Below are 72,089 nucleotides of genomic sequence, written 5' to 3'. Positions count from 1 at the left end.
GTAGCTTACAGCCAGTGAGGAAGAGATCCTTTCTGTCATTGGCAGGATTCTTGAGGAGAAAAATCAGTCCCAAGTCATATGTGTTTTACTTGTCTTGGCGGCAGTATTTTCTCCACTTTCCTTGTGCATGAGCTAAGTCACTCCAATGGTGTCCGACTCTTTGTGACCCCAGGGACTGTAGCCCACTGAGCTCTCTGTCCATGGGGTTCTCCAGGCAAGAACACAGTGTCTGCCACCCATGCCCTTCTCCAGGGGGTCTTCCGGACCCAGGGCTGAGCTCGCATCTCCTGCGTTGGCAGGCAGTGCTTTACCACTAGCGCCACCTGGGGAGCCCGTTCTCCACCTTCTGCCCCTCGTAAATGTGCCGTGTGCCTACATGGGATCACCTAAGTGTGCGTGATAAAGTAAAGCATGATTTTTAGATCAGAATAGGGAGATGGCCAAGGTTTCCCGAACTTCTCTGGAGAGGCTTCGTGCCTTCTTGAAAAGCTGTATGTTACACGGTTATGAAAACAGAGCTTTCTTGAAATTTCACCTGCAGAGTGTGGCAGCAAGGGAAGTGGACAGGAGGATATTCAGAGAAAGAAAATCACACGACTGTTTCCATGGGAACTGACAGAGGTGTGTTTTGAATTCCTCTGGAGAACAGCAATTGTAAGTATACTGTCAGTCCCCCAAGTTTACTTGAAGGTCATTGCTACAAGCCCCCAGCAAACGGCCCATGAGAGCCTGGTTCTCCGCACTGGCCGTGTCAATGGTGATCAATACCCATTGTGAGTGGCCTGACGCGCCAGCTAGATGAGAGCATCACTCGATAAGCTTTCAGAGGGAGACACAATCCAAACCGGAGGGGTGGAATCTCAAACTGATTAATAATTAAATATCCACTGGACTTTGTGTCCAAAGGATTGACAAACATGTAAAAGAATAAGCCCTTCCCTGAATATACTACATTTACAAATGTCAAGATTTTTAATATACTTCCTAGGTTGAGTTTTATTCATTTAAAAATTATTAATTAAAAAAGAACAGAATAAAATTCTACACCATAGTGGTGGAACATCCGTGAATGTTAAACATCTGTGTATCTTATTGAGAGAATTGTATGCACTCATCTGGCATTTTAATTAGGTCTTTTATATGTAGCTATAATAAATTTTTCTCAAAAATTTTTATTTCTTTTATAATTCACTGTGCACACACACACACCTCTATATATCTCGTAATATATATATTATACACACACACACACACACACACACACACACACACACACACACCCCTATATACCTCGGAATACACTGTGATAGGCACTAACCATATTGCCGTGAAAAAACAGAGAGCGTTCCTGCACTCATGGGTAAACTTCAGTCATTGTATTAAATTAGTTGTTTTTCTTACAGCTGTCTCCTTTTTTATTTCAAAGAACTCCACTTGTTTCTTTTCCATCCCAAATACCACCTCTTGTAATTATTCTCTAATTTCCCACAGAAAAGACGATTATTAGCTCTCTAAATACGGTGGGACAGTACACGTTTGGCAGGTAAATAGTTACAATGCAGCAATAAACACGGAGGCACGTATCAGAACATTTATCTGTATTATTTCTATTATGATTCTGTGTCTTCTCTCCCACAAACTTGCAAGGAAAATCAGTGAATCGAATTGCTATCATCTTTACAATGAGAAAGAACTGTCTCATACTCTTTCTCAGAAGGTGGTTGTGAGATTCAACAGGATGCTCTGTGGTGGTGCCTTGGGAGCTACAGTGTGCTCACATGCATCCTTGTGACACACGCAGTTATACTCGCTCACCCTCATTCACACCCAGCATGAGCGGTACCCAGACACCAGCACGGGCTCCTGTGAACGTTGTGGGGCTTCTCCTGTAAACCGATACTCCACACACCGCCCAGGGCAGCTGCGCAAGGTCTTACTTGAGGGTCTATTTCTTGGCTTATATTTGCCTTTCCTCCTCACCTGCATCTATGTTGACTCTGAGCTCCTGCTGCAGTTAAATATGCGGCAGGTTGCAAAACAGAAAGAACAAGGTTTTTGGTATTTGTTCTCCAAAAACGTCCATCAAGAAGAAGGAGGTTAAAAAGCATTATTAAATTCCCTGGTCAAGAGTTTGAAGGAGACGAGGGTTTCACTGAGACTGAATGAACGATGTGATGTTTACTCCCAGACAGCTCGTGGTGGCATTTGAGTGAAAAAAATTTGACTTACAGAAATAAATATTCTTTGTATACCGCTCAGCAACAAACATGGACAAATTGTGGACAAATCTCCAGGGAATTACACTAGGTGAAAAAATCCAGTCACAGAAGTTAACGCTCTGTATGATTCTGTTCACATAGTATCTTGAAACAACTGCATTTTAGGTATGGGAACACATATGTGGTTTCAGAGGTTCCAGAATGGAGAGGGGGGAGGAAAGTCAGAATGGCTACAGAAGGGCGCCCTTGTAGGCGTGATAATGTTCTGGATTTTGCCTTAACTAGCGTCAGTCTAGTGGCACCCCACTCTAGTACTCTTGCCTGGAAAATCCCATGGACGGAGCCGCCTGGAAGGCTGCAGTCCATGGGGTCGCTGAGGGTCAGACTGAGCGACTTCCCTTTCACTTTTCACTTTCATGCATTGGAGAAGGAAATGGCAGCCCACTCCAGTGTTCTTGCCTGGAGAACCCCAGGGACAGGGGAGCCTGGTGGGCTGCCTTCTATGGGGTCGCACAGAGTCGGACACGACTGAAGTGACTTAGCAGCAGCAGCAGCAGCAGCGTCAGTCTTCCGTTGTGATGTTAACCACAGCTTTGCAAGACTTCACCAGTGTGGGGGAGGGGTGGTGTCTCCCCATAGTATTCCTTGTAACCGCATGTGAATCTGCAGTCATCTAGAAATAAAAAGTTTTTAAAGTATTTCTTGCACACTTTGCGTTCATACCCTTGATGTGGCTTTCCACTAACTCGTTATGTAGATGTAATAAAGATAGAAAAGCTAATAATAACAGCTTACTGAGGCAGAAACTGGAGAAGGCAATGGCACCCCACTCCAGTACTCTTGCCTGGAAAATCCCATGGAAGGAGGAGCCTGGTGGGCTGCAGTCCATGGGGTCGAGATTGAGCAACTTCACTTTCACTTTTTACTTTCATGCATTGGAGAAGGAAATGGCAGCCCACTCCAGTGTTTTTGCCTGGAGAATCCCAGGGACGGCGGAGCCTGGTGGGCTGCTGTCTATGGGGTTGCACAGAGTCAGACACGACTGAAACGACTTAGCAGCAGCAGCAGAGGCAGCCAATATCCTCTCATAACTTTTTCTTCTCTATTCCTAATGTAGGCAGTGTTCTAGAATGTTCCCCCAAATTTCCATCCCCATGTGCAGTGTACACATCCTGCCGGCAGTTGCTGGGGTAGGTACCATCCTTAGATGTCATCCCCAAGTTCAAGTTATATTGAAAGGCACAGGAGACTGTAAAACAAGGAGAGGACCTGGGTGGGCCTGACCTTGTGGTAAGAGCCTCTTAGGATAAGTTTTCTCCAGCTGATTGCAGAAGGGGAAGCCAGAGATGCAAAGTGTGGGAGGGACCCATGTGCCAGGCTTGAAGATGGAGGGAGGAGTTGGGTGGTAAGGGGTGTGGGAACCCCTTTTCCCTGACAGTCAGTCAGGGAATGGGGACATTGGTCTTAAAGCCGTAAAGAGTGAATTCTTGCAACAGTTGTGAGGGTTAGGTGAGAGCTGCAGCTGTGGGTGAGACGTGGCCCCGGTGGATTCTTCTCTCAACCTTGCAGTGCACTGCTCAGAGAACCCAGCTGGATGTACGTCCCACTGAATTGTGAGCTCTTCAGCGATGTGGTTGCAAACTGCTTTGTGGGTGAATTGTTGTTCAGTCATGTCTGACTCTTTGCAACTCCATGGCCTCTGGCTCACCAGGCTCCTCTGTCCATGAGATTTCCCAGGCAAGAATACTGGAGTGGGTTGCCATTTCCTCCTTCAGGGGATCTTCCGGATCTGGAGATCTAACCCATGTCTTCTCCATTGCAGGTGCTTTCTTTACTGCTGAGCCACTGGGGAAAGTCTTAGTGGGTAATAATTTGTTACAAAACAAAAGAAAATCAATGCAATCCTACTGCACATGGCAACTGCTGGAAACCACCAGGAGGAAGGCGTGTGATGGTGCCCCGAGATTCTCTGACTGTCGGGGACCCTGATCTCCTTGAACAAAGCTCTGCAGCAGAGCAAAAAGGGTTCTCCGTTTGGGGGATTTGATTCTTCACAGATGTGGTTCACAACCTCACAGCGACAGAGACCAGAGCATGGGAAGCAGAGACTCTTCTGGGTTCAGGAGTATTGCCCTTGAAGGCACTCCGGGGATGCATGCAGGTTTCACTGGAGACCATCTCAGGTCTACAGGATGCCAGCGATGGGTAGAAACACACCTCTAGGGGGCTAGAGGGTTCCAAGGGTTGATGGAAGCCCCCAGCATAGATCTCATCCACCAGGCTCCTTGTTCACTTATGAGTGGACTGAAGAAAAGCGCATTCAGCCAGTCTTACTGCCAGGAAGTAAAGTTAGCACGACCTGAAGGCCAAGAAAGCCCAGGAGATGACTGACTGCACTCACCAACTCTCTGTCAAACGGAACCCGATAAGACGCAGCAGGAGGCTGAGAGGGAAGCCAAGAGTAGGACCAGAGATGCTTCATGGAGATGAAATGAGACAACAAATGGCGGTTGAAGATGTGGCTCTCATTTCCATCAGATTAAGCTTAATTAAAATCTGTAATCATTAAAAGACTGCAGTATTGATGCAAACTTCGTTCAATGGAGCCAATTAGAGAACCAGAAATTAATCTCAGAGTACGGAAGGATTTAGTGCCTTATTAAGGAGACACAGACATGAAAGATCAGATATTAGCTTTTCAAGAAGGGATATAATTGACTATATTTATGAATAAGGTTGGGATTCCCTGGTGATGCACATAGTAAAGAATCGCCTGCCAATGCAGGAGAAGCAAGAGATGGGTTCGATTCCTGGGTTGGGAAAACCCCTTGGAAAAGGAAACAGCAGCCCACTCCAGCATTCTTGCCTGGAAAAGTCCATGGACAGAGGAGCCTGGTGGGCTACAGTCAATGGGACTGCAAAGAGTTGGACAAGACTGAGTACACACCTGACTATGACCAAAGTTTGATTCTCACTCTTACAGAAACACCGTAAAATCAGATCTGCAAAGAAATGCAGGTTAGTCTTCCAGCTTCAACAATTAACAAACATTTTGGCAAGCTTGTTTATCTAGCCCCTCACTTGTGTATTGTGTTTTCTCCAGCAAATCTGTCATGCAATTTTCACCCTTAAATAAGTCTCCAATTTGCATCTCTACCTGATAATGAAGGAGGAAACAGACAGAACAGGCTCCATCTTGAGAGCAGGACTCCTTCCTGGGCTGGACTGTGGACTTTGAGCTATATGCCTCGTATCTATGGAAATGACATACCAACTGGGAAACCGGCACCCACCCCACACACCCCCCACCCCCGCCCCCATGGAAGAGTCCCATACCTAGATCATATCTAGAGTCTCCATAGCCTAAAAGAATACCCTAATTATCTGTGTAACATTTATTATGCTTATTGGGGTATGACCACAGGCCTATTGATAATTGTCCACTGTTAACTACCTAGGCTTAAGGCATATGAATCACGGGTTAACTTTGATTGTATCTTTTTTTTCCTTTGTTCAGACTAGTTTCAGGGAATCTGGGGAGGTGGGTTTGGGCACATACACTTAGGGTATATAAGGTTTTCACAGAAACTGGTCGGGGTCCTGGGCTAAGAGGAGACCCTGCCGTTGGCCCGCGGGTGTAATAAACTGCCCTCCGCTATCTGCATTGTCCTTCTGAGTGAGTTTCAGTAGAATAGGGGAAAGGAGTCCAAAATGGCAATGGTTAAAAGACAGAGAGGGGAAGAGCCTGCAAAAATAGAGCAAAAGAAGGTCCGCGGACCGGAGTGAGGACCTCAGGGAAAACAAACAACACTCCTGGCTGGCCCCGTTTACACAGGGCAGGCCCAGGGAGAGGAGCCAAAGCCAGCTCTCTCTCTCTCTCCCCCCGGCGCGCTGGGGCGCTCTTCTCTTCCTGTCTCAATGTGTCCTCACGCCTCGAAGATGGATTTTCCTGCTATCTTCTAAATAAAATAGAGCTGTAACACCGAGCTTAGCACTGATTTGTCTAAGAGCTATAACACGGTCCTTTCGGGACCTGAGAGCTATAACACGGTCTATCCAAGACCCGAGGGCTGTGACGCGCCGAGGGGGTTTAATGTCTGTCATTCCAAATCTTTGTCGTGACGAGACAAAAACTGAGGATCATACATTCGTGTGACAGCTTGTTTCCAGGAACGCATGGCTCCAACAACAAGAACTTTCAAAGTTGAGCCCTCCACCACCATTTTACCTAACAAAGTAAGATGGACAAATCTATACTGAGATACTGGAGAATCATTAAAAATGCTTTCTAGTAACAGTGCAAAATATTCATGATGTGTGAAATAAAACCATACAATTTACTCTTGTATCTCAGAATCACAATATCATTAAGATACATACATATTTACACACAAAAAAATAGGGATTGGAAGAAATGCAAGTGCTAATAGTGGTTAACAGAAGTGAATAATGGTTAACAGAAGTGAAATTTTTGGTCAAGTATTTTTCTTCTTTCTGCTTTCCTAAATTTCTGGAAATAAACATATACTTATTTTGTTAAAAGATTATTCATAGAAAGGACTTTTCTATAACTTCAGATATTCCATCCACAACAGAACATTGCCATTGGCACAGACAAGGCATTTAAAAATATTTAGCAATTGACATGAATATCCTCACATTTCCCTGAATTTCTGTGTCCTTTAGACATTGCTATTGTGTTAGTTTTGCTTTAGTTTTGTGGGTGCATTTGCTGGCAAGATTCTGCACCTGACATCAGCATGGGAGGGATGTAAGTATTTTCAAGCTACATTAATTTAGTCTTTGCTTAGAGATGTGTCCGCAAGAGCAAGGGGCTCAGTGCCATTTAACAAGTAAATGAAGAGAGGATGGGAGGGGTTCACAGCTGCTCTTGGCTGTTTAGAGGAAAAAAGGGACGGTTGATTGGGGTTTTCCATGGAGCAGGTTCACTGGAAGTAATAATGGAAACAAACTGGCCAGAGGAGGCATCTTCAGGCACCAGGGTGACACTCAGAAGCTTTTCTCCCCTGGAGGAGGTCGACACGCTACTGGACACCATGCTCAGTCCTCCTAACTTACTGTGATCTTGCCACCCACATCAAGGATCCACGCCGGTCACTCTGAGAACTTCGTGTGCATGCTTTGAATCGATTTAGATTTGTAACTGATTTTGTTTAATCTGCAAACATCTATACCTGACTTTGCTTCCAGCTTGCTGATTTTCTCATCACTGCTGAAAATCCATATTTAATTCTGGAAAAGCATCACTTCAGTTTTCCTGATAACATTTGCTCCTATTCAATTTGGTTTATGGGGCAGAACAAATAAAATCTTAACTCCTAATAAAAAAAGTAAGACTCTAAGCCCAGAAAACTTCCAAAACTGCATGACATGCTGGCAGGCAGGACTGAAGATTTTAAATGATCTTATTGTAGCCACGTGTTCCAGGAAACAGACTCACTCAGGAGAACAATGCAGATAGTGGAGGGCAGTTTATTACACCCACAGGCCCACGGCAGAGTCTCCATTTAGCCCAGGACCCCGACCAGTTTTTGTGAAAACCTTATATACCCTAAGTGTAAGTGTCCAAACCCACCTCCCCAAATTCCCTGAAACTAGTCTGAACAAAGGAAAAAGAAAGATTCAATCAAAGTTAACCCGTGATTCATACGCCTTAAGCCTAGGTAGTTAACAGTGGACAATTATCAATAGGCCTGTGGTCATACCCCAATAAACAGAATGTATGATTCTATTTGGTTACACAGATAATTAGGGTATTCTTTTAGGCTACAGACAGCCCTGGGCTCTTCCTTCCAGGAGCCTGGTTTTCCAGTTGGCATGTCGTTTCCATAGATACTGGCCATATAACACAAAGTCCACAGTCCGGCCAAAGATGGAGTCTTGCTTTCGAGATAGAGCTTGTTCTGTTTCCTCCTTCAATCTGGGTTGTCTTTCAAATAGTTTAACATAGCATTTTGTGATATGACTTCCTTTAAAATCTTAATTATATCTTGAGTGGTTTTTCTTCAGATCTCAAAGAAAGCCTTATGAAGAGAGTTTTATCTATAAATTTAGAATGTAGTATCCTAATGAGACTGGATACACAAAGTAACACTCTAGGTAAGGCGAGTTACTTTTGTCCATTTTATCAGCTTTGGGTCATAATTGGAAAATACGAGGAAATGATAAGCTTTTTATTCTATTAAATGTGCTTAGAAATGACTTTGGTTTTATGAATCCTCAAGTGTATGAGGTAGCCTGTAGTCTTGATGTTGCTGTTCGCATCGGAGTGGGTTCTGCAGTGGGTTCTGTGCTTGGAAAGTTAGTCTCTCAGCCCTGTCTGACTCTTTATGACCCCACGGACTGCAGCCCACCAGGCTCCTCTGTCCATAATGCTCCAGGCAAAAACACTGGAGTGGGTTGCGATGCCCCTGTCCAAGGTATCTACCCCACCCAGGGATGAAACCCAGGTCTCCTGCGTTGGTAGGCAGATTCTTCACCACTGAGCCACCAGGGAAGCCCACTCATTAGAAAAGACCCTAATGCTGGGAAGGATTGAAAGCGGGAGGAGAAGGGGACGACAGAGGATGAGATAGTTGGATGGCATCACCAAATCAATGGACATGACTTTGAGTAAGCTCTGAGAGATGGTGAAGGACAGGGAAGACTGGCGTGCTGCAGTCCACGGGGTCACAAAAAGTCAGACACGATGGAGTAATGAAACAGGGAAGCCAGCCCAGGCCCCCAGACACTTACCGTGAACCCGGTTTTTAGTGTCGAGTAACTTAATGGCAAACCACTTCAGTATTCTTGCCTTGAGAACCCCATGAACAGCATGAAAAGGCAAAATGATAGGATACTGAAAGAGGAATGCCCCAGGTCAGTAGGTGCCCAATATGCTACTGGAGATCAGTGGAGAAATAACTCCAGAAAGAATGAAGGGATGAGCCAAAGCAAACACAATACCCAGCTGTGGATGTGACTGGTGATAGAAGCAAGGGCCAATGCTGTAAAGAGCAATATTGCGTAGGAACTGGGAATGTCAGTTCCATGAATCAAGGCAAATTGGAAGTGGTCAAACAAGAGATACCAAGGGTGATCAACGACATTCTAGGAATCAGTGAACTAAAATGGACTGGAATGGGTGAATTTAACTCAGATGACCATTATATCTACTACTGCAGGCTGGAATCCCTCAGAAGAAATGGAGTAGCCACCATGGTCAACAAAGGAATCCGAAATGCAGTACTTGGATGCAATCTCAAAAACGACAGAATGATCTCTGTTCATCTCCAAGGCAAAACATTCAATATCACCATAATCCAAGTCTATGCCCCAACCAGTAACACTGAAGAAGCTGAAGTTGAATGGTTCTATGAAGACCTACAAGACCGTTTAAAACTAACACCCAAAAAAGATGTCCTTTTCATTATAGGGGACTGGAATGCAAAGGTAGGAAGTCAAGAACACCTGGAAAAACAGGCAAATTTGGCCTTGGAATGTGGAATGAAGCGGGCAAAGAATAACAGAATTTTGCCAAGAAAATGCAATGGTCATAGCAAACACCCTCTTCCAACAACACAAGAGAAGACTCTACACATGGACATCACCAGATGGTCAACACTGAAGTCAGATTGATTACATTATTTGCAGCCAAAGATGGAGAAGCTCTATACAGTCAACAAAAACAAGACCAGAAGCTGACTGTGGCTCAGATCATGAACTCCTTATTACCAAATTCAGATTCAAATTGAAGAAAGTAGGGAAAACCGCTAGACCATTCAAGTATGACCTAAATCAAATCCCTTATGATTATACAGTGGAAGTGAGAAATAGATTTAAGGGCCTAGATCTGATAGATAGAGTGCCTGATGAACTATGGAGTGAGGCTTGTGACATTGTACAGGAGACAGGGATCAAGACCATCCCCATGGAAAAGAAATGCAAAAAAGCAAAATGGCTGTCTGCGAAGGCCTTGCAAATAGTTGTGAAAGAAGAGAGGTGAAAAGCAAAGGAGAAAAGGAAAGATATAAGCATCTGAATGCAGAGTTCCAGAGAATAGCAAGAAGAGATAAGAAAGCCTTCCTCAGTGATCAATGCAAAGAAATAGAGGAAAACAACAGAATGGAAAGACTAGAGATGTCTTCAAGAAAATTAGAGATACCAAGGGAACATTTCATGCAAAGATGGGCTCAATAAAGGACAGAAATGGTATGGACCTAACAGAAGCAGAAGATATTAAGAAGAGGTGGCAAGAATACACAGAAGAACTGTACAAAAAAGATCTTCATGACCCAGATAATCATGATGGTGTGATCACTAATCTAGAGCCAGACATCCTGGAATGTGAAGTCAAGTGGGCCTTGGAAAGCATCGCTACGAACAGCGCTAGTGGAGGTGATGGAATTCCAGTTGAGCTGTTTCAAATCCTGAAAGATGATGCTGTGAAAGTGCTGCACTCAGTATGCCAGCAAATTTGGAAAAGTCAGCAGTGGCCACAGGACTGGAAAAGGTCAGTTTTCATTCCAATCCCAAAGAAAGGCAATGCCAAAGAATGCTCAAACTACCACACAATTGCACTCATCTCACATGCTAGTAAAGTAATGCTCAAAATTCTCCAAGCCAGGCTTCAGCAATATGTGAACTGTGAACTTCCAGAGGTTCAAGTTGGTTTTAGAAAAGGCAGAGGAACCAGAGATCAAATTGCCAACATCCACTGGATCATGGAAAAAGCAAGAGAGTTCCAGAAAAACATGTATTTCTGCTTATTGACTATGCCAAAGCCTTTGACTGTGTGGATCAAAATAAACTGTGGGAAATTCTGAAAGAGATGGAAATATCAGACCACCTGACCTGCCTCTTGAGAAATCTGTATGCAGGTTAGGAAGCAGCAGTTAGAACTGGACATGGAACAACATACTGGTTCCAAATAGGAAAAGGAGTATGTCAAAGCTGTATATTGTCACCCTGCTTATTTAACTTCTATTCAGAGTATATTATGAGAAATGCTGGACTGGAAGAAACACAAGCTGGAATCAAGATTGCCAGGAGAAATATCAATAACCTCAGATATGCAGATGACACCACCTTTGTGGCAGAAAGTGAAGAAGAACTCAAAATCCTCTTGATGAAAGTGAAAGTGGAGAGTGAAAAAGTTGGCCTAAAGCTCAACGTTCAGAAAACAAAGATCATAGCATCTGGTCCCATCACTTCATGGGAAATAGATGGGGAAACAGTGGAAACAGTGTCAAACTTTGTTATTTTTGGGCTCCAAAATCACTGCAGATGGTGACTGCAGCCATGAAATTAAAAGACGCTTATTCCTTGGAAGAAAAGTTATGACCAACCTAGATAGTATATTCAAAAGCAAAGACATTACTTTGCCGACTAAGGTCCGTTTAGTCAAGGCTATGGTTTTTCCTTTGGTCATGTATGGATGTTAGAGCTGGACTGTGAAGAAAACTGAGCACTGAAGAATTGATGCTTTTGAGCTGTGGTGTTGGAGAAGTCTCTTGAGAGTCCCTTGGACTGCAAGGAGATCCACCCAGTCCATTCTGAAGGAGATCAGCCCTGGGATTTCTTTGGAAGGAATGATGCTAAAGCTGAAATTCCAGTACTTTGGCCACCTCATGCGAAGAGTTGACTCATTGGAAAAGACTGATGCTCAGAGGTACTGGGGGCAGGAGGCGAAGGGGACGACAGAGGATGAGATGGCTGTATGGCATCATGGACTCGATGGATGTGAGTCTGAGTTGTTGAGGCCTGATAGAGGCCATGACTAAAATAGTCCGGAGCAAGCACCCTGGAAACAGCTGAGACACTGCCCAGGTGGGATCAAAATTGCCCCCACCAGTGATGGGAGGACTCAGCCTGTCAGCATGCTCCCCATAGCCTGGTCTGTGCCAATCGGGATGAGGATAGTAATCTCCTAAGAAAGCCCACGCGCACGAAAATCTAGCCAATTAGTAGATGCAAAGAAACCCTTGTAACAAATCCAACCTTGCCAATTCCCTGTCTTTGTCCTAAACCTATAAATACTGCTGTAATATAGGGCTCGGGGCTCTGGCTCTATTCCACTGTGTTGGATGTGGCCGGAGCCCTAGCTCGAGCTAGCAATAAATTCCCTTTTTTTGGGTTTGCATTGCCGTGGATGTCTTGTTCTCTCAGTTCTGGGGATTTGGACCTTGGGCATAGCATTTGGGGGCTCCTCTGGGATCCCCTGACTGAGAAGAACAACACCTTCCAGGCATAAGAGAAGCCTCACTAGGAGAAAGTATGTCTGGATGCTGGCATCAGGTCAGGGGGGCGAAAGAGTCGCCTGGCCAGCATAAGTCTGAGGCCCAGCATTTGAGCTGGAAGGCAGCTGGTTCTGTGAGCCGTTCTGTAAAGGAACGGGGAAAACGTTTCTCCTGATCCTGAGTCTGGTGGGCAGTGGACACCCTTCGGTATGGTAACTTTGTGGAACAGGACAACAATAACCTGGGATAAACCTAGTTCAGTGTTTTTGGCCGATATTTGTTCGTCTACTGTCTGTTGCTTGTCTCTGTGTGCCGGTGCCATGCTTGCTTTTTGTGTGTTTATTGTGAGTGTTGCCATCATGGGTCAGAGTTATTCTACACTGCTATCTGTAATGACTGACCATTTTTCCGATTTTAAGTCCAAGGCTCAGAATCTATCAATGCTAGTAAAGAAGAGCAAGCTAAGAACCCTATGCTCATCCGAGTGGCTGACACTTCAGTTCAGCTGGCCGCCGGAGGGAACTTTCGGCCTGCCGGTCATCCGGGCTGTTAAAAAAAAAAGTAATGGCTCCTGACCCTCGGGGCCATCTGGACCAAGCTCCTTACATCCTGTTCTGGGAAAATTTAGTAAAAGACCCTCCAGTTTGGCTGAAACCCTTTATTCACAACCCCCCCAGTGCTTCTGTTCCACAGGTCCTGGTCGTGGAGGCATCTAAGGAAGAAGACTGGGAGGCATGGGAGAGCCAGAAGAAACCGATACTCCAGGAGTCTTCTCTATACCCTAGTCTGATTGATTTATACACTGAAATCTCACCTCCCCCGTATATCCTGCCACCCTTGCTCCCACAGGTACCTCAGGTGTCGTCCGGAGAACAAAGGGGGAACTCAGAACCCTCGGCTCCGCAGCAGGAGGGGGGGCCAGCCCAGGGAACTCGCAGAAGGACCCAAGGGGGTGGAGACTCGTCCGACTACGGGAGCCAAGAGGCACCTTCGTCCACCATTCAGGCGCTTCCTGTCCGTGTTGGGCCGGCAAATCCTGATGGGGAATGGACCTACCAATAATGGCCCTTCTCTACGAGCAACTTATATAACTGGAAAGCTCAGAACCCCTCTTTTTCTGAAAAACCCCAAGGCCTCATTGATCTTTTAGATTCTATCCTGTTTACTCATAACCCTACTTGGGATGATTGGCAGCAGCTGTTGCAGGTGCTTTTTACTACGGAGGAGCGGAAACGAATTTTGTTGGAGGCACAGAAACATGTCTTAGAAGTGGATGGAAGGCCCACAATGCAGCCCCACCTGGTCGAAAAAGGGTTCCCCTTATTGCGACCGAACTGGCATTTTGGACGCGCTGAAGGTAGGGAGCGTCTCCGAGTGTACCACCGGACTCTGATGGCTGGCCTCCGGGCAGCCGCCAGGAGACCAACTAATTCGGCTAAAGTAAATCAAGTAAGGCAGGAGCCGAATGAGAGCCCAGCAGCCTTTTTAGAGAGGTTAATGGAGGCTTTCAGGCAGTATACGCCCATGGACCCTCAGGCTGACGAGTCACGCGCAGCAGTTTTGCTAGCCTTTGTTAATCAGGCAGCTCCAGATATCAAGAGGAGGGTGCAGAAGACAGAGAGGCTGGGGGAACAGACAATACAGGATCTGGTAAAGGCAGCTGAAAAGGTGTTCAATAACAGAGAGACCCCTGAGGAAAGGGAGGAACGAATTAGACGGGAGGAAAGGGAATATGAAGAAAAGATCAGATGGGAAGAAAGGGAATATAGAGCTGAGGAGAACCGGAGGAATCAAAAAGAACTGGCTCAAATCCTTTTTGCAGGGATGAGAATGGGGCCCGATTCCCAGAGAACTAGAGACACCCGGTCAGGAGGAGGGGAGAAACCAGCTAGACAGGCCCTAAAGAGAGACCAGTGCACCTACTGCAAAGAGCAGGGACATTGGAAAAATGAGTGCCCAAAAACAGACCTGAAGAGAAAGACTACCAGAAAGGAAGAGTCTCCATCGGGGACCCACGTCTTATATGCAGGAGAAGATAGCGACTAGGGGGTCAGGGCCCGGCACTGCTCCCCGAGTCCTGGGTAACTATTAATGTGGAGGGGAAACTGGTCGGCTTCATGGTGGATACGGAAGCCCAGTACTCAGTTCTCAATCAAAAATTTGGGCCAATGTCCAAAAAGACTCGCTTGGCCCAGGGAGCCACCAGGACAAAGAGATATTACTGGACTACTAAACGAAAAGTGGACTTGGGAGCCCAACGGGTGTCCCACTCATTTCTGGTGATCCCGGAATGTCCGGCCCCTTTATTAGGAAGAGACCTATTGGCCAAAGTCAATGCGCAAATTCACTTTGACTCTGGGGGGATATCAGTCACAGACGGGCTTGGACAACCAATTCATGTTCTATCCCTGGCACTGAGAGATGAATACAGACTACATTCACCAAAGCCCCCTGCAGTGGTGGATCCTGCTATGCAGCAGTGGATTCAGAAATACCCTCTGGCCTGGGCAGAGACAGCGGGAGGAGGACTGGCTAAACAAAGGCCTCCCATTGTTGCTGAATTAAAAGCAAATGCTACTCCTGCGAGGGTGAAACAGTATCCATGAGCCAGGAGGCCCGGCAAGGAATCATGCCACACATCCAGCGCCTCCTAAAGGCAGGAATTCTCAAAAAGTGCCGGTCCCCATGGAATACTCCCCTGTTGCCTGTGAAAAAGCCTGGGGGAACAGACTTTAGACCAGTCCAAGATCTTCGTGAAGTCACAAACGGGTGAGTGACATTCATCCCACTGTCCCTAACCCATACACCCTCCTGAGCAGCTTGCCACCTATGTTTGGTATACAATCTTGGACTTGAAAGATGCCTTTTTCAGTTTGCCTCTGGTTCCCCAGAGTCAGGAGATCTTCGCATTCGAATGGACTGACGAGGACAGCCTAACTGGGGGCAGCTGACCTGGACTCGCCTCCCACAGGGATTCAAAAACTCGCCGACATTGTTCAGTGAGGCTCTGGGCGAAGATCTCTGTGAGTACCGAACCAGCCACCCCGATGTTGTTCTGTTACAGTATGTAGATGACCTCATGCTGGCCGCTACGACTAAGGAGGTATGCCTGAAGGCCACAGGCGATCTCCTCCAGACTTTGGGGACATTGGGGTACCGGGCAAGTGTGAAGAAGGCCCAAATTGCTAGACAGGAAGTCATTTATTTGGGATATAAAATAAAACAGGGGCAGAGATGGTTGACTCAGGCCATGAAAGAGACTACTCTATGGATCCCCGAGCCAACGACTCCCCAGCAGGTGAGGGAGTTTTTAGGGACGGTTGGGTACTGCAGGCTATGGATTATGGAGTTTGCTGAAAAGGCCCGACCTCTATATGAAGGAAGCAGAGAAAACAGAGACTGGACTTGGACTGAGCCAATGAGGCGGGCATTTCAGGAACGTTGACAGGCGTTACTAGAAGCCCCAGCCCTTGCTCTTCCGGACCCGGCTAAGCCGTTTCAACTGTTTGTGGATGAAAAGCAGGGAGTAGGAAAGGGAGTCCTGACGCAGCAATGGGGACCTTGGAGGCGGCCTGTGGCTTATCTCTCTAAACGACTGGACCCAGTGGGTGCGGGATGGCCGCCCTGTCTCTGTATCATTGCGGCCGCTGCTCTCCTTGTCCACGATGCTGACAAGCTGACTTATGGACAGAGCCTCCTGGAGTACACTCCTCATGCCATAGAGGGGATCCTCAAACAGCCACCGGGTAAGTGGATTTCTAACGTTCGCTTAACCCACTACCAGGCCCTGCTGCTGGATGCTCCCCAAATATCCTTTCAGACACCTTGTTTTCTGAACCCTGCCACTCTGCTGCCCATCCCAGAGGAGGACGGGCCCCTCCATGACTGTGTTGAAGTGTTAGCTGAGGTAACCGCCATACAAAAAGACCTCAGCGACTTGCCATTAAAAAACAGTGAGCTGGTATGGTTCATGGATGGGAGCAGTTATATGAAGGATGGACAGAGAAAAGCGGGGACAGCCATAGAAGACGACACTGGGAGGGTCATCTGGGCTGAGGCCTTGCCCCCTGGAACATCGCCCAAAAAGCAGAACTGATAGCTGTGATACAAGCACTAGAGAGGGCAAAAGGAAGAAGAGTCACGATTTATACTGACAGCCGGTATGCATTCGGCACTGCGCACGTTCAAGGCCCTATATATAAAGAACGGGGGCTTCCGACGGCAGAGGGGAAAGAGATTAAAAACGTGCCTGAGATTCACAGACTCCTGACAGCGGTCCACTTGCCCCAGGCGGTATCCATAGTACATGTCCCAGGACACCAGAAAGGAGAGGCTGCCCGGGCCCAAAGGAACCGTGCTGCCGATGCAGCAGCCCGTGAGGCAGCTGCTGGAGACCACGAAGCCCATATACTGACTGTGGGATTGCCACCGCCGGGGATGGGAACACTTCCCCCAAGCCCCATATACTCCCCCTCTGATTTACGCTGGGTGCAAGATAATACCACCCGTCCTGTTGGCAAAAACGGATGGTATCGGGACCAAGATGACAACCTGTTGCTCCCTGCCGACCTGGGCAAACATCTCTGTACCCATTTACATCAAACCACCCATTTGGGAGAGAAAAAGACTTTGACACTCCTACGAACGGCGCAGCTGCGGTTTCCCCAACAAAAGAAAACCATCCAGGATGTAGTCCGCACCTGCAAGGCCTGTCAGATGATGAGACTGGGAAAAGGACAGCACACGGGTGTAAGATATCGGGGGAAAGGCCAGGACATCACTGGGAGATAGACTTCACCGAGGTAAGACCAGGCAAGTATGGGTATTGTTACCTGCTAGTTTTGGTTGATACGTTTTCCGGGTGGGTAGAAGCTTACCCCACTAAAAAGGAGACAGTGGCAGTGGTGGCTAAGAAACTCCTAAAAGAGATTATACCTAGGTTTGGGCTGCTGGTATCTATTGGCTCTGACAATGGACCTGCATTTGTGAGTAAAATTGTGCAGGGACTGGCCTCAGCCCTGGGGACCAAATGGAAGTTACATTGCGAGTACAGTCCCCAGAGCTCAGGACAGGTAAAAAAATAAATCAGACCCTAAAAGAAACTTTAACAAAACTGGCAATTGAGACTGGCGGGGACTGGGTGACCCTCCTTCCCTTCGCGCTTTTTCGGGCACGCAATACCCCCTATAAACTAGGTCTGACCCCCTTTGAAATTGTATATGGAAGTCCACCCCCAACTTGTCCAGTGTTTGAAGGAAAGAGTAAACCACCTCTTTCGTTATGTGCCTTCCAACAGGAGATGCTAGCTTTGAGTAAGCTGCATAAACATATCTGGTCACTGATACGAAAAATTTATGAGAGCCAGAATAAAGAGACGATCCCATCCCATGATATAAGACCGGGGGATTGGGTTTGGGTTAAGAGACATCAGTCAAAGACCTTGGAACCAAGATGGAAGGGCCCTTATGTTGTTCTCCTTACCACCCCTACTGCCCTCAAGGTGGACGGAATTGGACCCTGGATACACTGCAGCCACGCACGGCGGGCCACCCCTGAAGAACAAGAGAGGGCCCAAAGAAAATGGAAGCCGATACTGCATCCCTCCAATCCCTTGAAATTAAAACTCGCCTGGCAGCAGATCTCGGACAGATCAACCTGACTCTTCTGATAATAGCCACCTTCCTGGACCCTGGGACCGTCAGCGCTAACCCTCATCAACCAATGAACCTGACTTGGATGATTCTGAGCGCAACTATGGAAGAAGTAATTAACTCCACCTCGGCCATTCATCCCCAAAACACCTGGTGGCCGGACTTGGAGTTCGACCTCTGTCTTTTGGCCACGGGATCATGGGACGTCGGCGAGTGGGAGGTAAAGATGCCTGGCAAGCCTGAATGTGGGGCTGGCATTAATAGGTGTAATACTCGACCCCCCACTAACTCAGGGCCTGGGTGCAGCCACTTCATCCAACGGGCAAGCTTGCGGAAAACACCCTTCTATGTGTGCCCCGGAGGAAGACGGGACCGGGCGACCGTCAATAACTGCGGGGGTGCTAATGAGTTTTATTGTGCCAATTGGAGATGCGAGTCAACAGGGACAGTCCATTGGGAGCCCCCTATTCGTGGGGACTTGATTACCTTGGGTCGCGTTCCAGGGCCCGCTGGGCTAACTGGGGGACATAGAAGGAGGTCCCTCATAACTGGGCCTTGTATGAATTTTCTTTGCAACCCAGTAAGGCTCAAATTCTCAACTGAAGGGAAGAGGTTCCCCAGTTGAGAAGCTGGACAATCCTGGGGCCTTCGGTTATATCAGTCAGGATATAACAGTGGGTTGCTGTTCACCGTCAGGTTAAAAGTAGGACCCATACAGATCGGTCCAACTCGGGGCATACGGCCCAATTCAGTCCTAGGGCCACGAGAGCCTACCCACGCTCCCATTCGGCCTGCACACACCCCCGCCCAAGCACCCACCCAAACGCCTTCCAGGCCCTACATTACTAATACAAGCAACTGCCCTCCAGTTAGCCGTACAGGACCTAGCATTAAAGATGAGCAGGACCCATTATTTAATATGATAATCACCTCCTATCGGGTTCTAAATTCCACACGCCCGGATCTGACTAGCAGTTGCTGGTTATGTTATGACATCAAACCCCCTTATTATGAAGGTATAGCTGTCCCAGGAAGTTACAGTCCAACCCCAAATCACGCAGCTTGCCGATGGCAGCAGAAAAGAAACGCCAGATTAACCCTCCAACAAGTAACCGGGCGGGGCCTTTGCACAAGAAATGTCCCCCAAACCTATCAACACCTCTGCAAGTCTATAAATTCTACAGTGACAAACAGGTACCTGGTGCCTCCCCAGGACAATTGGTGGGCCTGCTCCACAGGCTTAGCCCCTTGTGTTCATGGGTGGGTGTTAAATAATTCCAAAGATTTCTGTGTATTGGTACTATTAGTCCCCCGACTGTTCTATCACTCCAATAATAAAATCCTCCCGAAACTAGAGGCTTCACACCGGTCTAAGAGAGAGCCAGTGTCAGCCTTAACCCTCACAGTCCTACTGGGGTTAGGGGCAGCCGGGGCAGGAACTGGGATATCCTCTTTAATAATGCAAAATCAACACTATTCTAGCCTAAGAGCAGCCATTGATCTTAATATCGAAAGATTAAAAAGCTCAAGCAGCCACCTTGAAAAGTCCCTTACTTCACTATCAGAAGTGGTTTTGCAGAACAGGAGGGGCCTAGATTTGATCTTCCTGCAACAAGGCGGATTATGTGTGGCCCTAGGAAAAAAATGTTGCCTCTATGCAGACCACACTGGGGTGGTAAGAGAGTCTATGGCAAAAGTGAAAAACTATTAACACTGCACAAGAGGGAGTGAGAAGCCCAACAGGGATGGTTCGAGTCCTGGTTCCATCAATCTCCTTGGCTAACACCACTAATTTCTACCTTGCTCGGACCGCTCATTATACTCCTACTCATTCTTACCTTCGGCCCATGTATTTTAAACAGATTAATAACCTTTGTAAGAGAATGTGTCAGTACAGTTCAGGTAATGGTATTAAGACAACAATACCAGGCAGTGAATGGAGAGGAGGATTCCTCTCCATGATCAAAGGACAAGGGGGGAATGTTGAGGTCTGATAGAGGCCATGACTAAAATAGGCCGGAGCAAGCATCCCGAAACAGCTGAGACACTGCCCAGGCAGGATCAAAATTACCCCCACCAGTGACGGGAGGACTCAGCCTGTCAGCATGCTCCCCATAGCCTGGTCCGTGCCAATCGGGACGAGGATAGAAATCTCCTAAGAAAGCCCATGCGCGTGAATAGCTAGCCAATTAGTAGATGCAAAGCAACCCTTGTAACCAATCCAACCTTGCCAATTCCCTGTCTTTGTCCTAAACCTATAAATACTACTGTAATCCAGGGCTCGAGGCTCTGGCTCTATTGCACTGTGTTGGATGTGGCCGGGGCCCTGGCTCGAGCTAGCAATAAATTCTCTTCTTGCGTTTGCATTGCCATGGATGTCTTGTTCTCTCAGTTCTGGGGATTTGGACCTTGGGCATAACAGAGTGAACTCCGGGAGTTGGTGATGGACAGGGAGGCCTGGCGTGCTGCGATTCACGGGGTTGCAAAGAGTCAGACATGACTGTGCAACTGAACTGAACTGAACTGAACTTCCTCCTCTGCCTGCCTCTATCCTGTCTCTAACTCTGGAAATTATGCTCTTAGCCGGAGTCAAAGTCAGAGGCAAAATAGAAACTGGAGGCTGACTTGGCACATGGTCCCCTTGGAACTAAAGTGCAAACAACTCTGGTTGATGTGGGTGTGAGGGTGTTGGGTAGGATGGACTTGAAGGACGGGAAGATGAGACATCTGGGTTTCAAGTACACGTTCATTTGAAAGTGATGACGCTAGTATTTTCTGTTTACCTCTGATAACTAAACACTGTTGTGAGCACAGTTTCAGCCTGCCCTCTGGTTCCAAAGTATCAACATGGCAGAGTTTTGCTACATTTTGAAAGAGGAACCGAACATTTCTAAAGCATTAGACATTATAATTTTTTTTTCTTCTCATCTGAAGTTTAAATTCCTTCCTAAATGAAGAACGTTTTGAGATGATTAGCACCCAAATGGGTGAGAAACTTGACAGGGGAAAGACTAATACCAGGAGGAAAATTATATTCAAGCTCATTACTCTCGGAGCATCCCGCAAATCACCACTCATCTCCCCAAGCTACAGATCCGAGGACGCGGGGCGATGAAAACGTGTCCTCGAACCGATTCAAGGAGCCCTAACGCGGTTCTCCCATTTTCCACAACAGCACTGCTTCTCTGAGGAGCAAGCAAACCAGCTTGGCGCCACTGCGTTGATTTGTGACCTCAGGCAAGTCACATTTTTTCTACCGTATATTTCTTCTCTGTAAAATGACAATGCTCTATTTCCTCACATCTACACGCAAATGACTGTCTGCATGGCTGCAAGGCACCATTACACTAAGCAGCATCAAAGATGGAAAAAAAGGACCATTCAAAACAAAAATAAAACGCAAACTTCATGTCTCCCCTGGCGTTGTGCTTTAGGATTGCTGACTTCTGTCACTTCCTCCCCAAAACATCCTCAGAGTCAGCAGGAAAACGCAGCGAGTGGGTGGAGCCTCTGGCTCTGCCTCTCAGGTGTGGGCGGGGCACACCCTCCTGAGTGCCAGGCTCTCCTGCCCCCCAGGGCTGCTCCGGGCCCAGCTCCTTCCCTGGGGGGGTCCACAAGCTGAGCCAGGTCTCTATGAAACACCTGCCTTGTCGAAGCGCATGGTTCTATACAAAGGCCCCCAGGGTCTCAAGCCCGTGACCACATGCAAGCAGGTAACGGTGGAGAAGGGGTAACTGAAAATGTGCCCAGGCTTTCTGTCCCACTGCAGCCCCAGGGTCACCCGGTGAAGGGACATGAACACAGAACCTCAGATGATGCAAGAGCAGCCGAAGAGAAGACCAGGGTGGGTCCAGCCCCTTCTCAGGAGCCCGTCCTGTCCACTCACCTTCTGTGGTCTCTGATGGCGTGACAGTTCCGGACCGGGTATCACGCCCACTTCATAGGCATCAGGGCTGGTCAGTCCTGGAGGACTGCAGATCACGTCCCTTTCCCTGAGTGTGTCCTTGTGCTGCAGGAAGGCGGACCCCTTCCAGGGCCCGAAACTGGGCTCTTGTCTAACACTCGGAAATGAATTGTCCAAAGAGACACATCTGCTGACAAAGCAAGAGATTTTATTGGGAAAGGGCACCCGGGTGGGGAGCAGTAGGGTAAGGGAGCCCAGGAGAACTGCTCTGCTGCGTGGCTCGCAGTCTCGGTTTTATGGTGATGGGATTAGTTTCCGGCTGGTCTTTGGCCATCATTCTAATTCAGAGTCTTTCCTGGTGGTGCACGCATCGCTCAGCCAAGATGGATGCTAGTGAGAGGGATTCTGGGAAGTGGACGGACACGCGGTGTCTCCTTTTGACCTTTCCTGAACTCTTCCGGTTGGTGGTGGCTTATTAGTTCCCTATTCCTTACCAGGATCTCCTGTCATAAAACAACTCATGCAAATAGTTACCATGGTATCTGGCCAGGGTGGGCGGTGTCAATCAGTGTGCTTCCCCTAACAACTCCCCTCTGAGAGACTTCATGCTAAAGATACTTCTTGGGAATTGGGGTGGAGGTCTCTTCTGTAACTTCTTCCTGCTGTGCATGGCCGTAGGCCTGCCTAGCACAGCAGAAGTCTCTCTCTACCTGATCTCAGTTCAGTTCAGTTCAGTCGCTCAGTAGTGTCCGACTCTTTACGACCCCATGAATCGCAGCACACCAGGCCTCCCTGTCCATCACCATCTCACGGAGTTCACTCAGACTCACGTCCATCGATTCCGTGATGCCATCCAGCCATCTCACCCTCTGTCGTCCCCTTCTCCTCCTGCCCCCAATCCCTCCCAGCATCAGAGTCTTTTCCAATGAGTCAACTCTTCGCATGAGGTGGCCAAAGTACTGGAGTTTCAGCTTTAGCATCATTCCTTCCAAAGAAATCCCAGGACTGATCTCCTTTAGAGTGGACTGATTGGAGCTCCTTGCAGTCCAAGGGACTCTCAAGAGTCTTCTCCAACACCACAGTTCAAAAGCATCAATTCTTTGGTGCTCAGCCTTCTTCACAGTCCAACTCTCAGATCCATACATGACCACAGGAAAAACCACAGCCTGGACTAGACAGACCTTAGTTGGCAAAGTAATGTCTCTGGTTTTGAATATACTGTCTATGTTGGTCATAACTTTCCTTCCAAGGAGTAAGCATCTTTTAATATCATGGCTGCAGTCACCATCTGCAGTGATTTTGGAGCCCCCCCAAAATAAAATCTGACACTGTTTCCACTGTTTCCCCATCTATTTCCCATGAAGTGATGGGACCGGATGCCATGATCTTCATTTTCTGAATGTTGAGCTTTAGGCCAACTTTTTCACTCTCCTCTGTCACTTTCATCAAGAGGCTTTTGAGCTCCTCTTCACTTTCTGCCATAAGGGTGGTGTCATCTGCATATCTGAGGTTATTGATATTTCTCCTGGCAATCTTGATTCCAGCTTGTGTTTCTTCCAGTCTAGCGTTTCTCATGATGGACTCTGCACAGAAGTTAAATAAGCAGGGTGACAATATACAGCCTTGACGTACTCCTTTTCCTATTTGGAACCAGTCTGTTGTTCCATGTCCAGTTCTAACTGCTGCTTCCTGACCTGCATACAGATTTCTCAAGAGGCAGGTCAGGTGGTCTGGTATTCCCATCTCTTTCAGAATTTTCCACAGTTTATTGTGATCCACAAAGTCAAAGGCTTTGGCATAGTCAATAAAGCAGAAATAGATGTTTCTCTGGAACTCTCTTGCTTTTTCTATGATCCAGCAAATGTTGGCAATTTGATCTCTGGTTCCTCTGCCTTTTCTAAAACCAGCTTGAACCTCTGGAAGTTCACAGTTCACGTATTGCTGAAGCCTGGCTTGGAGAATTTTGAGCATTACTTTACTAGTGTGTGAGATGAGTGCAACTGTGCAGTAGTTTAAGCATTCTTTGGCATTGCCTTTCTTTGGAATTGGAATGAAAACTGACCTTTTCCAGTCCTGTGGCCACTGCTGACTTTTCCAAATTTGCTGGCATATTGAGTGCAGCACTTTCACAGCATCATCTTTCAGGATTTGAAACAGTTCAACTGGAATTCCATCACCTCCACTAGCGTTGTTCGTAGCGATGCTTTCCAAGGCCCACTTGACTTCACATTCCAGGATGTCTGGCTCTAGATTAGTGATCACACCATCATGATTATCTGGGTCATGAAGATCTTTTTTGTACAGTTCTTCTGTGTATTCTTGCCACCTCTTCTTAATATCTTCTGCTTCTGTTAGGTCCATACCATTTCTGTCCTTTATCGAGCCCATCTTTGCATGAAATGTTCGCTTTGTATCTCTAATTTTCTTGAAGAGATCTCTAGTCTTTCCCATTCTGTTGTTTTCCTCTATTTCTTTGCATTGATTGCTGAAAAAGGCTTTCTTATCTCTTCTTGCTATTCTTTGAAATTCTGCATTCAGATGCTTATATCTTTCCTTTTCTCCTTGGCTTTTCACCTCTTCTTTTCACAGCAATTTGTAAGGCCTTCCCAGACAGCCATTTTGCTTTCTTGCATTTCTTTTCCGTGGGGATGGTCTTGATCCCTGTCTCCTGTACAATGTCACGAACCTCATTCCATAGTTCATCAGGCACTCTATCTATCAGATCTAGGGCCTTAAATCTATTTCTCACTTCCACTGTATAATCATAAGGGATTTGATTTAGGTCATACCTGAATGGTCTAGCGGTTTTCCCTAGTTTCTTCAATTTGAGTCTGAATTTGGCAATAAGGAGTTCATGATCTGAGCCACAGTCAGCTCCTGGTCTTGTTTTTGTTGACTGTATAGAGCTTCTCCATCTTTGGCTGCAAAGAATATAATCCATCTGATTTTGGTGTTGACCATCTGGTGATGTCCATGTGTAGAGTCTTCCTTGTGTTGTTGGAAGAGGATGTTTGCTATGACCAGTGCATTTTCTTGGCAAAACTCTATTAGTCTTTGCCCTGCTTCATTCCACATTCCAAGGCCAAATTTTCCTGTTACTCCCGGTGTTTCCTGACTTCCTACTTTTTCATTCCAGTCCCCTATAATGAAAAGGACATCTAAGTCAAGGTATTTTTTGTTTTTGCCTGAAACCAGCATTCACCCTTGTAATAACAGCAATTTAGTCTGAAACTGTTGGCCACTCTCAGAGATGAAATAGACAGGGGCCAAACAGGAGACCTAACAAGATGGTCATCTCTGGTCCCCGGAAACAGAAGGCAATATTTGGGGTGAGGGTTGCAGGGTTTGTGACCCTTTTTAATTGGTTGGTGGTGAGGCAACAGTGCTGTGCTCCAGGAATCTTGTGTTTAGTCTGAAGTTACCATCCTCCACCTGGGTAGGGGCTCAAAGACATTGTTAGGCATATTTCTTTGAGTAGGAGCCGGGACTCTGTCTTTAGGCCATACCAACGTTTGATTGTTTCTCTTGTTTTGTATCCTCCCCTTTCCCTGATTAGCAATTGTTTGCATCCAGGCTTTGGAACTCAGGAAAGGCCAAGGAGGCTGAATGAAGCTTATATCTTACAGACAAGAAATGGAGAACACAGAACAGATCTCTACTCCAGAGCCCCACAGAGTTCTACTCAGTTTTAATTTAGGGAACTAGGCAACTATGACTGTGATAACTCCCTGTCAAAATGGAGCATAGGACTGCCTCAGCTTGGCGTATAGACACTGAACTGGAAATATTTCTGAGTTCCAAGTTCTAGATCTGAGTCTTGTATGATCAAAATCTCAGTCCCTTGGTCTGCCATTTTGGTGTAACAGACCCAACTAGAAGTGGTTGGAGGAGTGATAACTGGAATTTAGTAGACAAAATAAATCTCATTTCTTTTTAGAAGAATAGGCCTGAAACCCAGTCTGGACCTGGCACTTCAGGGAGACTTGTAGCCATGTAGCCTGTTGCCTAGTTTTATAAAAAGTAAGGTTACTAGCTTCCAGCAGACATTGTTTTGAGAATGGTGGCATCCAAGCCTGACACGACCCAGAAAACTCAAGTGTTTAGCAATACAAGGTCTAATCTGAAAGTACACCCATAGCATCACCTAGTTATTTCTCAGGATATCTGAACCACAGCTACTCTATTTTGACTTTTAATTGTAAACTTTTCCTTAATAGCCAAAAACAGATTTCACCATTAATGACATCAGTGTTTCTCTAGGTATGAGAAGATGCAAGAATTGGGACTCATAAAATCTTCTCCTGAAAAGATCTAACTATCTGAAAGCCTGTTCTGCCAGTTTTTCTTGGAGCACAGAGTGCCTCATTCCTGATTTTCACCCTGAACTCCTTTCAGAGGCGTTGAAAGTCAGCAGTTGCAGCGGCCATGATTTTATCTCTGTAGATGTAGATGGCAAGTGTCAGTCTTCAGTTGGCAGAGCCCCTTTTTGCTCATAAACTTGACCATGATTTTGAGGGGGGCATTTCATGACCATTTTATCCCATGGTGCTGAGAATGTCCATTCTCAGGTTTGACAAAGATTTTGTTGACAGGACACTCAATGTGCTGTTACTGGACTAGGCCATAAAACAGCATCCAAAATTCTCTGGACCACTTGTCTTACTAGCCTCTTGGTCCAGGAAAATATTCCCTCTTGTTGCTTCTTCCCATATCTAGAGTTACACTGTTACCATCATCGGTCTCATATGGGGCTATATATTATTCTGTTAGAGGCCTCACACACACACATTTGACAGTGTAAGAAACAGCAATTTTGTAAAACAGGTGAAATGCAAATAACATAGCCAGCAGTATTAGTAAAGTCACAAGTAAGACTTAAGAGCTTGCATTAGATGTAGCCCAGTATATCTCAGGTCATCTGACTTAGTCTGCTCTGTAGAATCTTTATCTTCCAGGGAAATTATATATTGGCACCACTGTTTATAAGGCACATAGCCCAGTTTTCTAGTGTTACTAGACTGATTATCCTTAGTATAATTCCATTGTTTCCAACACAGAGGAGACTTTAAACCTAAATTACCATAGCCTGGTGTTATCTATATAAACCCATCCCATAATTGTGGGAGATTTTTTCCTCTTTGCTGAAACTTTTCTTATTGCTCTGATTGAGCTTGAGTAATAGAAAAAAGCTCAAATTTATGGCCAGAGTCAGAGCAGGCATTATTAATTGGCCCGGTGTGGGGATCTCATCTAGTAATATCACAGTGACCTAAATATGACTATAATTTTTTTTTTAAGTAAATTTTCTCAGGGCCAACCAGTAAGAGTCTTGTAGTAGAAAAATTTACCAAGGTAACCCAGAACTAGACACAGGTAATAGGCCACAAACCCAACAATTGGATTGATTTCTAAAATTAGCATAGAACCAGGCCTATGATAGAAAAGCGCTTGATTTATATGCAAAGGTCTAGGAAGTCAAGAAAACATAAATGATCATACGAATCGGGTCCAGCATCTCGGGGAAGCTGTCTACCTCTGATGTCATCGTCTTCTCATCCTGGTGTAGTGTAGTTTCTCCTGATAAAAAAAGTCCTTCCATCCAGGTTGGAGACAGTCCCTTAAATTATGTCTTTTTCCAGTCCTGGTTGCAGGTTATGAGGCATCTGATCTTCATCCAAAGATAGATTACGGAGATGAGCTTCAGAAACAAACTTAGGGTGTTCTTTAAGAATTCAATTAAATTTTACATTAATATCACATAACAGCAAAGAACTGTCTAAGAGATGAGTCTTACTAGATGAAGACCTCCATTAACAAACTGGGATTTAACATTTTTTGAAATATCTTTTTCTCCCTAAAGTTACCCTCATTTTTATCAAATATTACCAAATTAAGCCTAGTTTTTTTGCAAAATAGGTCTGTTCTCACTAATTTTGCTCTGATGATTTATATAACCATAATTGATTATAGACTTTTTATTTTGCTGAAACATTTATAGAGTCTCAGACTGAACTTTTAAAATAAAACAGGGCTGGGAAACTCACACCAAAGGCTTATCACAGATTTTGCCTAACAAATCTAGGTGAATTCTTCCCTTTTTAAGGTCTCAAAAATTTATTGAGATTTTTGTATCCATAAGATAACCTTCCTAACTCATTTGATAAACTTACTGGAAACCTAAGAATTTTCAATTTTTGGAGGAGTCAGATAGAGAGAAAATATAATTGTTTTGTTTATAATGTTTAATTTTACCAAAGTATTGTCATAATTAGTTTGAGAGGAAGGTTTTCCCTACTCCCTGAAAACCCGTAATTTTTTAGGTAGAAACCATAAAAGTTATAAGCATATTAGCTGGTTCATTCAGTCCTTTTGTTAACTTTTGTGAAGTCATCAGGTTTTCTATCAGGATACTAGGGCATATCAGAATGTTAAGAACTCCATGTAATTTCTAGAATAGCTGTATTAGTAATTTTACCATACAATTTAACATGAGCAGATTTATTACTCTTTTGATAATCTTTTTCATATAATTTAACCAACCAAATAAACACAGTTTAATATCTCTCTTTGGGATGTTTCAGGGGCCCTCTGAAGCACCCCAAAGTTAGCTAGAGGTCAAAAGAACCTCAAAAGAATTCTATTTAGGAAGTTTTATCAAAAAGATCAATTAAAAGGGTTTAGAACATTTGGTCAGATTTAGTCAGTGTTGATGGGTGTTTCACTTAGCTTGTTGACATGTCACAATGGGCCTAAATACCAAGGCTCGCGGTCTAGCGAAAGTCAGCTCCACCATCTTGGACCTGCTTGACTGATGTTTTCTATGGCCGTGTCATTCCTAACAAAATCCACTTATCTAACCAACTGTAATCCAATTTTAGAAAATCCTGGTCATGCATAACTCTTTAGTATTTTTCACACCTTTTTCTTTCTTTCTTTTTTATACTGAAAACACACTTCTTACTTTCATTTAGCAACCAAGAACTAACTTTTATATTAGCATTTTATAGATTGGTGAGCATAAATAACAGTGACAATTTCTAAAACTCTTGGTTTCTTAGAACATTTTAAGAAGGCGCCAAACATTATTCATTTATAGTCCCAAATCTCTTTAGTTTCTCTGTAAAAGAAAAAATTAGTGTTTAGTCGTAAATGTTTCAAAATATTATTTTATCTGGAAATGACCTAACTATTCAATAGACCTAGCACACTTAGCACACTTGGCACAACCCTTAGAAATTTAAGTTATGCCAATCTGGAGAGACTATTTTAGACAAATATTTTAAAAGAATAATTATTCTTAATAGAGTTTATATAAAAGCTCATATCACATTTACTTTTTTTAGAAGTTTCTTCACTCGAGGTAATTTCCTTGTTGACAAACATGTAACAGATATAATATTTAACTTATATTCAGTTCAGTTCAGTCGCTCAGTCGTGTCCGACTCTTTATGACCCCATGAATCACAGCACACCAGGCCTCCCTGTCCATCACCAACTCACAGAGTTCACTTAGACTCGCATCCATTGAGTCCGTGATGCCATCCAGCCATCTCATCCTCTGTCGTCCCCTTCTCCTCCTGCCCCCAATCCCTCCCAACATCAAAGTCTTTTCCAATGAGCCAACTCTTTGCATAAGGTGGCCAAAGTATTGGAGTTTCAGCTTTAGCATCATTCCTTCCAAAGAAATCCCAGGACTGATCTCCTTCAGAATGGACTGCTTGGATCTCCTTGCAGTCCAAGGGACTCTCAAGAGTCTTCTCCAACACCATAGTTCAAAAGCATCAATTCTTCGATGCTCAGCTTTCTTCACAGTCCAACTCTCACATCCATACATGACTACTGGAAAAACCATAGCCTTGACTAGATGGACCTTAGTCGGCAGAGTAATGTCTCTGCTTTTGAATATGCTATCTAGGTTGGTCATAACTTTTCTTCCACGGAGTAAGCGTCTTTTAATATCATGGCTGCAATCATAATCTGCAGTGATTTTGGAGCCCCAAAATATAAAGTCTGACACTGTTTCCACTGTTTCTCCATCTATTTCCCATGAAGTGATGGGACTGGATGCCATGATCTTCGTTTTCTGAATGTTGTACTTTAAGCCAACTTTTTCACTCTCCTCTTTTACTTTCATCAAGAGGCTTTTTAGTTCCTCTTCACTTTCTGCCATAAGGGTGGTGTCATCCGCATATCTGAGGTTATTGATATTTCTCCCGGCAATCTTGATTCCAGCTTGTGTTTCTTCCAGTCCAGCGGTTCTCATGATGTACTCTGCATAGAAGTTAAATAAGCAGGGTGACAATATACAGCCTTGACGTACTCCTTTTCCTATTTGGAACCAATCTCTTCCATGTCCAGTTCTAACTGCTGCTTCCTGACCTGCATACAGATTTCTCAAGAGGCAGGTCTGGTATTTCCATCTCTCTCAGAATTTTCCACAGTTTATTGTGATCCACACAGTCCAAGGCTTTGGCATAGTCAATAAAGTAGAAATGAAAATATTCTACTTAATGTTAATTACTCTAAGACATGTCTATATTAGATAGGTCAACAAACAAACATTAATATGAGGTATTTAATACTGAATATTTCCCAGTTCACATGAACCTGGAATTTATTGATTAATTTAGAATTATTTGATTTGTAAGCACTTACCATTTTTTAAGCCAAATAAATAGAGCTCATTTACAAATTAACCTCAAAAATATTACCCAGAGACAAAGACATATTTAGACAGACACAGTGCAAGATCTAGCTTCAAGTTTTTTTCCCTTTTTCCTCAGTGTCCGGAGTTAGAGATGGTCTAGATAAGTGTTCCTGAGAGCCCTGGTCTCAAGGCACAGGGAAAGAAAATCAAGTTCTAACAAAATGGCAGCAGGTCTAAACCAAATGGTGGCCAGACAAAGCAAAATGGCCATCAAAAATCACAACACAGATCACAGAGTTAAAACACACACATATAAACCTGGCCATCCTCATCAGACAATCCCATAAATACAAGAATACAGTCTCTCAGAAAACCTCCTACAGAGACACAGAACTTCAGATAAAGGAAAATATCTCAGGTCTTCAAAGATTTCAAAGGGAGGAAAGGAAGCCAGGTTGAAAGAAGAAGGGGGAGGAGGCGGGAGAGGGGGAGTGAAAGGGGTGACCTTACAGACGTCACCTGCCACCTACAGATACCCAGGCGTTGTGGGACTTTTCCCTGGGCCTCCAGAGACAGGAGGACTGGAACTTGGCCCTACCAGAAATCAGACCAGACCAGAACCAGAATTCGAGTTCTCTGCCAAGCGGAGGCGCTCAGTCTCCAATCCTCAGCTCAGGCTGAGGGCCCTTTGACCAGAAAGGCCCGGGGGACTAGAAAAACCGGGAAGGATAGGAAGGGTTAAGGAGAGGAAAGAGAGAGGGAAGGCGAGAGAGGTCAATTAAGTCTCTTGTTCCTTACCGGTCGGGGCACTCTGGCCAGTTGTCCGCGTCAGGGGGAGACCAGGGACAAAAGGGTCCCAGTTGCGGCCACTCTGTCTGGTCCACTGGCAGGCAAGCTGGCCCCTGAGTACCCCAAGTGGTCAGGATGTCAGTCTCAGCGAAGAAGAGTCCCCGCCAGAGTTGCCATTTGTTGCAGGAAGGGGGACCCCTTCCAGGACCTGAAACTGGGCTCTTGTCTAACACTCGGAAATGAATTGTCTGAGGAGACATATGTGCTGACAAAGCAAGAGGTTTTATTGGGAAAGGGCACCCGGGTGGAGAGCAGCAGGGTAAGAGAACCCAGGAGAACTGCTCTGCTGCGTGCCTCGCAGTCTCGGGTTTTATGGTGATGGGATTAGTTCCCAGCTAGTCTTTGGCCAATCATTCTAATTCAGAGTCTTTCCCAGTGGCGCACACATCACTCAGCCAAGATGGATGCTAGCGAGAGGTATTCTGGAAAGTGGATGGACACGAGGTGTCTACTTTCGACTTTTCCCAAACTCTTCCGGTTGGTGGTGGCTTATTAGTTCCGTATTCCTTATCAGGATCTCCTGTCATAAAACAACTCATGCAAATGGTTACTATGGTGCCTGGCCAGGGTGGGCGGTTTCAATCAGTGTGCTTCCCCTGACACTTGGAACCTTCTGCTGCAAGCACCTCCTTTGGTTGAGTGTGTCAAAATCCCTGCTGTGTGAGGCCATGCTCCCCGTGTGGACCATCTGTGAGGTAAGATACGTGCACCGTCGGGGGCAGCGAGCATCACAGAGTGCTTACCTTTCCGGACCCACCTGTCTGGTCTAAACCCCATCTCAGTGTTGACTACCCAGACTTGAATTGGTTAGCCTTCCTCTTCTGTCCATGGACTAGAGGTTGGGTGTAACTGCTTCTCAAATTGTTGTAAACACTACATGTAGGATTGTACCTTAGAACAAACCTGACAACCCACTTCAGTGTTCTTGCCTGGAGAATCCCAGGGACGGGAAGCCTGGTAGGCTGCTGTCTATGGGGTCACACAGAGTCAGACAAGACTGAAGTGACTTAGCAGCAGCAGCAGACGCATAATTAACTCCTACCTGCGAATTATAATCATTGTCATGAACCTCAGAATGGGAAAAAGGCATTCCCCCAGTCCCCGGTGGGGTCTTTTCCAGACACTGAGACTTGGCAACTAATCAGAACCTCCCAACCAGCCCCCATGTCTTGTATTTGCTGTGTAGATGTGTGTCTTTTCAGCTCTGAGGGACCCTGGCTCTTCTCGCTGCACCAAGAGTGACCTCCCCTCCTTAGTAAGATCATTCTCAACATTCAGTCAATAGACCAATAGACCAAGGTCCCTGAAGCACTAAACTTCTGTTGGTTTTGAGTCACCTCCTTGTTAGCCAGTGGCACAGCTCAGCTAGTTGGAAAGATCCAGTGCAAATTCTACGTTTCTTTTACATTTTATTATTTAAATCTGAGTAAATATTAAAGGTTGATCCTTGGAGACATAAATGACAAACCTCAAGCCCTCCGGTGAGCCACTGAGCCCTGAGGGAGCTCAGGAAGGAAAGAACAGCAGCCATCTAGCAGCCACCAGGCTGCAGCGGATCCCTAATATGAGCCCAGCTAGAGCTCAGGACGCGAGGACACAGGATGCTGGTCAGAGGTCAGAGGCGCATCTCGAAGAAATGGCTCCAGAGAGCCCGGCTGTTGGGTCTTCCCTGTGGAGAAAAGCTCTAAATTCCTTAGCCTGGGATGTCTGGTTCTCTTCAATTTGTAGTAATCTTTTGATGGTCAGACTACCAGCCCTTTGCTGTAAAACTTCTATAAAACCTGGCCCCTCTTCTCCCCGTACATCCGCAGAGGAGTTCTCTCAGGATCAGTAGAGATGCTGCTCTGGGCTTGAAGCCCTAAAAATTCCCGCCAAATGAAACAACTCTCAAGTTTTAGGTTGTGGCTTTTTTTTTTTTTTTTCAGTCGACCCTACACCTCTGCCCTGTATCGACCAGTCCTTCTTCCCACTTGTTCCCATTGTGCCTCACAGAGCCCCCTTGCATGGTAGGCACACTCAATACTGAATGCCAGCCCGACGGGGGGAGACTGCACAAGTGCAATGGCTTGTTTTGATAGATAATGCGATTTCATGCAGACTCTTACAGTAAATATTCCAAAGTTAGGAGATTAGTGGGTTTTAATCATTTAATTTTATTCCCAGATAATGGAAAATGAAGAAAAAATGGACAACCACGCAGTTTGATTGGTGGCTTGTCTAGAATGTATCACTAAATGAGTATGTTAGGAGAAAGCACTGCCGGACAAATAATACTGAAGCGTTCTGGGAGAAGGCAGACTCCGTTCAGATCTGATCACAGGTGGAAGTGGCCGCCTTTGCTCCAGAACTGTATGGAATTGCTGCCATCCGGTGGCTCAGAACAGCTGAAACAGTCACTTCTAGGTTTTAGGGTGCTTCCAGAAAAATCGAACCACAGTCACAAACTGGGTGGCCTTAATTTACTTTTCCAAGAATGTGAACTTATAATGTATCAGAGGATATCCTAAAATTCACACATATATTGACTATACATGCAATTTACTAGTGATGGAGAAGGTACTTAGGGTGTTTCTGTGGACTCGAGAACACCATTGTGAAACCCCTATTATCACAAAACAGCCTAAAACGTATTATAAGAAATGACATTTGTTGCAATGTATTGAAATGTCTTTAATATAAAGTATTCTGCTCATTGAGTGCTTAATGTTTTATTTTTTTTAATTTAAAGTTTTTTTTATGTGAACCATTTTAAAAGTCTTTATTGAATTTGTTACAATATTGCTCCTGTTTTATGTTTTTTGTCTTTTTTTTTTTGGCTGCAAGTCATGTGACTCCCTGATCGGACCCACAGCCTCTGCGTTGGAACTCCAAGTCTTAACCACTGGATGGCCAGAGAAGTTCCCCCCGTCCCAACATGATTTAAACCTTATGGTTAAATATTGTGAAGTATAACAGGATTCGTCAAGCACAGTCCACGTCCTTGTTGTTTAGAGAAGAGGGCTGGGAGCTGGGGCTCAGCCTGAGACTCCTGAGGTGCTCAAGCGGGACGCCCGGCACCCTCGGGAGGGACCTCAGCCACAGCAGGGGGCGGGCCTGGCGGGGCTCGGAAGAGCGGGGCGCGGGACCTGGGCCTTGGTGTCGGGGTCGAGGGCGGGGCGTCAGCGGATGTGTGGGGAAGACGCTGCGAGGGCAGCGGAGAAGCCCGGAGGGTTAGCGCGTAGATAGGGCTCCGCACCGGTGCAGGTTAGGGAAGCTGCTGGGAGTAAAACCAGGAAGGCGGGGTGGGGTAAGTCAGAGAGGAGCCCGAGAAGCCCCCCGGGGAGTTCAGGCTGCCGGAAGCTGCTGGCCTGAGACGGGGGTTCATCTGGACAGAGAGGAGCAGGGTCACAAACTGAACGGTCGGGGGAGGCAGCCCTGGTCAGTTGGGAAGACTTGCCGTTGTGTTCAGCAGTTTCCACAGGCGAGGTGATGTTCTTGGAAAGAAAGAGGAGTAAGCGGCCTCTGCTGCCCTCCGGGCTCACCTCCCCGGGCAGAGGTGTGACAGGTCAGCTACAGGACAGCACAGGTGCAGACCGGGGTCAGGGACCGGAGAGGGGCCCCTGGGTTCAGCTGGGGACGCTGGGGCCCCTGACGGGGGCGGGGGCTGGACAAGGCGGTGGAGACGGAGCAGGAGCGTTTCTGGCACAGGGGCCGCGGGAAGGCGCTGCAGACAGGGCCCAGGGCCCGGATAGCACCCTGCAGTCCTCCAGGGAGAGCCTGCGAAATAGCCTTGGCTGCTCGTTTGTTGTCACCGTGCCAGCCTGCTTCGCTGCTTCTGCTCCATGGATGGGATCAGACAGGCAGGCGGCAGCTGTGGATGTTCTCTGGCCGGGCAGCCCTCGAGCCAGGGCCTTCTCTGAACCCCACCCCAAACCACCCGGCAGAAACCCTGTGATGAGCGCTCATGACAGTCTCACTGGGACCCTTCATGTTCTCAGGATGCACTCGCCCCTCATGACTGTAAATCAGTGACCTCAGCTTGAGAGCCAGCCGTGTGCCCATCCAGCGGTCAGTCTGCGTGAGACCTGGCGGAGGGCCTGGGCCTGCAGCCCCCGAGACCCCAAGTTTCAGTGGTGAGTGGGGAAATGCTGGACTCAGTTTAGTAGGTGTGAATGCTTAGGAGGGACAAGAGGAAGAAAACGCTTCAGCAGCTGTAGTGGCGACAGCACGGTTGCTGCCGACGGAGGTGAAGGCATAGAATCACAAAGCAGCAGGCCTGGATGGATTACTCCGCGGCCCGCTGGCCACCGCGCCTGTCTGCGTTTCCTCTCCCAACGCCAGCCTCCGACGGGCGATAACACTCAGGTTCCTAGTATTAATACATCATGACCTCGTCTCAGAGCTACAGAAATGGGCATGTTGCACTACCTCAGTGACAATTCCACTTTCAAGACTCAAAGCAACCTTGGATTCAACACTCCTGAAGCTGAACTCACCATCTTTCCACTTTATTTCAGTGACCAGTGCGTCACCTGTCCAGTTGCTAGGTCTGGGGAGGCAGCGAGCATCCTTGAGATCTGCCCTGCCCCCACCGTCACACCTGCCCAGCCCTGATTGGGCTAATTTTTGCCTCCAAGAGCACAGAATCCGTCCACCGCCTCTGCTCCCCACCACACCTGAGGGACATGGGCTGTAACCCCCTTTTAGTTGTCTGGTCCCTGACCTGGTCTCTCCCTTCCTATTTACCTCCAGTCTGCTTTGCATTCTGCAGCTGTACTGATTGTTATAAAATGAAATCTAATTGACTGTATTAGCCAGCATCCATTGGAAGAAATGTAAACATCTAAGCTAAAAAAAAGAAAAGAAAAGAAAACCTACAAAACCCCCTTAATACAGAGATTAAGAGCTTTTAATAATGTCCCAGACACTTGGGCCATTCCACTGCAGCTGTGACCCAGATGTCAGAAAGCAGCTGCCCTCCACCCCTGACAACCTGCAGGGACCAGAGTCAGGTCCCCTGAGCTGAGAACTGCAGGAAGTGCCCAGCAGCTGGAGCCTGGGGTCTGGTCTCTGCAGGAGCTGAGTTCTGCAGCCCCACACACATGCATCCCCAAGCCCCTGGCTAACAGGTGAAACTAGGAAACTTGACTTCTTGGTTCTGACCTCAGAGGAGAACATGGAAGGAAGAGGAAGAGGATGGTGATCGCCACAGAAACGGCCCAGTTCAGAATAGCTCGCCTAGCAAAGAGCAAAGAGCAGGGGACGTTCTGGTGACCTTGACCAGAGTGCTTGCTTGGACGTCCGCAGTGACCCGGCTCACCTGGGCCCCTCTCCCACACGCCAGTGCTTCTCTCTGGGTCCCTGTCCGAGGGACCTTCTTCCCCTCGGGCTGCTTCTAGAGCAGAGCTCTGAGGACCCGGTTCCTGTGGGTGCTGGGAAGATGGTCCTGTTCACCCCACCCACACCGGACCTGGTGTCCCCCCGCGTGAGGTCAGAATGTGTCCCTTTCCCCAGGAACATCCCCACCGCTGTCGCGTTGCTGTTGTTGTTCAGTTGCTAAGTCGTGTCCAACTCTTGGTGACCCCATGGACCGCAGACACCAGGCTGCCCTGTCCTTCGCCCTCTCCCGGGCTTTGCTCCAACTCCAGCGCACTGAGTCAGTGACGCCATCCAACCGTCTCCTCCTCTGTCGTCCCCTTCTCCTTTTGCTTTCAATCTTCCCCAGCGTCGGGGTCTTTCCCGGTGACTTTTCACTTTGCATTGTACTTGGTCATGTCGCCTTTCCCTCCCACTTAGAAAGAGGAAAAGGCGTGCGGGCCACCTCGAGAACCTCAGCCAGGACTCCCGGTAGGAGAGGACGTCGTGTGAGCAGGAGTAAGAGTCGGCCTTTGTGGGGGCGGGTGGGTGCTGGGCGGAGGGCGAGTTCGGAGGAGCAGCTGGGCCAACCCTGAAGCCTCACAGGCTCGGCGCTGTGACACGTGGGCCAAATGGTGAGAACCGCGGGGGTCCTGATGAGAGCAGGAGGACAGCTTTGACGTGTTCAACCTGGGGGATAGTCTAAGTGAGAAAAAATTCCACCGGCATCCAAGAGGGCAAATAAAACAGGGCACCGCCAGAGATGGACCAGCAAGTGACACGCTTGTTTTTTGACAACCCCGAGGAGCGTTATGAACTTAAACTAAGACAGTGACAGGGAAGGTGGGGCAGTTTGAATGAATCTGGGGAAATAAATAGGACTTAGTGCGTGTGAAAGTGAAGGAGGGTGAGAAGTGAGCTGATGGTCAGTGCTTCTCTTTGACTAATACCTGATAACACAGGTGAGTGACAGCTGGAACATGGAAAGGAGGCAAGTTGGAGAGAAATGTATGCTTGGCATGAGAACTCCTGGGTGGATCTTTGGAAAGCAGTTTTGCTCTGATTGCCTCTGCACTGACCCGGCCACCAACAGGAGCTCTTAGTTATTGGGCCCTCAGGGGCCACCATTCCTCAGCTTGTTCAATTCATGTCAGTGTTGACATTACTTCTAGAAACTCCTGGCAAAATATTTCTAAAACCCAGTATACTTCAACCTTACTTCCAACAATTACGATAATATCCAATTTTCCCCGTGTTTCAGACAGCAGAGCATGGAGGAGAGAGGAGCAGAGATGTTTTCAGTGAATTTCTGAGAAACTCCAGCAGGACTGCAAATTAACATAGAATGAGAAGTGGGTGGAGGTGTAGATGAAGCAGTTAGCCTGTGAGCTGTTAACGGTTGAAGATGGGGAATGGATCCAAGGAATTTGGGTATTCATTCGAAATTTTCCATGATAATGGGTCAAAAATAAATACATGAAAAAAAAAAATAGGGCAAAGCTTTAAGCAGGCAATTCAAATATTTGTTCAATAATTTTTAAAGGATTAGAATATATATGAGCTGAAGCTGAAGCTCCAATACTTTGGCTACCTGATGCGAAGACCTTGATGCTGGGCAAGGTTGAAGACAAAGGGAGAAGGGGGTGCCAGAGGATGAGACGGTTAGATAGCATCACTGACTCAGTGGACATGAATTTTGGTGAACTCTCGAGACAGCGAAGGGCAGGGGAGCCTGGAGTGCTGTAGTCCGTGAAGTTGTCAGGAGTCGAACACTCCCAACAACAAATGAGTGTTAGCCAGTAACACAGGAGACTGCCTGTGTGCCCAAGTGTCACTCTTATCCTTCACCTTAAGAACAAAGCACCCTCAGCAGACAACTCAACAGCTTAAACATATATAAGACAACTGGAGATGGAAACTGTGACTAGTCTTTAAAGACCTTTGTCATTGTATGTCCATGTGCTACGTGCACAGTACCTCATTCAAAATTAAACCCATTTCTATAACATTTACTCGGATTGGCATCAACTTCTTTGCTGAGCAAATATATTTTTGATAAGGAAAATCCTGGGGAGGTCTCCCAAGCCCAGATTTTATGTTCAGAAGAAGTAAAATGGAGATTTCTAAAGTCTGGTAATTTTTTCCTGCAGATCCAGTTTTGATATCTTTGTTTCCACTAGGGGGCTCTGTGGATAAGAGAAAAACATTTAAATCATAGCTTTTGAAGCCATTTAAAATGTGTGCCATTTTATCAGTCATAATCTCTTGGTAATTTTGGCCTAATATGCAGAGATAACTTACTTGAAGAGAGCTATGAGGTAGTATAATATGAATACCTTCAGGCATTATTGTTTTCTGATTATTTGCCTGTGTCTATAGTTGCTCTGAGAAATATTCATACTACATAAATCCTTGTTGTTTTCTTTTTTTATTAGGAGTTATAGTTGGCACCAGGGCGTCCCTGGTGGCTCACATGGTAAGAATCTACTTGCAATGCGGAAGACCTGAGTTTGATCCCTGGGTTCAGAAGATCCCCTGGAGAAGGGGAACCCTTCCAGTATTCTTGCTTGGAGAATCCCCACAGACAGAGGAACCTGGCAGGCCGTATATAGTCCATGGAGTCGTAAAGAGTTGGACAGGACTGAGTGACTAAGCATAGCACACAGTTGGCACTAATCATTTCTGGATGTGAAGTTCTCTGATTAGCCAGTGGTCTAGTTTGCAATTCAGAAGTCTGCCATCTCATAATTTAATGCTCCAAGGTTATTTTGAAAAAGTAAAAATCATGACTAACAGTATCATAACACGACAGGGTATAAGTTTTAGATGGGATCTCACTCAGACAAACTTCAACAGTTGCAATGTTTACTTCTCATCTAATTTTAAAAGGCAGATTTGGGGTTCATAGACACTAACCTTTTACATAAACATCAGCATAGCTTTATAAACATCCATGCATCTGAAACAATCAGGAGTTACAGTTTTCACTTGTGGAGTTACAGTTCCATAGAGAGAGGAAGGACAGTCAGTATCCAGTGTGACCACATCAGTTCAGTTCAGTTCAATTCAGTCGCCCAGTCATGTCCGACTCTTTGCAACCCTATGAATCGCAGCACGCCAAGCCTCTCTGTCCATCACCAACTCCTGGAGTTCACTCAAACTCATGTCCATTGAGTCGGTGATGCCATCCAGCCATCTCATCCTCTGTCGTCCCCTTCTGCTCCTGCCCCCAATCCCTCCCAGCATCAAAGTCTTTTCCAATGAGTCAACTCTTCACTTGAGGTGGCCAAAGTACTGGAGTTTCAGCTTTAGCATCATTCCTTCCAAAGAAATCCCAGGGCTGATCTCCTTCAGAATGGACTGGTTGGATCTCCTTGCAGTCCAAGGGACTCTCAAGAGACTTCTCCAACACCACAGTTCAAAAGCATCAATTCTTCGGTGCTCAGCCTTCTTCACAGTCCAACTCTCAGATCCATACATGACCATAGGAAAAACCATAGCCTTGACTAGACGGACCTTTGTTGGCAAAGTAATGTCTCTGCTTTTGAACATGCTATCTAGGTTGGTCATAACTTTTCTTCCAAGGAGTAAGCATCTTTTAATATCATGGCTGCAATCATAATCTGCGGTGATTTTGGAGCCCCCCAAAATAAAGTCTGACACTGTTCCCACTGTTTCCCCATCTGTTTCCCATGAAGTGATGGGACCAGATGCCGTGATCTTAGTTTTCTGAATGTTGAGCTTTAAGCCAACTTTTTCACTCTCCTCTTTCAGTTTCATCAAGGGGCTTTTTAGTTCCTCTTCACTTTCTGCCATAAGGGTGGTGTCATCTGCATTTCTGAGGTTATTGATATTTCTCCTGGCAATCTTGATTCCAGCTTGTGCTTCTTCCAGCCCAGCATTTCTTATGATGTACTCTGCATATAAGTTTAATAAGCAGAGTGACAATATACTTTATGTACTCCTTTTCCTATTTGGAACCAGTCTGTTGTTCCATGTCCAGTTCTAACTGTTACTTCCTATTATCTAAAATATCAAGTTTCAATAAAAAATAATGAGATGTGCAAAGAGACAGCGGGGTGTAACCTAGACGTAGGAAAAATGCAAGTAAGAGATACTGAGAGCAACCTGATTTCAGATTTGAGAACAAAGACTTCACAGCAGGACTTGTAAATGTACTCAAAGAATTAAAGGGTGCAGATAGTGACTGCAGCCATGAAATTAAAAGACGCTTACTCCTTGGAAGGAACGTTATGACCAACCTAGATAGCATATTCAAAAGCAGAGACATTACTTTGCCAACAAAGATCTGTCTAGTCAAGGCTATGGTTTTTCCAGTGGTCGTGTATGGATGTGAGAGTTGGACTGTGAAGAAAGCTGAACGCCGAAGAATTGATGCTTTTGAACTGTGGTGTTGGAGAAGACTCTTGAGAGTCCCTTGGACTGCAAGGAGATCCAACCAGTCCATCCTAAAGGAGACCAGTCCTGGGTGTTCACTGGAAGGACTGATGCTAAAGCTGAAACTCCAATACTTTGGTAACCTCATGCAAAGAATTGACTCATTGGAAAAGACTCTGATGCTGGGAAGGATTGGGGGCAGGAGGAGAAGGGGACGACAGAGGATGAGATGGCTGGATGGCATCACTGACTCGATAGATGTGAGTTTGAGTGAATTCCAGGAGTTGGTGATGGACAGGCAGGGCTGGTGTGCTGCAATTCATGGGGTCGCAAAGAGTCGGACGTGACTGAGCGACTGAACTGAACTGAACTGAACTGAACTGAACTGATGGTGAAAGAGGTAAACAAGGAAGGTGTGATGGAAAGCTGACAATCAAATGGAGAATACCAGTGTAAAGAGACAGAGATGATATAAAGCACAAACAGATGGAAATGCTGGATTTCAAAAGCACTGTAGCTAAGATTAAAATTTCACTAAAGGATTTAATGATTTAATTTGACTTAGAAAAAGAATCAGCCAACTTGAAGAGAGGTCAATCCAGAGAACCGAGGGGAAACGCGAGCAGCGCCCCAGAGAATGTGGGGCCATTACACGCCCTGGTCAGGCGTAACAGGGGTTGGAGGAGAGGAGAGCGAGCAGGGAAAAGTTCAAAAGTGTAGCTGAAAGCTTCTTGAATTTGATGAAAAACATTAACCCATGCATTAAGGAAGGTGAATGAACTTTACATAGACATATCAGAGTAAAACACTGAGAGTCAAACACAAATACAAAATCTTGAAAGAAGCAAAAGAAAAATGACTTGTCGTATACAAAGGAACCTGGATAAGATTAACGTTAGAAGTCAGAAAGCAGTAAGCTGGGAAGACGGTAGAATAGGAAGTTCCTAACTTTGGTCTCCACTCCCTTACCCTCAATCCTAAAGGAAATCAACCCTGAATATTCACTGGAAGGACTGATGCTGAAGCTGAAGCTCCAATACTTTGGCCACCTGATGCGAAGAGCTGACTCATTGGAAAAGACCCTGATGCTGGGAAAAATTGGGGGCAGGCAGAGAAGGGGATGATAGAAGATGAACTGGCTGGATGGCATCATCAACTCAATGGACATGAGTTTGAGCAAGCTCCGGAGATAGTGAAGGACAAGGAAGCCTGGTGTGCTGCAGTCCCTGGGGTCACAAAGAGCTGGACAAAACTGAGCGAGCGAACAACATCAACAGCTCCCCCACCTGAGACAGAGCAACTAGTCACTCCCAGTAGACAGGAAGCCTTTGCAAAGATCCCAGAATGGAGTGGGGAGGAGGAAGTTCCCCTGGGCCACAGAAACTGGGAAAACCAGGTGAGAACGGTAAGGGGAGCAGATTTGCTTTGAGCACATCGCCCCTCCCCCGGGACATGCACGGCCACGCTGGGGGCGTCCCGGCCTGCAGTTCTCCACTGGGAAAGGGAGGTGCAGCTGGGACATCCACAGTTCTCCCCAGTGCTGCAGGGCCCCTGCTAGGATGCCCACTTACGCTATGTCTCACACAGTCCCTGGGAAATCAGCTAGAACTGGGATGAGGGTGGGGGTCACGGTGGTGAGAGCTTGTAGACCATGTTCCTGTGGGCAGAGGTGTCCTCGGGGAGGATTCTCAGTCAGGGGCTGTGCTCCCCGCTGCCTGTCTCGCCGGGGATCTGGGCAGGCAGTCCTGGTCCCACCTGACTGCTGAGCCCGGCTTCCAGCGCTGCCCCACCAGAGAGCCTGGCCAGACGTGCCGGGCGGCCGCGAAGCACGCCGTACGGCCACCAGGACAAGTAGCCAGGCAGCAGGCCCATCCAGCTTCTGAGAAATCCTGGAGAGGAGCCCAGCAGAGTCCCAGGGCTGAGACCTACCATAATTCAGCCGAGAAACAGCAGAAAAGCGAGAGGCAGACTGGACTGCACAGAGAGAGTCCAGGAAGCCAGAGGCAGCTCATGTCAAGTTGCTGGAGAAGCAAAAAGAATGAAAAAGAATGAAGACAGCCAAAGTGAGTTGCAGGACACAACTAAAAGAAACTGGGTCCCAGAAGGAGAAGAGGAGTAGACAGGGGCAGAAAGCTTATTTAAAGAAATAATTGTCAAGAAATAATCATGGTGAGATTTGGACTTCCAAGCTTATGAAGTTTCTAGGACCTCAAAACGTTTCAACCCCAAAAGATGTACTTCTCTAAGACACATTGTAGTGAAACTGTCTAAAAAAGAAAAAAAATCATTTTAAAGTCAACAAGAAAAAAATAAATTTCTCGCCCTCAAGGGAACCACCATAACAATATTGATGGATTTCTTGGCAGAAATCATGCAGGTTATGTTCAAAGTGCTGAAAGAAAAAAAAAAAATAACCCTCAGTGAAGAATATTTTCACTGACAGCGTTATCCTGAGGGAGCTCCTCACTGCTGGACCTGCCTTATGAGAAATTCTGAGTGGTTCTTCAAGCTGAAATGCAAAGATGCTTAGCGGTAACATGGAAGCACAGGAAATATAAAACGCAGTGATAAAAATAGTACCTAGTCAAATTTAGAATATTCGAAAACTGTAAGATGGCGGCATGTTGATCATTTATCTCTGGTGTAAAGGTTGAACAGTGAAAGTATGAAAAGTAACTGTGTTCATTGTTGTTGTTCAGTTGTGTCCCACATTTCGCTCCCCCATGGACTGCAGCACGCCAGGCCTCCCTGTCCATCACCAACTCCCGGAGCTTGCTCAAAGTCATGTCCATAGAGCTGGTGATGCCATCCAAGCCTCTCATCCTCTGTCATCCCCTCCTCCTCCCGTCTTCAATCTTTCCCAGCATCAGGGTCTTTTCCAATGAGTTAGTTCTTCACATCACGTAGCCAAAGTGTTGGAGTTTCAGTTTTAACGTCAGTCCTAATGAATATTCAAGACTGGTTTCCTTTAGGATTGACTGCAGTCCAAGGCACTCTCAAGAGTCTTCTCCAGCACAGATACCATTCAAAAGCATCAGTTCTTTGGCACTCAGCCTTCATTATGGTCCCCTCCATGGATCACAGCCTTGTCATGTTGAAGGGGATGGCATAACTCAATGAAGCTATGAGTCATGCCATGTAGGGCCATCTAAGACGAACGGGTCCTTGTGAAGAGTTCTGACAAAACGTGGTCTACTGGAGGTGAGAATGGCAAACCATTCCAGTATTCTTGCCATGAAAACTCCATGATCAGTGTGAGCAGGCAAAAGTCACTATAGCTGCAATAATTTTGTTCATGAATACACGATGTGAAAGTATATAAATTGGGTCTGGTGTCAGACAAATGTATTATAGTCTCTTCTAACTAAGACTCATCTGTGCAAATGACTTCAGTTTCTCTGAATCCCTGTGATTTTGTCTGTAAGACACTGAAAATATTTGTGTCTCATTGCGCATTGGATGAAACAATGTTTGTGAACTATGTTGTCTGCATATAAAGCAAATAGAAATGTCCTTCTATTGCCACGTTCATTTCTTCAAACTTCTGCCACTTTTCATCATTCCTGTTTGCATGTGGACATTTAATTCTTATAACTCTCTCCCGGTCTCTCTCTCATTCTCTATCTCCTTCATAGTCTTTCCTTCTCTTGCTCTTACAGGCTGTCTTCTCTTTCAGAGTCTTTGGACAGAGTTTCCACGTAGATATTTTCTCCAGAAAGCATCATCCTCTTACCTTCCGCCTTTAGAAAGTTCTAATGTCCACATGCTCATGTTACATCCATTGCATAAGCAATGACTGGGAGACAGAGTCAGTTTCTTTCAAACCTCTTTGGACTATCATATAACCAAACACCGCCTAGTTAGTTTTTGTCCGATAGCAACAATAGTCTTCTGTGTTACTGTTTTCTGAGAATCACCGATTATCTTCACTGCACCCTTACATCTCCTTCTCAGCACTGTCTGAGAAGTATTCTTCCATTCCTTCTGATTTCAACCAAAATGTATATCTAGCAAACACTTGAATGTTTCTTACGTGATGGGGACTCTATTGGAAGATTATGCCTAATATTTCATTTTTCCCTCAAGAGAGACAAAGTTGCCATCATTCTCATATGATTCAGAGGAGGATGCTGGGGCTCTGAGAATCTTGGCAGCTTTCATGGGTGTGGTCATGGACCAAGACAGGAGTCTGGTCATCTGATTCCAGGATGGCTCTTTCCCTCTTAGGAGGTGATCACACAAGAGATGGAAAGTTGGCAGGAAAATGTAATATTTCTAACAGTAAACAGTGACCACAGGCAAATATAGACACTTATCTTCAGTAAGGTCATACGCAAGCCTTTAGAGTATGTGGAACACCAAGATGATACGTATATTTTAACATACTGGACATTACTGACCTCTAAGTAAGGTGGCACATATCATCTGGTGACCAGGTACTTAGCATTGTCATTTCTTCCCTCCTTGTGGTGGGTATTATAGATCACTGGATCTCAAGTAATTACCCATGAAATTGCCATGTTCTCTCATGACAGGTACTCAATAAAAGCACGTTGGTTTCCTAGAAGATGATTAACCTCTTCATGGAACCATCTGAACGTTTTATTTAATATATGTGACATAATATATACATGTATAACTTTAATACATGACGTCTAAAAGTATTTTATTTGTAGGTCAGAGTTTGTCCAGTTGGCCCTCATGGGCCAACTGCGTTACTTGAAAATTTCAGCCCAAATTAAAAAATAAAATAAATAAATAAAATCATTATCCAAGATCATGTAGCTTTTACCCAGTGTACGGCACGGATTTCATACCACCCTCTACGAATGTTTGGTCCCAATCTTTTTCCGTTTAATGAAGTTTGACAATTTGTGACAGGATAGAAGGGAAATTCATTATATTTAGTAATAGAAAACCTATTTCTCATTTTTCACGAACCAAGCAGCTCCGATGAAATTGCCTAAACCACTACATCACAATTCTCCACCTTTGTGGTTCTTAAGGTCACCCTCAAAGGTCTTCAATTTCCTTATGTTCACAGCTTGGCATCTGGTAATTTTCAGTATCAGAAAATATAAGGGGGCTATATGTTTTTTTTCTGAGGAGAAATATTTCTGATTTGAGAAGAAATAAATCTGTCAAGAGGAAAATATTAAAAATAAAAAGTGCGACTGTAATAATCACATTGGTGTCACAGGCAATTTCGCTTCTTCAGCTCGGTGAAGGAGACTCACTGCCCCCTGAAAGATCTGTCGGCGTAAGAGAGATGGATTCTTTATTTCAATAACGACTGTGGTTTAAGGGTAATTTATGTATAAGGAAGCACAACAGCTTCAAGAATCAAATTTCCTTAAAATATTATTTTGCATTCTCTCTGCCACAAAGCTTAGTGAAATTGATAGATCAGAGGGAAGAATGACTAAATTTGCTTCTCCAAGTTCTAATTTAACACACATTGTACATGACTCAAATCACCAGCCAAAAGGTAGTGTTTCACATTTCGTATGGGAATTACACTTTTAAAGTGATATTTCCTCAAATAATTCTTACAGTTTTAATATTAAACATAGAAGAAATATTAAAAATAGAAGAAAAAATATTTGTTTGGTCTCACTTAGGAGGGGCAGCAAACCTTCCACTAACTATTCCCCTGATATACATCAGATCTTACTTCAATCGCTCTCATTTTCATCAATAATCAATAGACCACTACACATCATTTAAATTCTTTTTAAGTGAACATCTTCCCAGAGAGGGTAGAAAAAAATGCTCAAACATTTAAATAAGCAATTTTAATCCTTATTTCTTTCTAAACTGATCTGTGGCCACAGCCACCACCATCTGTATTTAGGATTTTAGAAAGTAAAGAAAAAAGAATATATGAAACAACTAAACCAAAGTCTTCCTGTTTATTCAGCTTCATACAGGAGATATTTATCGCTCTCCGAAGAGCAGTTCTTCCCCCAGCACGTCCACTCACTCAGGACGCGCTCGCTGCATTTGTGGCTGTGAGCGTGTGGTGGGTCTGCGCACGCGCCTGCCGCTTGGTGCCGCTCCGTCCTCCTTGGCTGTTGAGCGCCTTGTTTCCGAGGCGCTCGTCTGGCCTTCTTGCCTTCGGATCACAAGGCTCTCTCTCCCTCTCTCTGCACATGGAATACTTTTCCATGACAAATACCGTGATTCAGAGATATTGAAGACTGGTAACTATCTCAACATAACATATTCCCCAGAAAGTATCCATACTTTTACAAAGTTGATTAGACTTATAAGTATACTTATAATCATACTTATACAAAGTCACCTTGTACAAAGGAAAAGAATGGGCATTTGTCAATTTCCATATGCCTGATCCCACTTACAGGATATGCAATTTTAATTTTAGAGGAGACACTATGTAAAAAACAACTTTCTAAAAAAAAGTAACAGGTTTAAAAAGAAAAAAAAGACTTCAAACTTCAATTATGACCACTTTAGTTACTATTGAAAATAAATATTTGATTATATTTTGGGTTTGGGAGGATACATGAGATAAGAAAGTAAGTGAAAGTGAAGTCACTCAGTCGTGCCCGACTCTTAGCGACCCCATGGACTGCAGCCTACCAGGCTCCTCCGTCCATGGGATTTTCCAGGCAACAGTACCAGAGTGGGGTGCCATTGCCTTCTCCAAATAAAGTATCTAAAGTGAAGGGAAGTGAAGTCGCTCAGTCGTGTCTGACTCTTTGCGACCCCATGAACTCTAGCCCACCAGGCTCCTCCGTCCTTGGGATTCTCCAGACGAGAATACTGGAGTAGCCCAAGAAAGTAAAGTCGCATCCAAATCTTTGCAAGCCCATGGACTACACAGGGAATGGACTTCTCCAGGCCAGAATACTGGAGTGGGTGGCCTTTCCCTTCTCCAGGGGATCTTCCCCACCCAGGAATCAAATCACCTGCAATGCAGGTGGATTCTTTACCAACTGAGTTATCAGGGAAGCCACATGGAATATGGATACATAGAAAAACAGCTGTCATCATAAACGTTTAATTAAAATATCTGCATCCCCATGCATAACTTGGAGAAGCGAATTTAGTCAGTCTTCCCTCTGATCTATCCATTTCACTAAGCTTTGTAGCAGAAAGAACATAACATAATATTTTAAGGAAATTTGAGAATGCTTGAGCTTCCCAGCTGGGCAGACAGATCTCATCTTGAGCTGCCTTCTATTCTCCTAGAAATGCTTCCACCTTGTGTGATGCTCTGAGTCAATATTCATCGCCGTATGAAGCTTCATCAAAATATTAACTTGCATCGTTCCTACTGAAAGAATACACTTACCTAAAATTTTATTCTAGAATAACCCATTGCTGCAGAAGCCCGTAATCATTTTAAAGGTAGAAAGGTGTAATTAGCACACCAAGATAATCTTTTGGGAAATGACAGCATATAATTTGAAATTGTTTTATTAACATGATGGGTTAGTAACCTATCAAACACAATGGCTTTTAATTATGGATCAGGTGTTCTGAAACTATAACCAAAACTCTAGAGAAAAGCACTACAGCTTGTTCACTTTAAAAATGACACTGATTTTCATTGCATGGTAACCATAACAACCTTTCTTTCTTATCGAAATAATAAGTAAATGATTTCCTAAGTGTGGAGAGAAAAAGGCATTGCACTTAGGAAACAAACGTTGATTGATATTTTCATAAGTTGATGTTTAAACATTGTCAGTAGGAATAATTTTATGGCAGGAGTATATTTTCTCTTCAGCTTTTATATTGGTATCAAGATTTAAATATTTTCTTTAGATTGAATAGTCTAAATATTTGTAATCAAAATGTATTCCTTAAAACTAGGTATTATTTTTAGATACAAAAACAAGCTTCAGTTGGGCAACTTAGAGGCAAATAACTCAGAATTATATCTGATATATCTTTAATAATAAAGTTTCAAATGTTAACTCTTCTTTCACACAATTAAAGTACTGTCCATTTATAGCATTAGAAAATAGATTTCCATCTAAATGATACTGGCTGCCTTTTTCACTATAAATTTAAGTGAACAGTAGTTCCAACTGGATAAAAGGTTTAAAAAGTCAAATTCTCTACATAATAAAAACAAAGCAAAAAATCCTTCAGTACAGTTTTAGAATGCTTTGTAGAATAGTGCACAGGCTTCCCAAGTGGTACGGAACCCTCCTGGGTCAGGAAAATCCCCTGGAGGAGGAAATGACACCCCACTCCAGTATTCTTGCCTGGAGAATCCCATGGACAGAGGAGCTTGGCGGGCTGCAGTCCATGGGGTCACAAAAGGGTTGGACATGACCGAGTGACTAACAGCTGCAGCAACAAGAATAGAGCACAGCAGTTCTGGTGACCACTTCGCTTTTTGGAGGAGGAGGAGGAGGGTTTTCGATAATCTGATATTGAGAATGCTGGAAAATTGCTGTGTGCCGGTAGGTCCTGGCAGGTCCTAAATTCCACCACTAGTGCCACCTGGGAAGCCCACTTTAGAATATACTAAGTTCTTTTTTGTGTGCTCATTTACCCTGTTTGTAATTTCCTTACCTCCTCACCTAGATTCCTTGCAGTTTCCATGTTCTCTTCTATTTTCATCCTGAAAATGTCTGATAGACTCAATGTGTAATTTTTTCCAATAGCGTGTCAATTTCAGCAGAATGCATGGCCTATTAAAGCCTCTTTTTATAGAATTTCAATCTTCAATAAGATACAGTGGGAGATTTTGAGACAATGTCATCTTCAAGGATGACGCTTGGGAGGCGGCCTGCTCCCTACTCCGTCAAACTCACTTTCATCATGTAGCATCCATACACATCTGGTGAATGTCTGATTTGTCAATCATTATAGATAGCAGAGATTTACAAATACACAAATTGTGTTTTAGTTAATTATTTTCTACTTGGAAGACATTTCCATCAGTCGGAGAAGTCACCGAATCACTGAGTCTCCAGTTAGGAAGTTAAGGTGTAGTGGGGGGTGAGAATGGATGGGACCCACTGGCCTGTCTTGGATGCCGTGGTCCGCAGTTGTCATGGAGACCTGGGAGCCACAGATGCTAGAGCGACACTTGGGAATCTTTTCTGAAGTACAGTCAGGACGTAGAGCCCGAAGGCATCAGCCAGCAGGGTGTCACGTGTCCCAGGCTAATGGGGCGCCCTGCCCAGTAGAGGGTAACCTGCAGGTGTCGCCCCTTCCCACGTGGGCCGTTTGGTATGCAGAGAGGAACAATATGAGCAAGTAGAGACACTGAAAGCCCAGCATTCAGTGCTCAGTTATTTATTAATTTCATTCATCAAGATTCTCATTAATGAGCATGGTAAAGGCAACCAGCGTATGAGTGTTGATCTAGTTATCATTCATTCAAATTGTGTGAATGATATTAAAAGCTCTATGAATTGACCCAGGAAACTCAAATTTCAAAGAACAATTGATGCCCCTGGTCCTCGACACAGGAAAGCCACCTGCTGTCTGGACACACTGAGTTCCTTAGCCTTTAGACAACCTCCGTGAGACCTACGTGCTTTAGAGCGGTCTAATGCATTCAATTTGTATTTGAGAAAATAATTCATACGTAGGAAGGCTTAGGTTGAAAATCAGTTGAAGGATAATTTTCAAAATGTAAACCCGTTACCAGTGCTGGGGTATCATGACCCTTAGCATTTTCTTTTTCTCTTTACATATTTCTTTTCTAAATTTAATTTTTATTTTATATTGAGGTATAGTTGATTTACAGTGTTGCATTAGTTTAGGTGTGCAGCAAAGGGATTCAGTTATGTATACATACATAACACCTATTCGTTTTCAGATTCTCTCCTCGTATAGTTATTACAGTGTGTTGAGTAGAGTTCCCTGTGCTATCCAGTAGGTCTTGCTGTTTATCTGTCTTATATATAGGAGTGTGTGTATGTGAATCCCAAACTCCTAAAATGTTTTCGCCTTTCTTCTATTTTATGGCAGCTGATTTATGACCCAATATGGTACTGAGCACACTGTGGGCTTCCATTAAATCAGAAGACAGAGGTCTTGAAGGCCTAGACTGTGCTTAGTTGCTCAGTTTTGTCCGACTCTTTGCGGCTCCGTGGACTGTAGCCCACCAGGCTCCTCCGTCCATGGGGTTTTCTCCAGGCAAGAATACGGGGGTGGATTGCCATGCTGTCCTCCAAGGGGTCTTCCCAACCCAGGCCTAGAGTACATGTGCTTTTTTTGCAGCTTTGAAAATCTGGACTGTTGTGTGTGTATGGTACTCGATTCAGTGGAAAAATATTTTTCAATAGGTCTTTGTTAAAAACCCGTTTATTACTGGATGTATGGACTCCTTTGTTCATTTATCATTTTCACAAACAAAGACACAATATAAATAGTGTATATTAAAATATAGTACCAATAGTGTATATTAAAATACATTTGCTTTTCCTACTCTTTAACAAAACATCATGCATTTTTGCTAAAAACACAAATAAAACTAATCTCCATCCCAAATGCTGTGAAAAATTGTTCAGGGTGTGAGAAATGTGGGAAGTAACTTTTTCCCTTCTTCTCACCCGACCTTATCACGAGCCCAGCAGCGCAGGACTGCAATCGCCAACACAAACCCCAGTTCCTGCTGCAGATAATCGTATTTTTCTAGAATCGACATCTGCTCTCTTCTGCAAACTTTGCCAAGTCTCCTGGGGCCGCAGGGGAGTGGCCCAACATGTCTTGTGATTGAGCTGGAGTCGGGGCCCCGGGGATGCCTGACTCCCCAGGACGTGGTGCTTCCGGTCCCCTCCTCCTGCTCCAGGGGCTGCTCCTTCACAGCTGAGCTCGGTTCCACTCACTTGACAGCCCAAACTTAAAAAATTACACTTAAAAAAATTAGCTGCTCTAAACAATAAAACCCATTAATGGAAAAAACAAAATGCATCTTATCTCTGGGGCTTCCTAAACTGGTGACTTGACACTTAGGGTAAGTCAAGTGCCCCTCATTTAAGCAAGAATCTGCATATCTCAACTTCTCTGCATCCAACAGACAGGAGAACAATATCCTATATTTTTTAAATAAAAGTAGAAAAGAATGCCTATTTAAGAAAGAGAAAAACAAGTATGTATTAATCTTAAAATTGCTCTCAGTTGATTTACAAAACAGTGATAAATTAGAAATTGTTAGAGATCACACTTTCAAACTACCTTATATTTTGAAGATGTTTTATTATCAAATATAAACATTACATTTTACAGGTAAACTTTTATTTGCCTGCAAGTGTTCTCTAATATGGGCTTCCCTGGTGACTCAGTGGTAAAGAATTCGCCTGCCGAAGTAGGAGATGCCAGTTCAATCTCTGGATCAGGACGTTCCCCTGGAGAAGGAAAAGGCAACCCACTTCAGTGTTCTTGTCTGGAGAATCCCATGGACAGAGGAGCCTGGCGGGCTACAGTCAGTAGCAAGGGTTGCAAGAGTCAGTCACAACTTAGCTGCTAAACCACCGCCACATTCTCTAATATACTGTATTAGAATGTTCTTTGAAAAGACCCTTTGGTAGGAAAGTTACCGAAATAAAAAACAAACAGCAAAAATCAGGTTATCTTTGAAAAGGGTCTTTTCATTTCCTTTCTTTCTTCCTCCCCCTTCTTTCCTCTTTCTTTGTTTCTTCCTTTCTTTCTTTTTTTAAATTGAATATAATTACAATTACAAGCTTTTCTGGTGGCTCAGATGGTCAAGAATCAGCCTGTGTATAAGCTAAAGTTAAACCCAGAGGGGACCAGTTATGAATGCTTCACCAGGTACCTTGCACAAACAGCCGAGCATCTACACAGCCAAGGAACGGACGTACCAGAGCACACTCTCCATCTGTCCACTTAACTCTTAAAATTTTTTTATTTTATATTGAAACATAGTTGATTTACAAAGTGCTGTGTTAGTCTTAAGTGGGTACCAAGGTGGTTCAGTTGCACATCTGCATATACCTATTCTTTTTCAGACTCTTTTCCCGTTTGGGTTATCATAGAATATTGAGCAGAATTCCCTGAGCTGCACAGCAGGTCCTTGTTGATTATCTATTTTATATATAGCAGTGTGTACATTTATTTTATGTTAATCTCAAACTCCTAATTTATCCCTCCTCCCTTTTCTCCTTTGGTAATTGTAAGTTTGTTTTCTATATCTATGACCCTGTGTTTTGTAAATAAGTACATTTCTATCATTTTTTTGAATTCCACATATAGGTGTTATCACATAATATTTATCTCTCTGACTTACTTAATATGATCATCTTTAGGTCCCTCCAATTTCTGCAAATGGCATCATTTCATCCTTTTTATGGCTGAGTAATATTCTATTGTATATACATATGTATGTGTATATGTGTGTGTATATATATGTATGTATGTATATCTACCACGTCTTCTTCTGTGAAATATTTGTAGGGTGAAGATGGAACCTTAGAGTTAGCTGATTTTTAAAGTCAGAGTAAGCAGAGATGTTTTAGGACCCAATCACTCTGAACATGGAAATAGAAAATGAAAGCCTCGGTAAATAACTCATTACTGAGTTTCATAACAACCTCCTGACTCACGGCATCTCATCTATGTTGTGGGTGGCACTACAGGAGGGTGGATTTACTCCCTCTCAAAGTGAGACCTTGTTGTAAACTTCTCAGTTTCTATAAGAGACTTTTCAACAATAAGTTCTCATGTGTTTTCCCAGTGTCCCGCCACACATTTTGAGAAAGCTTGGTGACACACAGCCATGGTTTATTTGATAGAAGGAGTAGCTCCGCATAGTTCTCTTTCTCTCTCTCTCACACACACACCCACACACCCACACACACACACACACACACACACTTAAACTCCCTTGCACACACGCACATGCTCTTATGCTGTAGTACTATCTGCACTATAATTGAGATATGGAGATGAGTAAGCTAGTCATGAAAATCAGCCATGGGGCTGCAGGCCCCTTAGTGCAAGCATTTTGTAATATTCACAGACGTCACTCACATCAGCTTTGAACAACTTCAGGGTGGAGGGTCGATCACTGTGCCTGTTCCGAAATTACAAAGCCCTGAGGTGGTATGGTTCACACTCCATCCCCCTTACTAAGGTCCTGTGACCACTGCCCCCTCTCCCCTCGCTAAGGTCCTGTGACCACTGTCCCCTCTCCCCTCACTAAGGTCCTGTGACCACTGTCCCCTCTCCCCTCACTAAGGTCCTGTGACCACTGTCCCCTCTCCCCTCACTAAGGTCCTGTGACCACTCCCCTCTCCCCTCACTAAGGTCCTGTGACCACTCCCCTCTCCCCTCACTAAGGTCCTGTGACCACTGTCCCCTCTCCCCTCACTAAGGTCCTGTGACCACTGTCCCCTCTCCCCTCACTAAGGTCCTGTGACCACTGTCCCCTCTCCCCTCACTAAGGTCCTGTGACCACTGTCCCCTCTCCCCTCACTAAGGTCCTGTGACCACTGTCCCCTCTTTCCTCACTAAGGTCCTATGACCACTGTCCCCTCTCCCCTCACTAAGGTCCTATGACCACTCCCCTCTCCCCTCACTAAGGTCCTGTGACCACTGTCCCCTCTCCCCTCACTAAGGTCCTGTGAGTCCTGTGACCACTCCCCTCACTAAGGTCCTGTGACCACTGTCCCCTCTCTCCTCACTAAGGTCCTGTGACCACTGTCCCCTCTCCCCTCACTAAGGTCCTGTGACCACTGTCCCCTCTCCCCTCACTAAGGTCCTGTGACCACTGTCCCCTCTCCCCTCACTAAGGTCCTGTGACCACTGTCCCCTCTTTCCTCACTAAGGTCCTGTGACCACTCCCCTCTCCCCTCGCTAAGGTCCTGTGACCACTGTCCCCTCTCCCCTCACTAAGGTCCTGTGACCACTCCCCTCTCCCCTCGCTAAGGTCCTGTGACCACTGTCCCCTCTCCCCTCGCTAAGGTCCTGTGACCACTGTCCCCTCTCCCCTCGCTAAGGTCCTGTGACCACTGTCCCCTCTCCCCTCGCTAAGGTCCTGTGACCACTGTCCCCTCTCCCCTCGCTAAGGTCCTGTGACAACTGTCCCCTCTCCCCACCACTAAGGTCCTGTGACCACTCCCCTCTTCCCTCACTAAGGTCCTGTGAGTCCTGTGACCACTCCCCTCTCCCCTCACTAAGGTCCTGTGACCACTGTCCCCTCTCCCCTCACTAAGGTCCTGTGAGTCCTGTGACCACTCCCCTCACTAAGGTCCTGTGACCACTGTCCCCTCTCTCCTCACTAAGGTCCTGTGACCACTGTCCCCTCTCCCCTCACTAAGGTCCTGTGACCACTGTCCCCTCTCCCCTCACTAAGGTCCTGTGACCACTGTCCCCTCTCCCCTCACTAAGGTCCTGTGACCACTGTCCCCTCTTTCCTCACTAAGGTCCTGTGACCACTCCCCTCTCCCCTCGCTAAGGTCCTGTGACCACTGTCCCCTCTCCCCTCACTAAGGTCCTGTGACCACTCCCCTCTCCCCTCGCTAAGGTCCTGTGACCACTGTCCCCTCTCCCCTCGCTAAGGTCCTGTGACCACTGTCCCCTCTCCCCTCGCTAAGGTCCTGTGACCACTGTCCCCTCTCCCCTCGCTAAGGTCCTGTGACCACTGTCCCCTCTCCCCTCGCTAAGGTCCTGTGACAACTGTCCCCTCTCCCCACCACTAAGGTCCTGTGACCACTCCCCTCTTCCCTCACTAAGGTCCTGTGAGTCCTGTGACCACTCCCCTCTCCCCTCACTAAGGTCCTGTGACCACTGTCCCCTCTCCCCTCACTAAGGTCCTGTGAGTCCTGTGACCACTCCCCTCTCCCCTCACTAAGGTCCTATGACCACTCCCCTCTCCCCTCACTAAGGTCCTGTGACCACTCCCCTCTCCCCTCACTAAGGTCCTGTGACCACTGTCCCCTCTCCCCTCGCTAAGGTCCTGTGACCACTGTCCCCTCTCCCCTCACTAAGGTCCTGTGACCACTGTCCCCTCTCCCCTCGCTAAGGTCCTGTGACCACTGTCCCCTCTCCCCTCGCTAAGGTCCTGTGACCACTGTCCCCTCTCCCCTCGCTAAGGTCCTGTGACCACTGTCCCCTCTCCCCTCACTAAGGTCCTGTGACCACTCCCCTCTCCCCTCACTAAGGTCCTGTGACCACTGTCCCCTCTTTCCTCACTAAGGTCCTGTGACCACTGTCCCCTCTCCCCTCGCTAAGGTCCTATGACCACTGTCCCCTCTTTCCTCACTAAGGTCCTATGACCACTCCCCTCTCCCCTCACTAAGGTCCTGTGACCACTCCCCTCTCCCCTCACTAAGGTCCTGTGACCACTGTCCCCTCTCCCCACTACTAAGGTCCTGCAGCCTCTGCAGGGCAACATGGGCTTGGAACCCTAGGCATCATATGCCCACTGCCCAATCTGCATAGGAACCACATGCCAGCAGCATCTGGACCCAAGTGCAGCAGAGCCCCTGGTGCAGGGACACAGGAAGAGATGCTCTGACCATTTCCAGACTGGGTGATCCTGAGTGCCGGGAGCGACAGTATCCTCTGCCCACCTTGGCACCCAGGCCACCACAGCGGTATTAAAATGTAGTGGAAACGCGTCAGAACAGCACCTTCTGATTTTCTGATTTAATTTTGCCTTCCCTCCCTCATGGGAGTAACGTTAATGAAACCATTCATTTAAATAAATTACCAGTCTTCTCTACTTGTTCTGTGCAAATTATTATTCGCTTGAGACAACAGATAAGTGGCCTTGTCCAAAGTTGATTGTGTGCAGTAAATGCCACGTTAATATTAATAACTTCATAGTAATTCGGTATTCATAGAATGCATAAGAATGAGGGCAAACTCATTTTTAAATGATCTTGACAAGGATGGGAAAGACCTGGGAGCAAGCCTGAGCCTGACTGTAGCTGCATTGAGAAGGGGCAATACAGGAAGTGACGCGCAGGATGTGAACCTCCCTACCAGCCCGGGAGAGCAGCAAGGAGCATCGGGAGTGACTCGGAGTCAGCTCCGCGAGGGGCTGAGGGTGCTGCCGCCAGTCATCAGGCTCTTAGAGACCTCTTGCCAGCTCTGCCCCGAGCAGGCAGAAAACTCCTCATCTGTTGCATAAGGGAAGCTAGCAGCTGGGCGCACTACATGGTTTGGGTGGGTCCCTGAGAGCAGCTTGGAGGGCTTAAGAGCAGCTTTTTCTTTTTCTTTTTCAGATCGAAATGTCTACAGAAATCAGGCAGAGAGCAAAGTGAGACAGGAACCTTCTAGAGGAGCAGTACTGCTACTCAACATTTTTTTTTTTTTTTTGAATTATGGTTAATTTACAGCGTTAGTTTCAGATGCACAGTGCAGTGATTCAGCTACACATACATATATCTGTTATTTTTCAAATTCTTTCCCATTATAGCTTATTACAGGATATTGAATAGAGGTCCCTGTACTATACACTGGGTCCTTGTTGGTTATCTATTTCATATATAGTAGCGTGTATATGTCAGAGAAGGCAATGGCACCCCACTCCAGTACTCTTGCCTGGAAAATCCCATGGGCGGAGGAGCCTGGTAGGCTGCAGTCCATGGGGTTACAAAGAGTCGGACACGACTGAGCAACTTCACTTTCCCTTTTCACTTTCATGCATTGGAGAAGGAAATGGCAACCCACACCAGTGTTCTTGCCTGGAGAATCCCAGGGACGGGGGAGCCTTGTGGGCTGCCATCTATGGGGTTGCACGGAGTTGGACGCGACTGAAGCGACTTAGCAGCAGCAGCAGTGCGTATATGTTAATCCCAAACTCCTATTCAAGCCTTTTCTTCTTCCCCTTTGATAACTATAAGTTTGTTTTCTATGTCTGCTAGTCTATTTCTATCCTGTAAATAAGTCCACTTGTATGTCACTTCTTTAGATTTCACATATAAGTGATATCACATGATATTCAACTTTGCAGAGCAACTGTGACTTGCAGAAACAAGGGTCTAACGTTGCTAAATTACCTGATTTTTATAAAGAATACAGGAATCCAAATTGTCCTGTGTCTTCTTTGTCTTTTTAAAGCATTGCTACCAGTGTTACTGAGATATAATTGACGTGGAACATTGTATAGGTGTAAGCTGTGCAGACAATGACCTTATGTAGTAATTGACCCCACAATAAGGTCAGTTAAACATCCATCGCCTCATATGGTTACTTAGTTATCTTATAACTGAAGTTTGTATCTTTTCACCACTTTTACCTGTTTTCCCCATCCCGAGCCTCTGCCAACTACCAAGGATGCTGGGGAGGAGGGGCTTTCACGGGCGCCACACGTGGTGGACAAAGGAATTCCAGACCCCTCCAGGTCCTACAGAGATATGAGGTCCCCATGCCACTCCCAAGCTGGGAGCAGGGGGCACATTCAGGTGGTAACTGTATTCCCCAGCAAGGTCAGCTGCAGGGACCTGTGTGTGTAACAGAAGCTGTGTCTATATCAGGGATGGAGTCAGTCACGGTATTTCAATGACTAATTAAACGAGAGAAAAATGCAGTCAGCTGATTGATTGGTGTCCCCGGGCCTGTGTCTGAATTGACTGAATTCAGCACTGAGGGCTCCATGTAGGCGCCATCTGTGCAGTTGTGTGTTTTAACCTTTGGAGAGGTTGGGCCTCCTTAACTTATCTAGAAAACTGAGAGCATAGAACACACAGGGAACAGGGTCCTGCATTCTGAACTGTTAGCTCACAGGTGAAAATGGAGCAGAACCCGGGAGAAGAAATGCCCAGAAGAGCATCTTTCTCCAAGGTTTCTGTGTAGGAAGAATGAGAAAAATCGGATTTGCCGGCAAAATGGTTTTTAACCTTTATTCTTAGCATAAATCAAGAGGCTCATTTTTCAGTTTCTAGAATTCAATTAAAGGTCAGATTTGTAATGGAGATCCTAATTATTAATGTGTTGCTATTTTAATTATTAATAGGTTGAAATATTTGCATAATGGATAAAGAAGTAGCCCAAGAAAACTATGGTATTATCTAAGACTCTTCAAAATGTTTTATCAATATCCCCTTTGTTATGAGCTTTTACAATTCATTTAAAACTCACACATTTATTTAAAATATCACAAGGGTGAAGCTACTGTTAGTACTATTCGGTTAAATGAATCAAATTATACTGATTTTGGTTCTGAAATATTTAAAAGAGATGATTTGTATAGAAATCACCAAGGAAAATTGTATTTTCTTATAATCCTAACATTAATTTCTAAAGAATAATTTGGTTTAAGATATATTAACCACACCCGACATTGTTCTCCTTCATCCTGAAAATGTACTGAATCGAAACAACTTAATAAGGCAGAAACATGTCATATATGTGACGTTTTTAACTATATGCTGTTGGAATTAAGTTTTTCTGAATGAGATTTGTCAGAACCTAGAAATATCTGTTTCTGTTATTAATAATAAATCTCCTGACAAAATTAGGTAACAAATGTTTTAACAGATGATTGATATTATAATACTATCTATAAATTAATTTAAAGGAAAGAGTTTGCCTAGTTGTTTTTGTTTAAGTTATGGTATTATGAAAAAATATAGATTTTCTTTTAAATTTGAAGTGTCATTTAAAATTTATTACCAGTATAATTTGATTCATATAATTATAACTAAACTATGTAACCCCAACTATTTAGAATAATATTTTGTTATTTATATAAGCATGTAAAAACTATTGGCCCAAGGAACCAATGAATTTCCTTTTTTAAAGAAGGAAAGAACAAGAATATTTTAGCTTCAGAGAAATAATTTATCTAGGGATGTTTGAGGGCAGAATTAGTGATACTGACCAAAATGAACTTTTCAGTAGCTAATGTGATATTTATTAGGGTTCAGTTTAACCAATGTTAGTAATTATAAGAGACACAAAATTCACTATTAATTAGCTCATCATCAATTATTTAACTATGCCTTTAAAGGATGGTCACTTTCAAGCCTGTTTTCTATGTTTGGTGTGAATTTCATTCCTACGTTTCTTCACTTCAGTTCCTTTTCACCTGGTAAAAATTTTACCTTCCTAGTCTATTACAACTATTAGTTTGAAAGTGTTTTTGTTTCTGAACACTGATATCAACCTATGAATTCTTATTTGGGGAAACATGATTCAAAATTTATGCAGAAGAGACTTTAAAAAAAAAAGAAAGTTTTTTTTTTTTTAATTTGAACAGCTCCTAGTTAAAAATATCTTTCTTTTGATGAAAACAGAGAACGTGATTTCAGGAGAAGGAATCACCAGCAAAGCGTCCCCTTTCAAAAAATTTGACTCATAAGGAAGTAGCAGTTAGCACAATTAACTCATGGGGGGTGCTGAAGCACATATTTAGAGATTTTTCTTTCTTGTTAATTAGTTAAACAAAAAATAGGCTGTGTGTCCATCACAAGGGCATCTGTGTGACTGACCATGTTTACACAGCCTTTTCCTCCATTCTCTCCAGTTTAACCAGGATAAAACTGGCATAAAACAATTTATCCATCAACATACTGATTGGATATATGTATATTTTGTGAAACGATTGCCACAATATTTCCTTAAAATCCACGAGCTCTCATAGTTACAATTATTTTTTTCTTTTGGTGAGAACTTCCAAGATCTACTCTCTGCCTGCTTCTAAATATACAACAGATTACTGTGAACGACAGTCACATGCTCTACACCACATCCCTAGGACTAACTCTTCTCATAACTGGAAGAGTCTGCCTTTTGACCGGCTTCACTTTCCTCCCATCAGCCCCTTACCTGCCTCTCACGGCCACCGATTTGTTCTCTGTTTCTAGGACTTCATTTGTTCAAAAAATTTTAGATTCCGCATACAGATGAGAACATACAGTATTTGTCTTTCTCTGTTTGATTTCGCTTAGTATAAGGCCCTCGCGTTCCATCTAGTGTGTTACTTGCGCCGTCCTGTCTGACTCTGCAACCCCAGGGACTGTAGCCCACCAGGCTCCTCTGTCCATAGGATTCTCCAGGCAAGGATATTGGAGTGGGTTGTCATTTCCTCCTCCAGGGGATCTTCCCAACCCAGGGACTGAACCCTGGTCTCCTGCACTGCAGGCAGATTCTTTACCATCTGAGTCACCAGGGAAGGCCATCTATGTTGTTGCCAATTGCAAAATTTCCCTCTTTTTTATGGCTAAATAACGCTGTAGTATCTATGTCTATATCTTAAGCTATTATAACATGTAGATCCACTTGATAGCTCTGGTGGCTCAGAAGGAAAAGCGTCTGCCTACAATGTGGGAGACCCAGGTTCAATCCCTGGGTTGGGAAGATCTCCTGGAGAAGGAAATGGCAACCCAATCTAGTATTCTTGCCTGGGAAATCCCATGGACAGAGGAGCCTGGTGGGCTACAGTCCATGGGGTCCCGAAGAGTCAGACACGATTGACTTCATTTTCACTTTCACTTTCACTGGATAGCTCTAATAACTCGATCTAGATCCATCCATCCTACATTTAAAAAATCTATGGGGCTGGTGCATGGGGATGACCCAGAGAGATGTTATGGGGAGGGAGGTGGGAGGGGGGTTCATGTTTGGGAACGCATATACACCCGTGCTGGATTCATGTCAATGTATGGCAAAACCTATACAGTATTGTAAAGTAAAACAAAGTAAAAATAAAAAGAAAAAAAATCTATTCATTTGTGGATGGACTCTTCAGATTATTTCCATGCCTTGGCTATTAGAAGGAGTGTTGCAATGATCACTGGGGATACACATATTCCTTCGAGATAGTGACGTTGCTTCCTTTAGCTGAATGCACAGAAGGGGAGCTGCTGGGTCACACGGTAGCTCAATTCTTCATTTATTCCTACAGTGACTGAACCAGGGTACATTCCCACCAGCATGTGTGCTTACATGCCTTGAAATCTAAGTTGTCTGTTGCAGCAACTTCCCCCGGCTTCTTCACTCACCCCTCCGCCCAGGCGTTACCAGCATCTGCCTTGTGTGCACTCCAATGTGTCACAGTGCCCTTGACAACAAATACACTATACAGAAATACACAATCGATGACAACCACACAATTAGACGCTACTGTTCCAGTTGCAAGGACAAAATGCAACAGGAAGGGATAAGTTCATCATAATGAGTAGAAAGTGCTGCTGCTGCTGCTGCTGCTGCGTCGCTTCAGTCATGTCCGACTCTGTGTGAGCCCATAGACGGCAGCCCACCAGGCTTCCCCGTCCCTGGGATTCTCCAGGCAAAAACAGTGGAGTGGGTTGCCATTTCCTTCTCTAATGCATGAAAGTGAAAAGTCAAAGTGAAATAGCTCAGTTGTGTCCAACTCTTCACAATCCCATGGACTGCAGCCTACCAGGCTCCTCCACCCATGGATTGTCCAGGCAAGAGTACTGGAGTGGGGTGCCAGTGCCTTCTCTGAGAAAATGCTAGTAATTAAAATAAAATGCAGTCTTTCCATTTTAGGCTTTTAATTGATTGAATTTATTTATCTGCTTATTTATTGAAAGATCTTAGACTCATTTGGATAGATTTTTAAAATTCAGTAATATGTCATGCTCAGGAGGACGTATATTGGAAAACATAAGCTAATTAAATTAGCATGTCCTCAGTGATTCTTCTCTTCTGATTAATTCCATGTTTTCCATCTAACGTTCACCATGTATGCTGCTCTTGAACCATTTCTTAACATGTGTCCCAGCAATGTCTCTGAATATTGCTTCCAAAGTCACTGATGTGTACATATTCCTCAATGTTAAAACACAAAATGACTTAATTTCAGCTACCTTAAAAAAAAAAAAAAACACCTCAAATCCATGTCAGAAATCCAACCGATACTGAACAGGTTCTTATTTTTTGCAGTTCTTTTTATCTGGAGTCTTGTTAATCATCTTCTCACTCCACCCAAGGAGCCAAAGAATAATTCCTGTGGCATTCTGCATTCCTCCATTTAGTCCCTCTTGGAAATCCACCACCAAGCTTGGGGACTTCACCCCAGTGAAATTGTAAGCCTTGTTAGGTTTTCATTTAAGACTCTTGCTATAGCATGGGTAGCTGTGATTGCTGAGTCAACTGTCTATGGCTACCAGTTTCACCAAGATTGTAACAGCATTTTTATTTTCCATGCAACAAAAAAGCTTTGTTAGTAAAATCTTAGGATGGGGAACACGTGTACACCTGTGGCAGATTCATGTTGATGTATGGCAAAACCAATACAATATTGTAAAGTAATTAGCTTCCAATTAAAATAAATAAATTTAAATTAAATTTAGAAAGAGGCTTTATTTCAAATAGTCAACTCTGAATGACTGAAAACAAGAGAAGAAATTTTCTTAAAGCAACAGTCTTTCTTTGTGTTATTCCTTAATGGCATTTTCACCATGTTTTAAGCTGAACCTTTCCATGTATCACAAACAGGGGATCATGTGCATCTGAATACTAGGATGAAGCTCCTTTGACATCATAGTTTGATTTCGGTCTATTCGCTTTTTATTATTCACATTAACAAAAATGCAAAGCGAATGGCTGTGTAATGCATATCCGTTATGATTCCAAGCAAGCCATTAGCTTTGGAGAAACGTGGCTTAAACCACTCAAGGGATCAGATTCCGTGGCGAGCACAACCGCAGACCACAGTTGTCCTGAGATGCCAAGGTCTGTGCAGAGGTCAAGGTCAGGGAGCGAAGCGATAGTGCCAGAAGGAAAGAAACTCTTATCCAAAGAGGATAGTTTATTGATAGCAGTTCTTGGTTGGTTTAATAGCAGCTGTAAAGCTCAGCAAATTCAATTTAGTGTTGTTTGGAGGCAATGAGAAAACAATATGAAAAACACAAAACCAGAGGGTTTAGAGTCTCAGATGACAATGCAGTTTTGTCAATCGTATGAATCAATTTAAACATGTTTACTTCAATTTTAAAAAAGTCATTTCAAGGAATAAAGACATGAAAGAGGTGCTCTCAAAATTCTCATCCCTACTGTTACAGCAAGCAAAAAATCTAACTTCCTCCATCCTAAGACGCCCTTCTACACAGTTCAGATTCTGAAATCTGGATTTGTCTGATAATCATGGTCACAATGGTTATATTTCCTCTTACCACAACCCCTATTATTCATTTAATGATATATCTTATACTCAAGTGTTACTTAAATTTCATGAAATACAAAAATAGCAGACAGTTTTGTTGATCCTTGGGATGTTTGAACTTGACTTTTTATTTATTTATTTTTTAGATTTCTTTTTAAAAATTTATTTATTGTTTGATTGAAGGATAATTGCTTTACAGAATTTTGTTTTTTCAAAGATCAACATGAATCAGCCATAGGTGCACACATGTGATTCAGAGAGTATATACAGGTGTGAAGCAATGGAAGCACTTTGTGTTCATTATTGTGATAACCTTTATTGCACTTTCCATCTGTTCTTATCACAGTTTGTTGGTTGTAAGATGCAGAAAGCGGTCCCTCTCAGCTGGTGTTTAAAGCTAGAATGAGCAAAGCGATGCACTGGGGGCTGGGGGGCGGGCGGTGTCCGGCTCCGTGGCCTGCAGGCCTGGAATTCAGGCGGCCTGTCCCTCTGCTTCTGGGCACCTTGTTCCCCGCTCTGCTTCCATTTCTCTTTACCTTCTGTCCTGCTCCTTTTAAAGAAAGTCTCAAAGTCAGCGCAAGTCTCCTCCGTCTTCTCTGACTTGGGATCTCTGTAGCCTTTCTTCTTGTCACATAAAAGAATCGAGGAAACCAGATATGTGGCTGGGACATACCAGGATGGTGTGAAAACCGACTATGCAAATTCTCAGAATTCAGGGAGACTTTGTAAATCACCTGGATAGCCTCCGGTCTGTTACAGTTGATGAGAAAAGGGCCAGGATGCTTAGACGATAAGATCCAGAAAACTGCTGTGAGGTCAGTGGGCACCCAGTGGTCACTGGGTGAGGATGAATATTTAACTGAGAATGGAGAAAGCATGGTGAATTAAATTCATCTTCATAACAAAACGTGAAGAAAAATGGTCTTGAGTTAGGAGGTCTAAGTAATAGGAAGGTTTCAATAATAGCTGTTTTATTGTTTTCCAGTATAAACAGAAATCACGCTAACTACTTGCAACTTGGTAGCTGGTGGCTCAGACAGTAAAGAATCTGCCTACAGTGTGAGAGACCCAGGTTCGATCTCTGGGTGGGGAAGACCCCCTGGAGAAGGGAATGGCAACACACTCCAGGATGTTTGGAAAATTCTGGAAAATTCCATGGACAGAGGAGCCTGGCAGGCTACAGTCCATGGGGTCACAAGAGTCGGACATGACTGAGCAACTAACACACACATTAGTGAATATTCAAACATTAATTAATTTACACACTTCTATTCACTCTGCTTCTAAAGCTCTTTGGAGTACCTGAAAACACAGTACTTTCTTGTGTGCTGAATGGAAGTGCTTTCTCGTGCTATAATAGCATAGCACCAGGCTAGCTCCCTGTGTTATACAGCCGTTTCCCACTAGCTGTCTGTTTTGCACATGGTCATGCATATATTTCAACGCTTCTCTCTCAGTTCATCCCCACTCTCCTTCCCCACTGCGGCCACAGGTCCTTCCTCTGTGTCTGTGTCTCTGTCCCTGCCCTGTGATAAGCTAGAGCAGTGCGACGTGGGGGCAGGGAGGGAGGCTGTATATGTGTGCTCACGGCTGATACGCATTGTCGTATGGCAGGCATCGACACACAGTGTAAAGCAGTTATCCCCCAATTAAAAATTTTAAAAAATGTAATCAGTCAGTTCAGTCCCTCAGTCGTGTCCGACTCTTTGTGACCCCATGGACTGCAGCACGCCAGGCCTCCCTGTCCGTCACCAACTCCTGAAGCTTGCTTTAAACTCATGTCCATCGCGTCAGTGATGCCATCCAACCATCTCATCCTCTGTCGTCCCCTTCTCCTCTCGCCCTCAATCTTTCCCGCATCAGGGTCTTTTCCAATGAGTCAGTTCTTCGCATCAGGTAGCCAAAAATGTAATAACATAGTTTAAAATACCAGCAGGCATTATAAATATAAACTAAGCTTTGCTTAGTTAAGGGGTAAGCAAGTTCCAAATGAATGGTGCTCCATTTTGCCAAGGAAATGTATTTAATTGCTCATCCTTTTCTGGTGGAGCTCTTTCATCAGATACAATATAAACAGAAAGGGGGGCATTTTTTCCTCCATGTGTGTCCATGTTTACGTGTGTGTGCGAATGCCTGCATGGCTTGAATTCTCACAGGTTTAAATTCTGCAGTTTCACTCTTAAAATATTCCAGTGGAAAGCTTAAGTCTGTGACTGCCTTTGATAAGTGACCAAGTCTCTTAGCCTCTAGCTTCTCAGGAGTAAAGCTTCTCAAAGCCCTGCCAAGAACACAAATGGCCAGTTGTGTTTCACAGCTGGAGCTTTTGGAAGATAAGTACTAATTCAAGATATTTTGTCTAGTGTGAGGTGTAATACCATTTATGATCCCTGGAGAATAATCTCTAAAGCAAAGAAGAAGGCATATTCTTGGATATTCCATGAAGAGCTTGTCTCATGAGTAACTAACATAGAGGTAACATTAGTGTCTAGAAAACAACAGAATGTTCTAGAAAATTTTAATATAAAAAGTCAATGTCATTTTCACAGAGATTGATGCACAGGCAAAAATTAGAATGTTGTCAAACATTTGTAGCCACTGGTATCACTGCATATTGCATGAGCAGTTCAGCATTCTTAAAAAATATCTGTTTTGTGAATATTTTCATCTTGACAGAGCCAATAAAACACACTGAAAAAGGAAAAACTGGAAAACTATAAAAATAATTAGACATGTTAGTGAAAGCTGTGCATTTAGTGTAGCATATTGAGTAAATTTATTATTTTTCCTCCAGACTAACCTCCATTTAATAAACCTCCATTTGAATAAAATCAAAGTGGTTTTTAAAGATAAATACTGATTTTTTTTAAATACTGATTTTTAAAAGTGGTAAATTATTTGATTTCAACTTTGACAAAGTACATGGAAATTGAGATCAATAATAAATCTATCCACAACAGGAAAAAAGATTATGAACTCTTCAGATAACTTTGGAATATTTTTCTATCTTATTTCAGCAATGGCACAGTCTTCTAAGAAAAACATCATTTGCAAAGAAAGAAGGTAAAACAATAAATAAAATGATAAAGAAAAGGCATTTTTATTTAAAAATAAGTTAAAAAGTGAAATAGCACCCTGAAATCTTTCATCATATGCTTTTCTTTGATAAATATGCTTAGAGTTTCATCATATAATAATAAAAAGGTATTAATACATTGTGTGAAGTAGTCAAAATGTATCTCCTTAAAATATTTGTAAAATCAACTAACTGTGGCTTTTGTAGTGTAAATTAAAGGGATTTAAAAATCTTTCATCCCTTGAAGTTAGAAATGAGGACACTTGTAAGACCATTCTCAAAGGTGAACATGGAATTTAAAGAATTTTAAGGTATTTTTGGAAATTAACTTATTTAAATCTACTAAGCATTGCATCGGAGAAGGCAATGGCACCCCACTCCAGTACTCTTGCCTGGAACATCCCATGGACGGAGGAGCCTGGTGGGCCGCAGTCCATGGGGTCGCTAAGAGTCGGACACAACACGACTGAGAGACTTCACTTTCACTCTTCACTTTCACGCATTGGAGAAGGAAATGGCAACCCACTCCAGCGTTCTTGCCTGGAGAATCCCAGGGACGGGGGAGCCTGGTGGGCTGCTGTCTATGGGGTCGCACAGAGTCGGACATGACTGAAGCGACTTAGCAGCAGCAGCAGCAAGCATTGCATAATGGAAGATGATTACCATATAGCAACATTTTGGGGATGATTATCATATAACAACATTTTGGGCAAGGTATAGGAAGCTGATGATAGCTAACTTTTTATTTTTCCATTTCTACAAATAAGTCAATTTAAAAAGTATAGTTTGAATTGAAAGGGGAAAAATAAAACAATGTTATTTGGGTTAAGAACTTCCTATATTATATTGCATTTTCTGGGAAAGATATGAGGCCCCTGATTCCTATGGAAATAAAATAAAATAAAATGAAAAGAAACTCCTCAAAAAAAGGTGATGACTTTCATGGACTGAATTGTCGATGACTTGGTGAATGATTTTAGCCACATGGACAAATCACTTCCAGAGTTAGTTCTCACCTGTCAGTTAGCGTGTTCTGGTTGACTTAAGAAATGAAAAGTTCTAATGCATGCATTTTGGTGTAATTCAAGGGCATTAAATTACAAGGTTGAGGAAGAAGTCATCCAAGTGTCCTGACGGAGCAGGAATTGAAGGAAGTGAATGTACATTTCCAAGAATAGAAGCCGCTTCTCAAGAATGGAAAGACACCAACACGGTGCCCAGTCGTAAGGAAAGACCTCCGTGATTACAGATGGCAGCGCCAGGAAACTGGCATAGTGCAATTAAGGACAGACTCGTCTAACTCTTGCATAAAGTGCACATTAATAGGGCCACGCCCCCCGAGCACAGCTAAGACTGAGAGCCCCAGAGAAGGTCAGTGGAGGCTGCTGAAGGAATCGCTGGGAAGAAGTTTCATTTTACTTGAAAACAGATAGCCTACGAAGGGCGGCGAGATGATGAAAACGTGCATTTAGCTAAATGGAAACTGTCAAGTCACAATCAGAGACATCAGACTCTAAATATTAGTATTATCTAACTATGCATTAAACATGCATTAATGTTATTTCATCCTCTTGTTAGAGGCACCTGGAACTCACGGAATTAATACTTCATGAGGAAAGTGAAGCAGGCCTTCTTTTGTCCCAAGGAAGACATTGTCAATATAATTTTTAAAGTCACAATTTCAATGTAACAAACTTAGGACATGAATTTCAGTGTGAGAAATGAATCGTTCATAGGATAACTGACCAACCATAGATAGGTCTGTACCATTAATCTGGAACATAGATCTTGACATGGATAAAATGTGATTGATGGGTATGAGAACATATCAGATCCCATTAAGCTAATTTGGCTGAGAGCGCTCAGATCACAGTGAAGTGCCTGACCAATCCAATATGCTATTTGAAACAGTTTTTATTTAGCTAGCAAGAACATGCTTTTTCCACAATTAGGTAGTGTACCATGTAAAACTGTATTTTTGTCTTGGACTTATGAATATTGGATTGTTACTCCATTTTTTCTTGCCAACAAGTTGAAAAAAGTTAATAAAAAAAAGAACCATGTGTCCCCAAGATAGCTAAAAGGGCTCATCATAAATGGGTTCCATTTTGAGCAGTAAAAATGCAATGATTTTCCTAATAAAAAACTGAAGTAAAGATAGCTTTTGGTAGTGTCCGTCCCCTCTAAGGAAGGATTTATCTTCTCATAAACGTTATCGTCGTTACATAGCTGACTCTCAGCTTTCTTAAAATCAGTTGGGAGAGTGTAAGAACACTCTCCATACTCCCAATCCATTGAGATACCAGCTCAGACCTTACACCTGTATTTTCATCATGTGGGAGTTTTCCCTTGTGTCTTTCGTCCTTTACCGATTTTTCCGTAAACATGACCCGAATTGTTTTCATCCAAATTATTAAAAGCAATATATGAGAATACTTTTCTTCAGAGGAAATAGGGCTCACTAAATGTAGGGGGAAAAGCTTAGGGAACAGAGTCACAGTATCTTTAAAGGGACATAAATTTTGAAGCTGATCTTTGATGTTTGGGGAAAACAGTCATTGAATAACAGAGACCTAAATCAAATTTAAAAAGCAAGTTGAAAATGAAAGTTGCGTCTGATTCTCTGCCACCCAGGAATTTGCCAGGCCAGAATCCTGGAGTGGGCAGCCTTTCCCTTCTCCAGGGGACCTTCCCAACCCAGGGATTGAACCCAGGTCTCTTGCATTGCAGGCGGATTTTTTTTACCAGCTGAGCCACAAGGGAAGCCCAAGAATCCTGGAGTGGGTAGCCTATCCCTTCTGCAGTGAATCTTCCTTCACCCAGGAATTGAACTGGGGCCTCTTGCACTGCAGGCAGATTCTTTACCAACAGAGCTATCAAGGGAGTCCAAATTAAGGAAAACTAAGATAATGATAACAACTTACACTTGGTTGAAATCCTCATTAATATAAACAAAAATTTGGAAAATGGAAACAAAGAAGACTCCCTCTGGCACACTCTCTGCCTGCTTCATTAACTCCGTGAAGGTACCGATTGTGCCTGTATAAACCAGTAAAATCCAGATCCTGTAACTCAAACACGGAATCTCCTGGTGAAGGTGAGGCTGAGAGGGCCCTGCCAGAGTCATCCCTCTTGTTCTCTTCCTAAGAACTAATTTAGTTCAAAGTTTTCCATTTTAAAAAATTCATCGTGTAAATAGGAGTATGACCTAAAGAGCTGGCAGAAAAACAATTGGTGGCAACTTATAAAGATGGGGAGCATGGAAAAGGTGTTTGCATATGTAAGACAAGTTGTAAATTTTGAAAATGATAAGAATTGGACAACCGTTTTATTCCATCAGTGGCTCCGGAACTTTAGCAAGTGCCATTAAAGTGAACAAGGAAATTAGCATAAACAAAACACAGAAGCAGCAACAGCTAAGAAAAGATGAACTGGCCCCAAATCACCAAATTGACCATAAATGAAGCCTGGAGGCAGGAGGCCGGGTCCTGAGGGAGAAACACTTGAACACTGATGTTTAACTGTCAAAGAGTTAAGGCACTTTAAATTGCACACCATCCAGAAGCTACTTTGTTTGGGGAGATAATTTTGCCTTTTGCTTCTCGTGCAAGAAGGGCTCACACATATGGAAAGGAAAATGACACCGATCGACAGAGGCACCTGCTTCTCATGTGCTCGTGGAAGCAGAAGTCCACTGATACATACATTACAGAGGTCACAGAAACTGATAAATACACTTTCTTGACCTTATCACTGAGATCTTGTTGGTGAAAGACAATTGATTTCTTGACAAAAATTATTCCATCAGATCAGTTCAATCTGATCTGAACCTGGAAGGTATCTACAACCTCCCAGCCAACTCTTGAACTTGGGCTCTGCCTCTGTGGTGGAGGACCGAGCAGTGGTGGAGGAAAGCCTGGAACTTCTTCGGCATCACCTCATCCTACCGCCTGGACAGGTGTCATCAATGTCTGTGGGGCCATCAGGGCAGGAGAGACAGCAGGAACACTGGAGGGCTGCCTTTCTGCAAGTGACTGGTTAAGATTTAATTCTTGAATGCATCTTCAGAAGAAAACAAAATCCTGCAAAAAGCATAACATATTACAACACCTATTCTACACAAGGTAAGGTTCAGTGATCCTGAAAGGTAATGAGATATTCACCAGCGTCTCCTTTAGATCCAAGTGCATGCATGTGCCTTCCATGTGAAAGGAGAGAATTCAAGAGTTGCCACGCTGTTTCTGGATTTAACATCAAAAGTAAAGTTGAATATTTGGGGTTCATGGGCAAGGTGTATATAAAGGGATCATGCCTGCATGCTCAGTTGCTTCAGTTTTGTGCAGCTTTCTGTGACCGCATAGACTGTAGCCCCCCAGGCTCCTCTGTCCATGGGATTCTCCAGGCAAGAGTACTGGAGTGGGGTGCCATGCCCTCCTCCAGGAAAGGGATCATACTGTTCTCTTAAAATACACAAACACTCTGCTACATTAATGACGGTACCAGAAATTTTTAAAACTAAGTGTGCAGAAGTCCTTCTTATCGACAGTTTCAGTTTGCACGGCCTCGAGTACCTGAGGTCACCCGAGGTCAACAGCAGTCCAAAAGTATGAAATGGAAAATTTCAGAAGTAAGCAATTCATAAATCTTAAGTTGCACAGTGTTCCGAGTTGCATGATAAAATCTCACACAGCCCTGCTCTGGCCCACCTGGGTCAGGAGTCATTGTTTCCCAGCCGGTGCCT

The sequence above is a fragment of the Capricornis sumatraensis genome, chromosome 21 (genome assembly GCF_032405125.1).
Source record: "Capricornis sumatraensis isolate serow.1 chromosome 21, serow.2, whole genome shotgun sequence".
NCBI lineage: Eukaryota > Metazoa > Chordata > Mammalia > Artiodactyla > Bovidae > Capricornis > Capricornis sumatraensis.
Note: the sequence above shows the minus strand (reverse complement) of the source record.